General features: G+C 42.0%; 1 protein-coding gene across 2 annotated transcripts; it reads right to left on the bottom strand.

Moving 5' to 3' along the window:
• Positions 1-28,514: 28,514 nt before the first annotated feature.
• LOC146768827 (uncharacterized) lies at positions 28,515-66,902 on the bottom strand. Of its 2 annotated transcripts, XM_085586061.1 has the most exons (5): positions 60,268-66,902; positions 34,098-55,357; positions 32,786-32,929; positions 31,507-31,911; positions 28,515-31,335 (listed from the first exon to the last, which is right to left on the bottom strand). In XM_085586061.1, exons 3-5 carry the CDS (start codon positions 32,924-32,926, stop codon positions 31,240-31,242), a joined length of 642 nt encoding a protein of 213 aa, XP_085442187.1. In that variant the 5' UTR covers positions 32,927-32,929; positions 34,098-55,357; positions 60,268-66,902; the 3' UTR covers positions 28,515-31,239. The 2 variants fall into 2 exon arrangements, with proteins under 2 accessions (XP_085442187.1, XP_085442184.1); XM_085586058.1 differs by lacking the exon at positions 60,268-66,902 and having other exon boundaries at positions 34,098-58,181.
• Positions 66,903-72,089: the final 5,187 nt, after the last annotated feature.

Below are 72,089 nucleotides of genomic sequence, written 5' to 3'. Positions count from 1 at the left end.
TATAGCAAGTCTCAGCTCATATGTAACCAACAAAGAAACCTGGTTTGCTTGGCACTGCTGAAAGGCAGTTATGAAAGAAGTTATGGGGGGAAAACCACCTCCTAATGACAGAAGGTGCTTTCAGAATATTCTGTGTCTTGATGTTATCTCTTCTTTAACCTATTCGATATTGCCACATAAATTCCCTCTCTGATTTCAACAATGCTGTCAGCAAATATCCCAGAGTTAAAAGTAGAAACCCCGAGCAATTTATTCATAACCTTAGCCTCATTTTTTATTTGCAAAGTACCGGCGAATACATTTAGTATTCACAAATGTGGTTATTGCCAAGAATTTTTCAATTAATCCTTCAGTGTGCATAGCAAGTATTCACAGGATTTAAATTCTGAGCTTTTGTTATGTCATTTTCTTCATTTGGCTAAGTCTGACTTCTTAACCCATGCAGCACTTCCCCTTGCATAAGAATTTATGACATCATTTCTTTGTGTGAACTATGAACAAAGATTCACAGATATGAAATTATCAGCCAACAGCTGATCAGCACCAAATTAGGCACCCTTGTAAACAGCACTTCTGACAGATTTGGCTATAGCACTTCTTACCAGCTTCAGTGAGATTTTTGTAGTATACATGATGGTGATCTGGCTCTTTTGTGTGATGCCTTCAACATGTTAAAAGTGCAGAGGTTTTTTAAAGGTATTTCATCATATCTAGTTACAGGATTACGTCCAAGTAAGACATGAAAAGACTAAATTTATCATGTGTTTAATCCCTTTATCAGGAACAGTAGTGATAGGACAAGGAATAATGGGTTCAAACTGAAAGAAGAGAAATTTAGGTCAGGTATTAGGAAAAAATTTTTACTGTGAGGGAGGTGAGGCACAGGCACAGGCTGCCCACAGAAATTGTGGATGCCCCATCCCCAGAAAAAAAAAAAAAGCAGCAGGAACACAAAATCTCCTTTGCCACAACTTTCCTCAGGCCATTGAAAGCATTTTAATTTGTCCAGGCTCTTTTTTAGCCTCTTTTCCTTTCTGTGCCATTTTATATTGCCATTCATTCTTTGATGTCTCCTCCCTTTTACATAAATGATTTGCCCTGACACCAATATACCATGGAGTAAATGAATCACTGCAGCAGTGATTATGAAAATATAAATCATTGGTTATCTGTTCCTGCATGTGTAGGCAGACAATATATTCAGTAATAAACCATGTGCTGAAATGGAGAGATTTATCTGCTGTGTAATCTTTGGGAAAATGCTTGCACCTAATATGGATCTGTGGAACTGTGATCTCACTCAGTATGAGGTGGGTGTGGAGGAGCAGGATTGGTTTCTGTTCTCATAAAAGAGAACATGTAGCCAAAAATGCATCCAGGCCGGAGTGAAAAAAAAAAAAAACCAAAAAAAAAAAAAATTCCACAAAAGATTAATAGGAAATGCCAAGTCAAGAGAAAGATAAAGCCATAACCCACAGAGTGTGGAAGAAATCCCTTAGTAGCAAACAGCATCCCATACAGTTTCCCAACATACAAGAAGATCCAGGGGCAATAAGCAGGACTAGTCAAAAAAAAAAAAAAAAGTATTATGTCTTGAATTGCCCCTCTGACTGCATTTCCAGCAATGAAGATAATCCCCAGAGGCAGGAAAAGAACAGATGGGAACAATAATAACTCCCAAAAGATAGTCTATTAAAAAATTCCTCCAGGATTTTTTTACCACATTATCTCCCAAATGAAGCCAGCAGTTGGGGAAATCCTCCAACCTATTTGTCAAAGTGAATCATCAGCTGGGTGTGATGCTGACAGTGGAGGAGGTAAGGTTCCCAAACCTTTCTTCACCTACCCAGGCATACAGAGCAGGACAACTTCTACAAACAACAAAAAACAGCAAGCACAGAGGCAGCAGATATTGGCCATTGCTGTGACAGTGCCAGGGTAAAATGGGCACGGTCTGAACCCAGCTGGCACCTGCAGCACCTCCCTCCTGCCCTGCATTGCCCATCTGAGGTGTTCTGCACACAGAGGGAGGTGCTGCATTTCCCCCTGCATGGGAGCCCTTCCCTCATTCTCAGCATCTCATTTCTGCCACAGAGCAGGGTTAGGAAGGTGCTCAGCCCTTGAGGAGCTCAGGCAGAAAGTGAAGATATGGATCTCTGAGATGTCACCCCAGTGCCACTGGAACGTGCCCGTGCAATGCCATCAAAATCAGCTGCAAAACTCTGTGTGTGCCTATGAGAAAGGCTTTGCTGCTCCAAGAATGGAGCAGTAGCTGGAAGGCTGACAACAGCTGGTGGTGGCACCTGATATTAACAAGGTGGAAACATCCAGGGAATTTGGGAATATCTTTAATCTTTTTGCAGTGGCTGGACACAAATGAACAGGTAAATAAATATATGATGAGAGAAAACATCACCATACCCCCATGAAAACCAGATTTTATTTAACTGTAGAAAATGCCTAGTTGGAGGAGTTTTCTGAATCAAAAGGTGACATGACCACAAAGTCATGTGTATGCTCATCAGGTGAAAAGAAAGTTCTGGAATATTTAATTCTTTTGTAATTACATTTGATAGGGAATATATTTTTAGAAATAGATTCTTTTGTTTTTCACATTTAAAGCTGCTGAAATTGAATACAAAAGGCATCTTTTAATGGTAGGAGAATAGATAGTTTTAAACTTCCACCTCCTCTGTAGTACTTTGATTTCTGGTGAGATGAAAATTGTGTGAATAAAGTGGGGGAAGCCTTACCACTGCATATTTTCTATGTTCTAAACCACAGGAACAAAGAGAATTTTTTTGAGAAGAAATTTCTGGAACATCTGAGGAGGAAAATAGTTTTGTCTTTGAAGTACCTGATCCTATTTAAGCATCAGATCTACATCTTCTTTATCTTTTGATTTTCCAAAGTGAGAGATAAAATGGAACTGAGAATTTTCTATCTCCTGCAGCATGTTTGAGATAACAGAAACTGCAGCTTCAAAAAAGAAGACAAGTGATGGCAGAATTGATCCATGCCAGTTCCTTAAGTATTTCTGGGTTATCAGGAGGTGAAACCCTGACAGCATTTCATAGACTACCTTCTGTGGGTCCTCTGGCAGCAGTTATCCCTCTCTGAGGCTTCTCCACAGCTGGCATTTACCAGCTGTGTCTCCATTTGGGGAAAACTAAATTTTTGTGAAGTGTAGTGGCACAGAGGAAGCTTTGGCAGGGGTCAGTGAGGTGCTTAGGGTCATTAATATATAAAATATCTCAATAATATTTATTTCAAAAGGAGATTGCAGTTGGGTTATAGTTCCTAAGTCCTTCAAAGTATCAACAACAAAAGGACAATACAAAGAAGTACTCTGACATCCCATTACACCCTTGGGGCTTTCTGTCCCTTCTCTTAGACAAAAGAAGAAAGGATGCAAAATACTGTCTTTAAAGTTTTTGTGTTGTGCTGAGATTCCATACAGCAAACAAGGCACACATAATAATCACTTATGGCTATGGCTCTGAAAACCAGCCCCATTTCTCTTCCAGATCACATTATGCCCATCCTTCAATTCTAGGTTTTCCTTATGTAATTTTGCACACAAAAGGTGGGATCCCAAGCACCACTGAAGTTTCACTGAATGGGGTTTTGGTCAATGGGAAGTTTCTCCACCACATCTAATCACAAATACTTTTTATCAGGAAGAACATTTGCCATTTGTAGGTGGGAAGATATGTTAAATGACACCTGTTAGAAAACACTGAAATGTGTTATATCCTGATCGAATGCTTAATCAAAGGTATTCTGTTAAAAAAAGACAGATCTCTAAAGGTTCCAAGAAGAAGCACTTGGCTGAATACTTGTGGATGATTTATATCAGTTAGCCCATAATAACAAGCATTTCTCCTACTCCTGTTTGCACAGTTTCACATCCAATTTATATTGCAGTCAGGTAATGTGACTTGCCATCTGCCCACACAGGACAGACAAACATTTGTTTTCAAGCAGCTGTGCTGGTGGTAAGGTTACCACCCCAGCTCCTGTCCCATTTTTTTGCTACCTGTTAGCAAAAACCAGTCTGCTTTTCTGATTGCTCCCTAAGCAATGGAGTTAAATGACCTCTGTGAACAAACACCTGCCACTGGATTTCTTTGATCTGGCCCTTCCAATTTGGACTGAAGTGAGCTGCATAGGAGCAATTGTTTCTTTCTCATTTCAGAATGCTCTTACTGTGTAAATGTGTATTTCCAGATATTATTGAAATTTGTTATTACAAGATGTGTTTGGTAGCACTTCTGGTTTTTTTTCATTTCCCTTCCTGTTTGAGGAAAAAAAAACCATCATGACTTTACCTTGTGACAAAAAAATATCAGGTGACAAACTAAAGTAGTTTTCTTAAGTGTCAACTTAGAAGTGAAGGAAATCTCTAAATTTTACCTGTGACTACACAGAGGAGGTACTGCAGAACACATTTCTTATTTGCATTTTACATTAAAAGGCTGGGTTTTTACTGTTGTTTTATTCCACAAAGTGACATGGGAGGGCTGTACTTTTTTTTGCATGTAGATTTTTTTAAAGTCAGTTCTTTTCAAAATGGACATTCAGAGAAAGATACCAAAGGTGTCCTTGCCTGCATTAAAGGAACCTGGCTTAATTCATGTCTTCAACTAGTATTCCCTAGTCCTAAAACCTTGCTGCATTTAGAAATTATATTAGACTGGTTGGTTGTTAGCTGTAAGATCAGGAGATTTGTACCATCCTGAAAGAATTCACAATGGTTTTTTTATCAAAAACAATGGCTCTTGGTGTTTGATCCTCTTACAGGTGATAAATACTCAATTTGGTCAGAGGATCTCCAGCCTCAATTGCAGCTCCAGCACCAACCTGGAGAAGTTCTGTCTTATTGTGCTGTCCCAGCCTTTGCTTTCTGCCCCCAGCACCTCCCAGATGCATCTCCCACGTGGAGCAAGAGTCTGACCTCAAACACTGTGCATGGCCTGAAGATTTCTGCTAGACTGGTCCCACTAATCTGAAAATTCATTTTTGTGATCTTTCTTCCATAACAATAAAGAATCTGTGTGTTTTCAATCCTCCAGTGTATCTTTTTTTTCACCCTAGATATCAACTATTCTGCTGCTGTACACATGCAAGCTATTTTTCAAAATAGGGGCCTCCTTACCTGCTGTGTGGGGGAGAAAGGATGTCAGGCAACTCTGTCTGACCCTGGGTCTTTGGCAGATGCAATGTCCAGACAGAGGGGGAACCATGAAATCCACGCTATTAACTGCAATAAAATCTCTGAGTGGAAAAGGGGCTATCAAAATCATACCTATGATAGCATGTCCAATATATTAGTCTAACCTTAAATATTTCATTCATTAACTTTAAATATTTGAGTAATTATTCTCCCTCATTGCCATAAAGTCTTCCATTCTGCACAGAAGCAATAGTGTCTCTCCAGAATGAAACACCTCTGCTCTGAAGCATTTTGATAAAATCTGAAGAGCTGCTGTCCTCTGGCCTTACTAGACAGAAGAGCAGTACATGGAATTTGTGATCCATTTTACACCTGTATTCATACAAGTATCCAGATCTATTAATTTCTAATTCCCAGCTAGAGAAAGGATTATTCCAAAGCCTTTCTCTCAGCCCTTATTTTTAAAGGGAGTTTGAAATTTTGGAAATGGAACTTCTCCTCATGGGAGAGGAAGCCTAACATCCTTGCCTGTTGTTCTTCTAAATCTGATATAATTTAGTCCCAGGAAATCTCCATCTCACCAGCAGAGAGTTTGATTTTAATGAATAATGCTTTCTCTTTAAAGAGTGATATATGTCTGCAAGAGAGGTCTTGGCTTTATAAAATGTGGCCTTGGAGAGCAGAACCCATTTGAACCACAAGTTCACCACAGGCTTTGGCTGGATGATGCTTTGATACAGCAAGGGCAACCTGTGGAAACATGTTCCCTTTGTACTTCTCCAGCTCTTTCCCCCTTTCAGCAATAAATACTGTGTCAGACAGGCACCACAGTGCTCAGAGCCAGCAGAGCTCGTGGAGCAGTTCCACAAGCTGCTCAAGGCAGAGCCAGCAGTCTGCCACAACCATGACCTTAAATAGCTTTTCTTTCCATGCCAATTCAAGCCATGGTCTGACTGTACAGCAAATCTGGCTTCAGGGCTGCTAACACAGGAGCAGAAATGCTGCAGCCACATAACACCAAGCATTGATCCAATATAAATCCACTCTGCCAGCTCAAATCTGCTGAAACAATATCAAGAGGTTATGTTCATACAGGCAGGCTTCATTCCCTACTGTGTATTCACACCACTCTGTGCTCCTGAACATGTCTCATCAGTCCTGCCAGAGCCAGCAGGAAACCAGCACAGATTCTCCTCTCCTCTCCTCTCCTCTCCTCTCCTCTCCTCTCCTCTCCTCTCCTCTCCTCTCCTCTCCTCTCCTCTCCTCTCCTCTCCTCTCCTCTCCTCTCCTCTCCTCTCCTCTCCTCTCCTCTCCTCTCCTCTCCTCTCCTCTCCTCTCCTCTCCTCTCCTCTCCTCTCCTCTCCTCTCCTCTCCTCTCCTCTCCTCTCCTCTCCTCTCCTCTCCTCTCCTCTCCTCTCCTCTCCTCTCCTCTCCTCTCCTCTCCTCTCCTCTCCTCTCCTCTCCTCTCCTCCCACACTGCCTGAAGGAGAAAGAAGAGAAGTGAAATCAAACACTTCTGACCATTTTCACTTGGACTAAAACACAGACCTGGGGATCACTGGAATGGTAACTGGAGGACATTTACAAATATTTAAATCTTTATCACTTACATAAGGTTTTTGACTGCTACACAGAACTTACAGTAACCACAAGTACAGAGTTCAGTGCTTTCGTTTTAGAGTTAAAATTGTCTTATATCCAGAATAACATTTGCATAATTTCCTGAAGGAATAAACCTACTAATCAAAGTAATAAAAAGGCCAAACCCTAAACAAATCATAAGATATGCATAGTTCTTCAGATTCAATTCCTTGTACAATAAAAAAACCTCTTGAGCATTAACATGGACACATAACTCTGCACCTAAAGGCTTTGTGCTCCTGATGAATTATTTAATCAGAAAGAAAATACAGATATGAACAGGGTTCAGCAGAACTCCTGGCTTCTTTAGAGGTCCTGCAGTTCTTCTCCTCTTTGCAGCAGAACTCCTGGCTTCTTTAGAGGTCCTGCAGTTCTTCTCCTCTTTGCTGGCATTGATCTTTTCCTCTCTGCCAGCTGCCACTGCCCTTTCTGGCTCACTTCCTATTAGAGGAAACATGTCTCAAACATGATTAAAAACAAAAACATCACATGTTGGAGTGAGACCTTCAGTAGTGCCTTAGGAAGGCACAGGCATGTCCCTTCTCATCACACTGGCAAGTATTCCACTCCTAAGTCCAGCTTTATAATACTGATTTGCATCCTTGATTTCAGAAGAAAAAGCAGAGCAAATTCAGTAATAGCACTCAGGAAACATTTACCACATCAAACTACTAAAAACCTCTTTTGATGACAGACTTGTGTCCAGTTGAGTCAATAGCTCTCCATACAGACCATTCCCCTGAATAAATATTAACTTTCCTGCTCAAGCATCCACCAGTTACTCACATAAGCCTCATTTCTAACGTAATGAGACTGGCAAGAAATAGATAACACACAAACCAAGTATTTTCAAATCTACCCTGGCAAACACTTCGTGTCTTTTATGGGATGATTTGCTGTGGTGTGTTGCATTACTGTAGCACCATTACTTGTTATATTACTACGTTTGGAACAGGCTGTCAGCAGCAGATGGACTATTACTGATTTGCAAGTAGGTGAGATACAGTGACTGCACAAATTAAATCATTGTTTGCAGATCTCTGTGCTGGTTTCTCCTCGGTAGAGGGCCATAACAATGTGGTAGGAATTCCTCAATGTTAAATCACTGCTGATTTTTTATAATGCAATATAAAAAGTAATGCAAACAAAAATTACTGGTGAATCAAGGTTGTGAAAGCCATTTCTATGCATCGTTAGTGTATGTATTTACAATAAGATAAAAGATGCACAGGGATTTACCCGTGAGACTCCCATAGGGGAGGCATATGTGGAATAAATCTGCGCACATCTTACTGCAAATTTACCTAAGTTTTTAAGTGTTTGAGTAACTACATGGCTTAAATCTACATGTAGAGTTTTAATGGCTACATTTGGCAGATTTTAATGCTTTAAATTAGACAGGAATGTATTCTTTGTCTCAAACGTGTGGCCTAAATTGCATCTCCCAGTGCAGCTGGCTTATTAACAAAACGATGCTAAACAAAGCCAATTACGGCCTTTTCTCACCTAACATCAGCTGCAATGGGTCATAGCCAGTCTGTAATGAGGAGGAGGAGGGATCAGGCTGTGGACAAAGAGCATCCTCACAGATGGTGAGCGAGGCAGAGCACATGAATAGGCTGTGCCTCCTGTGTTTGCTAAGATGGGGATCCATCCAGAATGCACAAGCAGCCCCTGCAGAATTCAGTCACCTACAGGGAAGGGAAGGTGGCTCAGTGGTCCAGCTCAGGATTAATTATTGGTGTTTATAAATTGTCATCATGAGTGCTCACACACACACACACACACACACACACACACACACACACATACACACATATGCTGGGGAAGGATGCTGGCTGGTAGAGGTATCAGCAAGTTCCTGCTGTCTCTTCCTCCCTGCTGTCTTTTCATCTTTCTCTTTGTGTCTACAAGACTAATTCCTGAATAAGCTTCACAGAGGCTATACCTTTGTGGCAACTTAGCTTGGCTTGCCACCTGCCCATCTCTCTGCATCGCTTGTGAATCCCAAGGTGTACACAGAGAAAATTGGGTGGAGGTTACCAGTGGGTCATGAGTTGCAGGGATGGACACCTCTCCAGCAGCACAGACACAGACACAGACACAGACACAGACACAGACACAGACACAGACACAGACACAGACACATACACAACTGTGAAGCCTGAGCATCCCTGGCCATGTCAGAGAGCTGTGGAAGTGGCTCATCCTCAATAATGCCTGCACTCCTGGTCTGGGTGTGAGTGCTGCATTGTGCTGATGCAGATGGCAAGTGTGGCTGGGAGAAGACCATCTCCCTCCCTTTTATCTCAGTCAAGAAACAGCCCAGCCATGAAATGAAGCCCTACATGCCTGATTGCCCAGGAGAAGGATGAAGCCAGCACAGCCAGCAGCAGTGGCCTTGAATCCTGGCTGGATTCAATCTGGGGTGGAGAACCCATAAAAGTGCAGAGGCACATGTGGAGCAATGACTCACAAGTAATTTGCTTTGTCTCCTCTAATGGGCAGAGATGATCTGTGGGTCCTCTGCCTCCCACTCTGGTCTCTAACTGAGTCAAAGCTGACTATATCAGCCCCCTGCAAGCTGCATCACGGGGGAGTGATGACAGCCATCTTCATGATAGCTGAATTCTTCTCAGAGCCATGGTAACAACGCTCCTAATTAAGGGACACCAAAAATGAGCAGTCTCTCCCTCCCACTCTTTCCTATGCACACACACACACACACATAGAGAAAGCCCAGAAATGGATGATGCAGCACTTCTCCTGACCTGAAGGATACACCAGATCCAGGGAGGGAGAATGTTCCTGTGGGCAGCCTCACATGTGATTCTCTCTGTCATGGTGTCTGGGGGTTTCCCAGAGCCACATGGCAGCAGGACTGCACCAGCATTTTCACATCAGTCCAAGTTTTGGCAACAAGGGTGCACCAAACTCTAAAATTCAGCATCCTTGCTCTTAAAAGTTCCCATTGCTTCACCTGCAAGGTGCTCAATGTGTGTCTGGGAAGGGACTATAGGTGTCATCACTGAAGGGGCTGAGTTTTTTCTTTAATGTTCAGACAAGGAGAATCACCTCTTTCCCAAAGCAAGTGAGACAGGCTCAATTTTTTTCTTATGTCTCCAAAACAGAAAGCTCAGGCTAATGAAATCCTGTAGAGGATTTTAAAGTGTTTTCTCTCTCCTTCCTAGTTAACATTTTTTTAGTGTTGTTTCTACCATGATGCAGAGCTGAGCCCTGATGAAGTAGATGACACATCACAAACTTCCTCCAGTGCAGACTCCACGAATCAAGAACATCTCAGGTGATGAAACTTCTGTACCTTCACACAGAAATTCAATGAAGACCTCACAAGCCTTCTTCACTTCAGTCCCACGTAATCATCACACAAATACAAATCTCTAACTTTACACACTGAACTCAGGTTATGCCTTTCTTTTAGACTTCTCCTACACAGAAAATTCCCCTTTCCCATTTTGAGCATCCTCATTAGTACCTTGTCCCTTCCTAGGGTGAATAATTAATTTCACCAGCAGGCTTCTGCCTGTTAATGCCATATATCCCATTTGAAGTTAATTAGCCATACTAAAGTTTTCAAGCTAAAAATAAAACATCCCCAAAAGATTTTATCTATGCCCTTAAAAACACTATTTGTGCTGGTATGCACAAATTCTCCCTTTTTTTATCAAGACTAGCCACCGGGCTCATTTCCTCTCTCACAGTTCTCACTTCTCCAGGGTTTGCATCCCTGCAGGAGCCCAGGGCTGTTTAACACTCCTTGCCTCCCCCCAGCCAGGACCTTGCTGCAGCAGAGCACTGAACACCCACTCAACTCCTCAAGTTCTTCTTCCAATGAAGCTATGGAAGAAAGTGTTTTCCTGGGGGAGAATGTAACTTAATGCTGTAGAGTCAGTTTTGCAGTAAAAGCAATCACTGATAATACTTGAGGCGTTTTTTCCCCCATTAAAAAACAAAGACACCAAAATTGTTATTTAGAACTGCTGCGAAAATAAAACTGTCCTCCTAAGTTCTCACATTTAAAAAGAACCCTGTATGTTAATTTTCTATGAAGGTGCAGCATGTTCTTACTATTATTAAAGAAAATATCATAAATAATATATGCTACCATTCAAAACCAGCATTTCAACATTGATTATTTTGATACATGGAGATCCTAAGACGTCCTCAATCCTAAATGTTAGGGGAAAAAATACCCAGCTTATCCAGATAATACACTGAAAGTAGTTTGTGGGTGAAACATAAATTTCAGATTGTTGCTTTAGCCATATTAATTTTGGTAGGATTTTTCAAAATGTCAGTGATGTCTGCTGTATGAAAGGCCATTCTGCACCAGACCAGAAGCCCATTTAGTTCTGTCTCCAGCAGCTGCTTTTCCCAAGGGAAGTGGAAGAGCAGGACAAGGACATGTGATACTCTCATATTCTTCCCATCTCCAACTGTTTTCAAGTAGAGACAGTTGCTGTGCTGGAAGTGGTTTCTGTTAAATTAGTTACACACAGTGAATTTATTTCATATGTAGTTGTCCAGTCCTGCCTTGAACCTGTGTAAGCCTTCAAAATATCTTGTCAAGTTACCCCCAACAAATAGGAAGGCTTTCTAATTCTTTCTTTTTAGTCTAATTTTTGTTTTATTTATGTGCTCAATTGTTTTGAGGAAACTTGGGATCTAATAAGAGAAGTGTATATCAGGGCTTCCAGGACTCCAAGTACTGTGAGAACTGGAAACACCAGGGGAACAGGGAACAAACCTTTCACTTCAAGGCATAAGCCAACTTGTGACCAGTGAAGTTTAGAAGGAAACTGGACTTGCATTTTGTTGCATAACCCAGTACTGACCTGCTTCTTGCAGATTTATTTGAGGCATTTGGGGCTGATCACCAACAGAGGCAGGTATCAAGATTGCATAGACCTTAAACAGGAAAGATTTTGTGTTCCAAATTAAACAGTTTGTTTTATTTATTAATTAAGTGAAGAAATATGTGGATTTCACAAACAGTTGGTTTCCTTTCAGAACTAAATTTCTGCCCTTCAGACAAGGAAGTGCTTTATCCATTGACTTAAAGTATGTTACTTATTAATCTCTGGCAGGGAAGTGCACATCTCTTCCTGTGCTTGCTCCTTTTTCTGTACAATTTCAAGCTTCCTCCAACCCTGCTGGCTGGTTTGTAAGAATAGAATCCCTGATCAAGCATTTTTAAACACTAATATTCTCTTTGCCTCTTTGGCTGCTTTGTGTCCCTCCTCACCCTCTTTTTTCCTCCTTTGGAACCAGGAACTGTCCTGGCTCCAATCACTGCCTGACAATATTGGGACTAATTTAAACTTGCCACTGGAAATACCAGGACAATTTTGGGTGGAAAGTTGGAAGAAATGCCTGTACCCTGCCTCTCCTCAGTTCTCTCACAACCATCTGCCTGATTCTGTGTGAGCAGCACAGGCACACAGTGTTTGGGGAAGCTCCTCAGGCACTGGATGTCTCAAAGTGGGCATTAAAAGAGTAGAAGACATCAAAAATGAAGACATTTTAACAGATCTGCTACTTAATTATCTCTCAATCAGCAGTACTAAAACTCATCTGCTCCACCAGGTTGCTGGAAAGGTTAAATAGTGTCATTATTAAAGTGCTTTAGAAAGGTAATTAATCAGCATTTTTATTTTTAAAGTCAAAGTTAACCATTTAAAAGATATATCTCACTTTCCTGGCACTTGTCTATCATTTACTCTTGGAGAATATCCATTTCTCAAGACTCTTGCTTTTTTTACCTACATCAGAAATTCTCAGTTAATTCTCAGCATGCCATATCATAATAATTACATTTTTGAGTAATTTAACACACTACATATCTGCCAAACTCTCTCCCAGGCTTCCTCTTAAATGCAATTGAATTCAGATTGAAGCAGTGACCACACCAAAGAACTTTTGTTTGGAGCAATTTCTCTTCTATGTTCACAAGAGTGAGTAAGCAATGGCCAGAGAGGCTGCTGAGCTAGGAGGGAAAAAAAATAAAAATCACAATTTCTGTTCTTGTGGGACATTTCAATATTTTTGGGTTTTCTAATTTCCAATCAAAGGACATATTAAGTAACATAACTTTCTGTGGGATAAAAAATGCTTCTAAATTCGACCATAATTTCAGAGAATGCAGCTGAAGTATTCAGTTTTGGGGGAATATCAGGTGATGTAATATCACGAGGGAGCCAAGCGTTTCAGGGAAATTGTAGATGCCCATAAGGAAAGCTGGGAACATGAATTACACATCCTTTGAAGCACCTGGACTTCAGTGCCAAGCACAAAATGAAATGGTTCCCTTTCTTTAAAAGAAAAGTGAAACACATTGATTTGGTATGAACAGCAATGCAATATTTCACTTTGATGGTGGCTTAAAGAAAAAGCAAATGTTTTAGTCTAAGTAGAAAATTCCCTTTGGATACTCTCACATTTTTGTAAAACTTTTTTTTTTTCCTTTTTGACAGCAAAAGGACAAACATTTAATGGAAAATCCCCACCAATAAATCTAACAAAAAGTTTAAGTGACTATCAGCACAGAACAACACAAGAGGGTCTCCCTGAAGCAGTCAAGAATTTTAGCCCTTTACCCTTAATTTTATTCTCTACAGTGGTTTTAGCCAAAAGTTATTGTTTAGGAAAACTTCTGTTTTCATAGGCTTCCATTATTTTTCAGCTGAGTGCTGAACAGCAAAGTTGTGCAGAATCTCTGCCATACAGGAAACAGAAAAGCTACTTGAAGCTACTTGAAGACTTAAAGTTGCCTTTCCTTAAAAACTGCCCATGGTTTGACCAATACACATCCTGGGGAGCTCACTCAGCAAGAGAAGGATTTTGGCTATAGCAAAAAACATTAATTTTCATAAGTCATTAAAAAGTAATTGAAGATTGTAAAATCCTACTGACTTTTTATGGATATTTTAGGAATGTTTCAAAGCAAATCAATTTGAAATCCAAAGATTTCTCTTTTCAAGCACACTCCAAACTTGGGATGAGAAGAGTTTCCATGATGTCTTGTAGTAGCTGTGAAATCAGGGCTTTGACCTCATTCAGCTCTGTGGGCTGGGGTCTTGGGCCAGGCTGGGTTTCCATCAGTGTACCAGACCTCAGTTTTGTGGAGATGAGGCAAAGTGAGTTGACAACTAATGACTCTAGAATGACATGATGGGAGATTAACTGGCATCACAGCTCTGAGGGTATGATGAGCACTCCATAATTCCCAAAGTCATTACAGCAATCCGTTTTCTGGTTTTGGGTAGAAATTGCCATTTTGAAATATGAATTTCCAAGCATACTTCTCTCTTAATTCTTCACAATTCATGAATGCTTTTTGCAAGAAGATTAGCTGTTCATATATATGTTAAGAAAAAAATCTGTTTACCATAGGAAAGTTTTGAAAAACAAATATGTTCAGCCAGCCCTGCTTTTGATATGACAACAATTTCATTGTGCTTAAAGTAAATAGTCTTCAGACTGGTGCCTTCACTGTGCCAACCTGAGCTTTTCCCCATAAATAGGCAACATCCAACAGTGAAAATGCTGGAACGAGTGATGACATCCTTTCTTGGAGGAGCAGAGTGTGGGCGTTTATTAGCAGTCTGTGTGTGAATCCAGCAATGATATTCTCTGTGTTTGTTATTAGCAAAACTCACATGGGAGCTGCTCAGGCTGCTCCAGCTCCCAGCACGAGCAATTCCCACACCAAGCTGTGATGGAGGCAAAGGTCCACGTGGGTCAGGGGCAGGCAGTGGGGGCATCTCTCTCTGGAATAAGACACAGAGAAAGAGTTTGGCAGGGATGTGGGATGTCAGAGCAGGAAAAAGGCAGCAGAGCATGAATTAAGAGCACAAAAGAGACTCTCACGCTCAAAATCTCAGACTTGCCAGATCTGTGCAGTAACCAGTCACTCACATGCTCCCATTTGCTGTCTTCAGAGGTGACTGAGAACATAAGCAGAGGTGGAGGTCAGCACTTAAGGTATAAACAATCTCTGCCCTCCAGATCTCAGAGGGTAAGAGGCCAGACACATCAGCTGTGTGCAGAGAAGCTGCTCCATTAGAAACCACAAAGATGCAGTGATTCATGCTGCTTCATCTCCTGAACATTTATTTCTTGTTGGAGAATATGAAAAGTCTTCCTTCCAGGCTGTGGGAGGGGGAAGAACACCTTGTTCACAAGGCAGTAAGGGCAGCCCAGTTAAATGTCATTTAGGCTTGGTCAGAAATGCTGTTAAATGTCTTTCCAAACAGCCAGATGGAACATGGTCTCTACGACTTCCATCCTCTAGGCTGGCTAAAACCAGTAATGTTTTACACAGCAAAAGGAGTAATACTCAGGCAGATCTGAAATGGCTCTATTTAAACTCTGCTGCAAAGACCAGGTCCCTCTCCAGCTGCCTGTCTGGTCCAGTCACACCATTGTTCCTTCATATTGTTAATTTTTCAGCTTTCACTTTCCCAATCCAGACTGAAATCACTGTAACAACATCAGGTGACAGTCTCTAAACCTCTACTCCCATCAGACTCTAAACCTCTATTCCCAAGTGCATCAGCTTAACAACTGCTCATGACACTCACACCCCCTTTTTAGGCTTCTTCCAGTTTTTTTCCTGTTGAAGTATTGTAAGACAGCATTCAGATACAAATCCTGCTCAACAGGGACTGGGAGGAAGGGACATTTAGCACAACTTTGCCTGCAAGAGACAAATATGACTAAAATATATCTCAACTATCTCAATCAAGTATCCTACAACTGGTCTCTGTTAAAAATGGTTTCAAGTAGAAAACCATTCCATTGCTTGATGCATTTTGACAGAGTTTGGGGAGTTTGGGGGGGTTAGGCAGGGTTGAGGTTTTGGGAGGCTTGGGTTCAGACCAGGTGGGCAGGCTGACCTCATTGTTGCTCACCTTTGTGTCCAGACCAGTGGGCTCAACCACCCTTCTACTTTTTTTGGGTTTGTTTTTTGCTTAATAATGGAAAGTATTTCAAAAAATTATATTACTTCCTGTAAGAGGAGCAAGCAGAGCTGAGACCCAGGCTGTCACCATCTTTTTCCAGGCACCCACCCTCAGGGGTCCCCTTGGGGAGAGGGTGGCAGCAGTGCCAAACTTTGCCTCCATCTCCAGCCTCCAGCTGTGCCAGGCCACAGCAGATGTGGTACATGTGTTTTATTTACTGCCTTCTTTTTAGCACACTACACGTTTTTTAAGGATTTTACTCATCTGGACAAGTATTAAATTTCTCCACTTTGTGTCTCCACTCTCAGACTGATCAAAAATGTCTTTTTGAGCTGAGGAGGAACAGCTGCCTCCTAGTAACACCAGCCACATGCCAGACCATGCACTCATTCCTCTTCACTACCAACCTTTCTCAAGTGTTTTGGAGAAGCAGGATGTCTCACAACCCTCTCCTCTGCCCTGCTCCCCATGAGATAACTAGGCTACCTTAGGGCAGTAGATCCGTAAGATACTCAAAAGTGGGAAGCAACTTCTGCATCTGCCCTGCATTTAGCTGGCAGAATGCAAGAGCAGGTGTTCATCACAGGTCTTGTAATCCCATTATTCCCTCCCCAACAACCTGCCCACAGCCTGCAGACAATCTCTGAACACCTCTCCCTAATACCTATATAATGATCCTGCAGCACACTGAATTTTACCAAGTCCCCAGAACGTAATTTTCTGAATGAAAACTCAGTCTTTAAAAAAAAAAAAACCAAACCAAACCAAACTTAGGTATTTACTGCCAAAATCTAATTATCTTGTTTTCATTAGATTTTCACCACTACTGACAACTGAACTGGGCTAATTATCACACCTGGAAGCAGAGTCAACACCGGACCCAGCCAACCATATCACCTTGAAGCATTTTCTTTCTCTTTTGGATATTTTCCCTATAACATTAAAATCCCACTTCCAACATCAACATCTCTGTCCCCCAGAGCCTCCTTTTTCCAGCTGGAGAGCTGATGTTTCCTGAAGCACAGCACTCTGCACACTCCAGCTTGCTCGTTACAATTTACAGTTTCCTCTTCCGCTGCCCTGGGCCGCTGCACAATATAAACAATAGCTGTGTCTTGAAAACCATCCAAAACAAATGGGTCTCACTGCCTGTGCTGCTCTCAGATCTGTAAAGGGAGCTTATTGTGTGCACAGTTGGTTTAATCCTGTGAATAGTCTGGAAAGTATGATATAATGCTCATTTCTTACCAATCAGTCCTTTGCTGGAGTCTTGCTAAAGAAAATTTACTCCCAGATTACTCTCTGTAGCCTACAGAATAGCAGAGCTGTAGTCCTAGAACTTGCTGGGTTTTTTTACTTTTTTCCCACAGTAAAATTATCCATCTATAACAAGGAAAGATGTAAAAAAGAAAAGAAGGAAAAAAAAAAAAAAAAAAAAAAAAGGAAAAGAAAATTATCCCCCTCCATCATTATGAGTTGGCAATGCAGTGGCAATAAGCAGCTAGAGCTGGAGTCAATATTTGCCAATACTCTGAACATTCAGAGGCATGGTGTGCACCTGGGATTTTCACTAATATTTCCTGGATAGTCAGATTTTTCTTTTTGCCTCCAGCACAGTTTCCTGCTGTCTGAGTAAACTCCTCAGAGATGCTGTTTTTGCAATCTCCTGTGTTTTATAATTCAGTGGCAGTTTATCACTCCTTTGAGTAATCCACAGTGGAATATACTGCAATCTTCTGCTGTGGGGTTGTGAGGTGTGGGATCTTCACCTCCGAGCAGCTGGGTTTGCTGACCTTGTCCTGACAGAGCCTTGGGTCAGAGTGGAGGGATCTCAGCAAGAGATTAATGTCCCCACAAAAGGGCAGACTGTAATTCAAAGGAGTTCACCTAAGAGGATAACCTGAAAAAACAAGTTAACTCGGGTTAAAGACTTACATTTTTTCCTCAAATCACTCCAGGTCATATACAGTCAACAAGATTTATTTTGAGGTTGTCACCTGGGGTTTTCTCCTCATCTGTTTTTTCTAGATGAGATTCCTTTGTACAGGAAGCAGACTACATATGATACCCTAAAGGCAAGACTTTTTAATGCGTACTACCACATTTTTCTGTATTTCCATCACTCTGGTCTACCAGGTTGCCTTATTATTCTATGAAACATCTTTTTCTATCTCTGCATCAACAAAGCCTCCTCATTTCCTTAACAAATATCCATTTGGTGGTACCAAGGTAACCTATACAAGACATTGAACTTTGCTTCCCAGAAGAGTCCTTGAGGACTGATTTCCCCCAGTCCAAAAATATCCAATAATTTATTTGATCAGATAAAGGAAATTCCCACTGGGACTACTATACAGAATCAAAATGCAAGGAATATGGGATTCATTATTCTGGCTATTTTAACTAAGAAAGTTGAGTACCTATCACAAGAGCAGCCTTTGAACTATGTAGTAACAATCCCAGTAAATCTGGATAATTCTTCTTCAACTACAAGGCTTTTATACGCCTTCCAGTGTCTGCCTTATTCCCTTGCAAGTGTTGCACATACCCATCTGCACAAATAACAACTTCTTATGTGGTATCATTTGAAGAAAAACAAACAAACAAACAAACAAACAAACAAACAAACAAACAAAAAGACAAATTACATCTATTTTTTTAGTCATCTAAAAGTTCAATAATTTGATCAGAGCAAAAATTGAGGCAAGTCAGATGTGAGTTATTTTCTGTGAAAAAATTGAATTTTATCAGATCTGTGCTCCAGGCCCTTCCCCAGCTCTGTCCCCTGTACTGGGCACTGGTGAGGCCACACCTCAAATCCTGCATCCAGTTCTGGGCCCCTCAGTTCAGGAAGAACATTGAAGGGCTGGAGTGTGTCCAGAGAAGGGAACAGAGCTGGGGAAGGGCCTGGAGCACAGATCTGATGAGGAGATTGAAGGAACTGGGGGTGTTTAACCTGGAGAAAAGGAGGCTCAGGGGTGACCTTATTGCTCTCTGCAACTCCCTGACAGGAGGGTGTAGCCAGGTGGGGACTGGTCTCTTCCCCCAGGTAACAAGAGATAGGGCATGAGAAAATGGCCTCAGGTTGTGCCAGGGGAGGTTTAGACTGGATATTTGAAACATTTCTTCACCCAAAATGTTGTCAAGCAGGTTTCCCAGGGAAGTGGTGGAGTCACCACACCTGGAGGTTTTTAAAAGATTTGCAGGTGTGGCACTTAGGGACATAATTTAGAGGTGGAATTGGCTGTGCTGGGTTACCTGTTGGACTGAATGACTTTAAAGGTCCTTTCTAGCCTAAATGATTCTATGATTCTATTCCTGTAAAATTTGTTCTCTAATATTTTATGCCACTGGGTTCAGACTAATGGGCCTGTAGTTGCTTTAGTCATTTTTACCCCTTCTGGCAGTGTAGACTTTTTGGCAGTACATTTACTATTTGGTGCTCATACAGCACAAGCTCTCAACTTGCCAGTTTTTTTTGAAAAGTTCTTCAACTTCCATGTCTAAGATGAATAGTGGTCAGGCTGTTTGGTCCATGTTCATCAACCTTCATGAGTTTTGATTTCACTTTCAGAAGAGCACATTTAATTTCCTTATACTCATTCCATCAATCTGTGGTTCCACCAACAGCATCTTTGCCCAGACTTACTGAAATTGAAGTAGTTTTCTTTCTGAAAGATGATGTATACATTTAGGTGTAGGACTATAACATCCTCCTGGGAAAATGGCCCCATTTGCTTTTCCCTTACTTGGTTTTGATAATCCCAGATGCTGTTTGCTGACACTTTCATGATCACTGAGATGTAGTTTCCTTTGGAGATCATTACTTTCCTCTATTCCTGCAGGTATTTCTATTCCTGCAGGATTTTCTTTTTCTACAGATCTTTGTTCAGTGATTATCCAACCATGGGCTTCAAAGAACTACCTTTTTTTGCCCTCACTTTCCATATTAGTAACTTTTTTTTTTTTTTTTTTCATTTCTGTAAACAGGAGAATACAGTGGAGGTGTTTCTAAAGAGTTATGGCAAGGACTGGTCCCAGGACTCAGGGTTTTGTGCAGTTTTTTTCAGTCTGGAATGAAAGAATACCTTGATCTTCAAAACCTGCAGCTCAAGGGAAAGTGAAATCATAGTTAAAAAGGAAGAGGAAATAGCCTGGTAGAATTACTGTAGTCCATAGATGTATAAGCAGAATAAATGTAGGGATTTTATATTAAATTTATATTTGGCACTGATGAAATTGCTACTGAATCTAGTTCTGTTAGACAATATAATGAAAGTAGATGAATGTAGGAAAATCTGGTAATTCACAGGAATTATACAGGACTGTTAATTTTTCTCTTTTTTTGACTGATTTAGGGTAGAGCCAAGCTACAGCATTTGACATGGAGCTTCAGTATTTGAGAGGAATGCAGAGCCACAGCTCTGAAATTTTGGCATACTAGGCCATGACAGAGAAGGGGTTTGGGCATGGAGTAACACTTTGTCTTTCTTCTTTCTACCTTGCCCAGCTTTCTCAAGCCTTTATGAACATTTGCCTCTGTCCTGGTCTGCAAAGCAAGAATCCTGTCTGGAATTCTGTTGAGCCCATCTGTTCCTGTCTCCTGTGTGCCCAATTCCCTCTCTGCAGCATTCTCCCTTTCCAGAGCAGAATCATTTCCTGTCTGATCTCCAAAGGATCTCAGCCCATTTTGGTAGATGCTTCTGCTGACCATAACGTGTCTCAATTCATGCTCCTGCAGCCTGCTGCATGGAGGGATAATTCACCATCCTGAACTCTTTAGAAGCTTTAGAAGTTCAGATTTTTACCATTAAAAAATAAAAGAAAATAAAAAGGCAATCAAAAAAAAAAGTAAAAAACCAGTAAGTGTCAGCTGCTAGTAACAAGGTTTTAAAAGGCAGAGGTCCTCCAAGGATTCTGTGTGCACCAGGAGTTTTAGTGTTCAGAGATGTAACAAGGCATCTCCATTGATCATCACATAACCCATTAAATCATTTATTGTTGAAGTGTCTCTACAAAATCCCTTTTAAAAAACAGAGAAGATTTTTGTATTATTTATTACAAAATCCTCATCTGCCAACAGCAAGACTGGCTTCATACAGAACTTCAATAATGGTAAACTAACTGATTTACTGCAAAGTAACTGATTTACTGGAATATCTCTTACATTTTTAATAGCCCTGTCTGTGTGCCTGCTGTTATTTGCACCCTGCAAAAGTGGCAGATGAAATACAGGACAGATGTTCTGAAAGTTGAAAAAGAACACTGTAGTTTTAATGAACAGCTACCTGTCTGGGACATCTGATGGGAAAAAAAAAAAAATCTCATTTTGAGGTGACTTCTGAAGAATAGGATTTAAATATGTTTTAAAGTATTTTAGACCTCAGTGATGTCATGGTCCTTTTGAAAGGCAGGTTACTGACTGGGGATAAACATTGAATTATCAAGACTCATACATTAATTTTGTTCTTTCAAAGTTCAACACTGAGAATCCATTTTGGACAATAACTCTTGGGTTTGTGCTCTAATGCACCAACAAGAGTAGTGAATTTTCTCTTTGTAAAGTGGACATTTATTCCAGTGGGCTGGAATAAGAACATACAAACTCTGTTCACAGCAGGGAACTGATGACCATCTTCATTTACAGAATCACTTAATATATAAGTTGGAAAAGACCTCTGAGATCACTGAGTCCAACCTAATTTAAAGTAACCACTAAACAGGAGAAATTTGAATTTAAATAGGTCTATAGAAGAAAGGAGAGTGTCAATACTGTATGGTATAAAGGTGCAGCAGGTCAAATTCAACCTAAGTGCCTCTCCTCTGACCCTCCTAGCTCAGTACAAATGGGGCTTGATGTACTGAAATTGATGGGAATCAGCCGCAGACTGGTTGCAGGGATGACTGTTTATTCATGGCTCACACAATCTGCACAGAGAAATGGAAGCAGTTAATGCTACCTGGTTCCTTGAAATTCAAAGCATTAAAATTCCAAATGTGCCAGATTTCGAATGTGTCCAGCAAGAATAAACAACAGATTGTTTCTACTTGGAGCTGGAAGTAGAGAGCAATACATGGAGGACAGGCACCTCCCAGCCTGATGGCAGTATTTAAAGGTCACACAATTGAATTGGGTGGGCTTTTCCCCTCTCTTAATCCCCTGCAAATCTTACAGACAATGCTGCTTTAGGTACCTAAGAGTTTTGGACATAAAGCCCCATGAAAACTGTATCTCCTTAAACTGTTTTGTCTCAGATGCATTTAGACCCTCTTTCTAACCCCATTCAGCTCCACGCATGACATACGGATTTCAATTCAAGCAGCTTAATCTCATTTTAGAAAGTAAGTCCAGGCAAGCATGGCAAAGAGCTGCCAAAAGTGAGGATACTTCTCTTTGCATTTTGATATAAGCCTGTTCTTGTGACATGCAATTCCACATGAAGATTTTGCTTCACAGGGACATGCTGTGGATACCATGCTGCTGATGCAAAGAAGGTTTCTTGAAGCAGGTTTCATGCTACCTCATAATCTACATCAGGAATTACATCCCATTCTTGTAGCTGCCCAACTGTTAAGGCTGTTAAACTAATGAGGAGGGAGGGAAAATGAAGGGGAAGACATAAGGGCACTGATTTATTCACTATCTGACTTAGAACTCAGAGTTAAAGGTTTGTTAATGACATTGAATGGGATCCTTTCCTGCAAGAGTTTTAGACAAGAGGGAAGGCAACTGTGCTTATAGACAGACAGGGAGAAGTTCTTTGTGAAATAGTGGAACAGGTTGCCCAAAAAGGTGGCAAATGCCCCATATCTGGAAACATTCTAGGCTAGGTTGGACGGGGCTCTCAGTAACCTGATTTATTAGAAGAGTCCCATGCTCATTGCAAGGGGGATGGACTATATGGCCTCTGAAGGTGCCACCCAACCCAACCACTCCATGAATCCATGATTCTGTGAAAGCAAAAGGAAAAAGGCAGTAAATACCAGTCAGTCTGCTTGCAGAGCACCTATAGATGAGCCAACTCACCTTTTTATCTAGCTCACAAAATGAAAACAAAATCCTTCTCCCTACCAGTGCTCTACAGGAGTACCATAATCACATACAAAAATAGGAATCAGGACTCCATGCTTCCCACCAGCCTTCAAAGGAAATCAACTTAACATGGCTAACAAGTCACATTTAGATATGAATGAATTGCAGCCAAATGCAAACCTGGCAGCTCAATTATAAAATATGTCAAGGGCTTCCAGGAGTGATTAGCCCCATAGCATTGAATAAGGTTACCAGGGGCATGACTGACTAATTGGCAATGCAGCATTAATTTTTAAATGACAAACAGCATCTTACTGATGTGTGATGCTAAAAGGAAAAAGTATAGCACTTGGTAACTGGTGGTACATGTACCTAAAGGGCTCATCTTATCTTGAGAAACAAACAACATTCAAATGGTTTATAGATGCCTGGCAAAAACCACAATTCACAAAATTATTAGGGCTAAAGCCTCCTTTTTGTCCCTAGATGAAGGACTGCTGGCTGGCAACATAGCTGATAAAGTTAAGACACTTAAAATCAGCAAAATAAATACACATTGATTTTTATGGAAAATTGTATTTCCAGATGCTGTAGAGACATTTGATTGGTCCTGACCCAAAGAAAGCTGAGTCAGGGAGTTTGGTGACTGACATGGGTGCTGTGGAAATGTGGTAACTATTTCAAAACATCATGAAAAATAAGGTGATCAAAAGTACTCAGCAAGGATTTCTGAAGAAAAATCATGACTGGCCGACTTGATAGCCTTGAATGGCTCAGTGGATGCAGGGGGAGTACTGGATATTTGGTATCTTGAGTTGAATAAGGCTTTCAACATTGATTCCTCTAACATCTCCTTTTCCAAACTGATTATGCATGGACAAGGAGAAGTGGTCAAAGAGGTGGACTGAACACTGGCCACACTGCCAGGCTCAGAGGGTTACATTCAGCAGCATGAATTCAGCTGGAGTTGAGTCACTAGTGGTGTGCCCCACAGACCTACAGTAGGGACAACATTGTTTATCACCTGCATTAATGATCCAGACAATGGGAGTGTTCCCTCAGCAAGCTGGCAAACACATCAGCAGGTAGTGAACAACTCTATTGTTGTTTGGTTGGTTTTTTCTCAAGCTTTTTTCTCTTTTCATAATGTCCCTTTTCATTACAATTGCTGTTATTGATATTATAATCTACTGTATTTCAATTATTTCCCTGTTTGTATCTCAAGCCAAAGGTTTTGTCTTTTTCCAGTTCCTCTCCCCATCCCACTGTGGGAGATGCTCATGCCACAGAAAGTATTTGGTGTTGTAATAAACCTAAAACCAGAAAAGTATATGTATTTTGCAATGATAGAACATGTTTCAATATGTGTTATTCATCAGTATACATCTATTTCTGTGTGAGAGTAGTGGTAAATTAATTTCTCCATTCAGCTGGACAGACACATCAATAAATTCATGTTCCTGTAGCGTCACAGGAATTATTCTCATATTTCTATTTTTAAACAATAGAAATATAAAGTATGATTGCTCATTAGCTCCATTTAAAGTACTTGTTTTATATAGTCATAACTGCAAATAGTCATTCTTTTCAAAATATGTTTCAGAAAATGTAACCCTTTAATATTTTGAAATAAGTGTGCTGTAAAGTAGAACTGAGCTTGCAGTAACTGCTGGAATAAAGTTCTTTGCAAAATCTTATTTGCCTTGTTGCTGTTAATGGGCATGCAGCAGATGGATTAAGTTTATTTATTATAAGTAGCACATAGTGATTTTTCTGGCCTGTTTTCTGCATTGCCTTCTTTTAAGTATATAGTGCTCCAGTGATGTACACACAACTAGTGTTTGTAGCTAAAATTGGAGTAAATATATACTTAATGTCAAAGCTGGTTTCATAGCAAAATTGCAGGGTAGAGTTAAGGCTATTTATAAGGCACATGGACCAGACAAATTAGGATATGTTTAATTTTTCCTAAACATTTCCTAAATTCACTATTAAGGTATTGAATTGTATTTTTAAATTAAAACCTTGTATAATTTTTTATCACAGGGTAGATATAGACAAAGAAATAGCTATAGATATAGATATATAGAAATAAAACAATTCTTAAAAACTACTTTATAGGTTTGGCTCCTAATTCTTTGAAGACAAAGAAGTTTCTAAACACCTTTTGAAAGTGGAACTTTGATTTTAAACACTTTTGTAAGTTACAGCCAGGCTCAGAACAGGATTTGGTCAAAAGATGAAGATTGCTTGTATTGAAACCAAAGACTGTCTTGAATACATGCTATTTTTTTCCTGTTTCTCAGCATATTTTGTTCCATGATCTGGCATTTTGAATGTAAATTATTTTGATTAACATATGCCAGAAAGAGCAAACACGTGTACAGTGGAACCTGCAATATGACTTCAGGGTGTAAAGGTGTAAAGGATCCCAAGCTCCCAAGTCACTTCAGCAGGACTTTATGCATTATGGAGAATTTATTATATTATTACATATGCTGAGACTTTTAAGTATTGCATAAAACAAAACAAAACAAAAAATATTAAATATTAATAAGAGCCCCATTTACTACAGTGTCAAAGACATAGGAGAAATAAAAATTGAAATACCTGGAAAAAATGAGTTCAAACACTGTGACTAAAAAGAACAAAACAAAACATAGCAAAGCAAAAAAGGAAATAAATAATGGATGAATTAGTGGTTCCTCTTGCATTGTAAAAAACAACAGAAGATCAAATGACATTAAAAGAGAACGATACATAAAAGTTTCTTTTTGGAAGAAGAAGTGTCAACATTCTTAGAATGCATTTTTAATTCAGAAAAGAAAAACATAAAAAGAAAAAAAAAAAACCAACAAAAATTGGGTTGGAAGTCTGCTTTTTTCTTTTTGGGTTGATTTTTCATCAGGTTAATAAGCTTGTGGACTTAAAAAATTATCCTGTTCACCTAGGTGTTGAAATAGGTGTGTAAACACTGTGTAAAAAGAAAGTTAAGCAAATACATAGAAAATTTATTTTAAAAATTAGTATTTTATAAAAGCTATTCATCCTGCATGCAGTCCCATGGTAATGTTAACATTTTTCAGTATGTCTGGTGATTTCCAGAGTGACATCTGCTCAGACAGTGACTGATGTCCCTCACCCCTCTGCTTTCCCTTTATTTTATTCTTGTAGCAGAGTCAAGGGGTGTGTTACTGCTTTTATTAAGGTCTCTGGGAGTTTTGCCATCTCCTCAGGCCTCACTTTGATAAGAAAATATTGGGCTCATGCTGCTGAAACCCAAACCATAAGCAATTTCCAACGTGATCTTTTCCACACAGTCATTTCTCTACCTGGGCACAAGAACAAATGTATGAACATATAATCCAGTCTCTGCTCTCACTGGTGAATACTTGTGTGACAAATCCTATTAAAAATGATTGATATACCTAAACTAGCACTTTTTTCTCATCACCATTATTTCTTTGACAGGGAGGCTTATTGGTCAGACTGACAACTGGAGTGAACATTAGACTTTATTGTCCTTCTGGAAATGAGCAAGGTCTGGGAAGGTGCAGCACTTCAGCTTTTCTCCTGCCAGCCTGTCAGATGCAGCCACCCTCTGCTATGCTCTGGAATGATTTGCTGCTGCTACTTAGCACATCAGAGTTGAGGCTTTTCTCCTACTCTGGTTTCCTCTTTGCTTCTGAGTAAAGGAGTCAGCTGCATAAGTGTGTCTGAGATTGTATTTGCTGTTTGGATACACCTTCAGTCCATTAGCTGTATCTCCAGAAGGGATGGCTTGGAAGAAGCCCTGTAGCATGTCTCCCAGCCCTCTGCAGAGCATCTGGGTGTCTGAAGTGACCTTACATTTATATTTAGGCAAAAAAATTATGCTGTGATTGATTGACAAAGTTATTTTTCACTTTACACTTGGCTCTTCCCAATCTCCAAGAATGACCTTGCCCATGGAAATCCACCAAGACTCTTTGGCTTTCAGCTGGTTCAGGTAGAGCTGTCTGGACGATTATGGTCACAGGCAGTCTGTGGTTTAGAGTAGGGATTAGGACCCAAACAGGAAGAGGAGCCTGGTGCAGAATTTGGGCTGGGGTGCAGTGATCTCCAGTCCTTTCCTTCCTGGGGAGGCATAACTGCTGGATGGTGAAGATTTGAAACCTGAGGATGTAATAGAAGCTAAGGTTACTTAGAAGCAAGGGATTCCTTCTCATTTGTCAGGAGATCAAGTGGTTGGACATGGCTAGATCCCCATCAAATACAAATTATTTAATTAAAGAAAAATAAATTAATGAACTCCTTAGAACTACAGCAGCTGTGATATCAGGCTGGAAGTTCTTTGGCTGTTTTCATTCTCTCAGGTTTGATCTGCTGTTGAGTTCTGCATCTAAACAGAAAGGTAGAAGGACATACCAAATAGATCCATGTAAACAGACATATTTGAAGGGACAAAGGGCAGGTAGTGTTGGATATAAAACCCTCTGTGTCACCTACAGGCAGACCTGTACATCTTTACAAAGCATCAACATCTACATTTTCATGGTGTGTAGGTTAACTTTCAGGTTCCCTCCAGGAACTTGGGAGCTTCTTGCTGACTGATCTCCTTAACTCAGCTGCTGAAACCCTTTAAAAGAACAACACAGGCAGGGGACATGGAAACAGCAGAAATAAGTGCATTATCCAGCAGGAGTGGAGGGCAGTGGTCTGATAGGAAGGTGTGTAGAAAAAAAACACATGGGAGAGAGCACATTCACTTTTAAACATCTCAACTCCTTGAGTGGGTTATGCAGAACAGCACTGAAAGTATTATTTTTTTGACAAATAAACTAAATCTGTTGAACTCTTACATGGAGGAGTTTGTAATTACTAATATAAAATATAAAAACAAAGCATGCTTACTAACAAAAAGAACAAAGTTATATCTTTGCAATGATAACGAGAAGACATGTTTTGTAAGCAGTTTTCATATGTCACTGTGAAGGCAAAAAATGGGGAAAACATTTCAGCTTACATAACAAGCAATGGCCATTACTGGCTCCGTGAAAGACAATGATGGACAGAGTTATGTGCCCTGAGGTGGGCCTTTATATAGGCTTTCCCTTCATAGCTGCCCAGAGGGTTCTTTCCTCTGCTTTGTCAGGAGTCTGCTCAATCCAAAACCTTAATGCATCCCTTTATCAGGAGCAGCTGGCAGAGCTCATGATCTTGCCAGGAGTCCATGACTCCTCTAGCTCTCCCCATCCACAGCAACTGCCACTCTGACATTCCTCAGAGGATTTCTGGGAACCCCCCACAACCCCAGAAGCAGTGACCTGAGGATCTGGACTCAAAGCATACCCAGAATCTACTGTGTCTGTTGTCTGTTTCATTTCAATTCAGCTTTCTGCTTCAACCACCCTTTTAAATCTTGGAGTTCCCCATTTCTGATCATGGGGCAGATCTGGCATTTGACAGAGATGCATTCGGACTAAACATGGAGCCTGCAGAAGTGAAGCAGAAGGATTTGGAGTCCACATGGAGTTCCAATAGCAGGGACAGGCAATAGAAGGAGCATCACCTCTGCTTTACAGATGTCCAGCTGCAACATGGAATAACTGGAATAACTGATCTGAAGACTTAAATAGGATAGGAAAAGGGTAGGATTGAAAAGGAGCAGAAACCAAATGAAGAACCACTCGAAAACATGTTGTGTTAGTCAGTCTGAAATTTATTTGATTTTTTTTTAATATTCAGATAAGATTGCTAAGACAAGACAAGATTAGCATATAACCTTCACATATATAATTACACAGTATATATTTTGTGCATAGAAGTATATTAAAAACTACTATTGGACTTCAGAAATACCTTCCACACATCTCTCAATTTTCATCATGCAATTTCAGCCTTTGTAATCCTTTCACCCTTGTCTTATCTCTGCTTTCAGAAATCAAAATTAGGTGCCTTGGTAGATGAGGGTAGAACCATGGATATTGTCTGTCTAGACTTCAGTCAGGTTTTTGACTCTGCTCAGCCAGAGAGGAAAAGGCTCAGGAGGGATCTCATTGATGTGCACAGATACCTGAAGGGAAGGTGCAAAGAGGATAGAGCCAGGCTCTTCTCAGTGGTGCTCAACAACAGGACCAGAGACATTGGCCACAAACTGAAACACAGGAGGTTCTCTGAATATCAGAAAATAATCTTTTCACTGTGGACGTGACTTGGAACTGGCACAGGTTGCCCAAGGAGGTGGTGGAGTCTCCCTCCTTTGGGGAAACTAAAAAAATACCTGGACGTGCCTCTGAACAACACCTCTAAGTGTCTTTCTTAAACAGGCACTGGACCCAAAGGTCCCTTCTAATGACAATCATTCTGTGATAAACTTTGTGAGCTGAAATGTGGATTGAGGATTTTTTACAGATAACTTTTTTCAATAGGAGATCTCCTTTCCACAGGTTTTTGAAAACAGAAAGTTAAAATGTGGACTTTGGGAGCTTTTTGAGTTTGCCATACTTCTAATCAATAATTCCTATTAATTTCCTTTAATAAGGTACTTGAAAATTAAATGATCCATAATTTTCAGATTACCAGTCCTTGAAAACTTTCAGGATATCAGTTTTCTTTCTGTACACTGCACAAGGGAAAAAATAAATATCTCAAAACTTCCTCTGGGATAAAGCAAATAATTTCCTTCCCACTCCCTATCATTGAGTTCCCAAGTGAAATACTGGCACCAACAGAATCAACATATTACCATCCATAATTGCCTTTAGGCAAGGCAACATCCTTTTGGATTTCATTATGCTCTCCATTTTAACTATAAAGGATTTGTTTTTACACTGATAGAATCTTTCAAAGTAGTGAGCTTTCTGAAGTTCAGTCCCTCTGAAGTTACCAACATTTTTAATTAATGACATAAAGGCACTCAAATCTCTTTTGTATAACACAGTGAATTTAAATTAGTTAAAACAACAACAAAAAATGTCTAATCTTTCTAATAATTTTAATTCTCTGATTCCTAAGAATTATTAGAAGACTGCATGTATAGTATGTATGATAAAAACTGTGATTTTATATCCACCAAGCCTCTCAGGTGTGGCACAACTTCACCTATTTTCAATGCCAGTGTGATGAGGACTACTGGATGTTACTTAACATATTTTGAATAGGGATGCCAAGTAAAATTTAGTGTACTCTTGAAAGAATAGCATTCAGTCTTCATGCTGAATCTTCTGATGCTGGGACATTCTAATTAGATTTTTCAAGCTATTTTATCTTTATTTGACATGTAATATATAATATAGATGTGCAAAATAGCACAGTGTTAGTTATCTTGTCACAAAGATTGACAAGATCACAAAGCATATTAGCTAAGTGGTATTTATCTCCCCACCTTTACTCATTGGGAAAGGATTGGTAGGGGGTTAACCACACCTAATGTTGGGTTCAGAGACCATGAATTAAGAAAAATTATTTACCTAATGTGGCCTCTGGCTTAGTGAATAAAAAGAGTAAAAGAGCAACAGACTGATGAAATATTCCTCCTGTCCTTACATCAAACACATTGAATTTAGACAGACTGCCTATTTAAAAAAGGGCTTGTAGTGCAAAACAAATATTCAAAGTCAATACTGAATGTGTAAAATGAGGCCCTGCAAGGTGACTGGACAGAATTTTTCAAGGGAAGAAGTCAGAAAGGTGCTGTTAATAGTTACATTTGAACAATAAAAATGTGTCTGAATATTTTTAAAGCCTTACAGTTTTAGGCTTTGGTGGCCCATATGGTTTTCAGCCCCAAAACACTACTGCCTATTTTGAAATAAAGGTCTGTACCCATCCCTCCAGCTGAAGTATAAATTGGGTGCTGGGTATGCAATCCTGCTCCTCTGTCAATATACAGAAAACAAAATACCTTACTGAAAGAACCATGTTAGATGTAGGAAATGGAAACCACCTGCCACAGCATACACTGCAGAGTAACCCCCTGCACCTCTGTAGGTGCTGTTCAGAGCTGCACTGAGGAGGAGGAAGACATTCAAGAGTCTCTGATATCAAAGCTGGACAGTGAGAAGAAATACAGCCTTGTCAGCCTGAATTTGGTGCCAGGGAAGGTCATGGAGCAGCTCGAGAGCCATCATGTGGCTCACACAGGACAGCCAGGGCATCAGACCAGCCAGGATGGGTTTGTGGAAGACAGGTCCTATCTGACCAACCTATCTCCCTTATGACAAGTGACCCACTTTGTAGTTCAGGAGACAAGGAGCATCAATTCCCCAACACTCTCTTGCTCAAACAGATTTATTAAAACAAATATATGCTTTTATGAATATATTTACAAAGGGTTCCACACTTCCTGGCAGGGGGAGCATCACAACTGGGGCTATTTGCAGGGGCTGCACAGGAAGCAGGGATCTGAGCTCTTGTTTGCATCCTCAGCCACGAGGGGAGGTAGCACAGCACATTTCCTGGTCACTGCTCCCCATGGCCACAGGGGTGTCTCGCCAGAATATCCTCCACCGTGGCCAGCTCTGTTGGAAAAAGTGCACAATGAGTGGTCTCAGGAGCAGGGGCAGCAAGGGGTCAATCATGTCCTTGCAGGCATTCAGGTATTTGTAGGCACTGCCAGCTCTCATGTCTGGATGCAGCCCTCAGAAAGCTGTTCTTGGGAAGGTCTTGGCAAATGCGCCAGAGGTCCCTACCTTATCTGGGGGCTTCTCTGGCATGTCATAAGAGTCAGGATTATCCTCACAGACATTCTCCTCCTCCTTCATCTGCTCCTGGGCACTGGTGGAGGTTTCCTGCTGGCTGCCATCATCACAGTCGGAGCTGCTCTGCCTGGGCAGCCAGTAGAGCCCAAAGAGCACGAGGAGGATTTCAGCGCCGACCCAGAACCACCACTCCTGGCAAGCCAGGAGGAGCAATCTTCCTGGGGTGAGACCACGCTGCTTTTCCATCATCAGCAGCTGGGCCATCTCCGCAATGCGCTCCTTCTCATGCTGCTTCACGAGCTCTTCCGTGACTTTCACTGGTGGTTGATTCACCCTCACTACATATTGGAAGAGGCCCAGCAGCACCAGGATTTTGGTAATCCTTCCAGCTCTGGCCTGGAGGAGGGAGAATGCAGTTCAGCAGGGCTGGGTGATGGGGAGATGGCAGCTGGGGCAGGAAATGTAGGGCCAGAGGGATGGGGGCAGCCATTCCCTCAACCTTGAGGGCACTTTCCTCAAGTGTGGAACCTGCCCTGCCTAAGACACTCCCCACATTCCCTGCACCCTCTGCACAACCTTAGAAGTTCCTCTGGGTACTGTGCTACTTGTCTGACTCTCATCTTTCCCCCAGCCTGACCCACTCATTGCTGCCTCAAACCACACTGCAGAGCTGACACTGCCACACAGGGCACGTGGGGACCTGTCCCCTGTCATTGGAGTGCCAAAGTGACACTCTGCCCAGCCAGGCTGGGCTTTGGATAAAAAACAGATGGAATTCAAAAGGAAACAGTGTTTATGACCTTTGGACGATGGGTCAGCCTTTTGGGAGGACGGCACAGCTGTTGTGGAGATGTGCAGGAAGAAAATCAAAAGGGCCAAAGCCCAACTAGAACTGAATCTGGTTATATATTAAATGCTACATAAGAGAATAAAAAAATGTTTCTATAAATTCATTGGCAACAAAAGGAGGGCTAAGGACAATCTCCATCCTTTACTGGATAGAGGCGAAATATAGTGAGATAAAATGAGGAAGAGACTGAGATATTTAATGTCTTTGTTGCCTCAATCTTTAGAGTAAGGCCAGTTGTTCTGAACTGGAAAACAGAGATGAGGAGCAGGCAGGAAACAGCACCTGGGCAGAGGCAGCCAAGCAGGATGCGGGCACAGTTAAACTGAGCCCATGCTAGAGGATCACTGCCCTGCTGCTCACAGACTAACCAGAGTTATTCCCAGCTGCCCAGTCACTTGAGTAATTTACAATCTTTCTCACCAGCCAAGGAATCTCCAGGTTGTACTGTTCCTCGTGTTGTGTCACAACATTTTCCGTGGCCTTCACTGCGTGGGCATCTGCCCTCAGCCCGTGCTGGAGGATGGCCAGCACCAGCAGGATTTTGGTGATCTTGCCAGCCATGGCCTGGAGGAGCAGGGGGACAGAAGGGGCTCAGTGGGGCTGGGTGGCAGGGAGAGGGCGGCCGGGGCAGCAGGGCCGGGACGTGCAGGGCCCAGGGACAGGCGCTGGCCCCAGGGGCGGCCCCGTCCCTGCCCAGGCGCTCCGCACAGCCCTGCAGCATCTGCACAGCCCTGCAGCATCTGCACAGCCCTGCAGAATCTGCACAGCCCTGCAGCCCCTGCACAGCCCTGCAGAATCTGCACGGCCCTGCAGCATCTGCACAGCCCTGCAGCCCCTGCACAGCCCTGCAGCAACTGCACAGCCCTGCAGCCTCCCCACAGCCCTGCAGCATCCGCACAGCCCTGCAGCCCCTGCACAGCCCTGCAGCATCCGCACAGCCCTGCAGAATCTGCACAGCCCTGCAGAATCTGCACAGCCCTGCAGCCTCTGCACAGTCCTGCAGCATCTGCACAGCCCTGCAGCAACTGCACAGCCCTGCAGAATCTGCACAGCCCTGCAGCATCTGCACAGCCCTGCAGCCTCCCCACAGCCCTGCAGCATCTGCACAGCCCTGCAGCATCTGCACAGCCCTGCAGAATCTGCACAGCCCTGCAGCATCTGCACAGCCCTGCAGAATCTGCACAGCCCTGTAGCCCCTGCACAGCCCTGCAGCCCCTGCACAGCCCTGCAGCATCTGCACAGCCCTGCAGCATCTGCACAGCCCTGCAGCCTCCCCACAGCCCTGCAGCCCCTGCACAGCCCTGCAGCATCTGCACAGCCCTGCAGCCCCTGCACAGCCCTGCAGCCTCCCCACAGCCCTGCAGCCCCTGCACAGCCCTGCAGCATCTGCACAGCCCTGCAGCCCCTGCACAGCCCTGCAGCCCCTGCACAGCCCTGCAGCATCTGCACAGCCCTGCAGAATATGCACAGCCCTGCAGCCCTGCACAGCCCTGCAGAATCTGCACAGCCCTGTAGCCCCTGCACAGCCCTGCAGCCCCTGCACAGCCCTGCAGCCCCTGCACAGCCCTGCAGCATCCGCACAGCCCTGCAGCCTCTGCCCGGCCCCGCTGGCCCGGCCCGGCCCTCCCGCCGCCCTCACCGCTGCCCGGGGCCGCCCTGCAGCGCCCGCCCCGCCCGGCCGTGCCCGGGGCCGTGTCCCGATGTCACAGACACCGGGGCTCCATGGCCGCACCTGCCGGGCCGGCTCAGCTCGGCTGGAGCGCTCCTGGAGCTCTCATGGAACCGGGGAGCTCATGGCCTTTGGAGAGGGGGCAGCCGCTCCGGAGCAAGGCACAGCCTTCATGGGGTTGTGCAGAGGGAAAATCAGAAGGGCCAGAGCCCGACTGGAAGTTAATTTATCCACTGCTGTAAAAGACAATTAAAAATGTTTATATAATTACATTATGAATTAAAGGAGGCCTCAGGACAATCTCCAGCCTTTACTGGATTTCAGGGGGGATAACACAGTGACAAAGGAGAGGAAGAGGCTGAGGTACTTAATGTGTTTGACAGACACGACCTCCCATGACAAGATGACCCACTTAGTTCATGAGGGAGAGGCTCTGGCTCTTGTTCCCCAGGAGTTTAGTAAAGCCTTTGATGCTATTTCCCACAGCATTCTCCTGGAGAAAGTGGCTGCTCATGGCTTGGACCTGGCACTGTTTGGGTGCAGCGCTGGCTGTGGGGCTGGGCCCAGAGATGGGGAGTGGAGTCACAGCCAGGTGGCAGCCAGTCATGGGTGGGCTTCCCCAGCTCTCATACTGTTTGATATCTGTTTGATATCTGTATCAAGAATCTGGAAAAGGGGGTCAGGGTCATCTGTCATTTTGCAGATGACACCAAGCTGTCAGGAATTTTGGTCTGCTTCAGAAAGGTTCTGCAGGGGGATCTGGATAGGCTGGATTGATGGTTTAAGGCTAAAGGTATGAGATTAGTAAAACCAAGTGCCAGGTCCTACACTTGGGTCACAGCAACTTTAGGCAAAATGCCAGGCTTGGGGCAGAGTGGCTGGAAAGCTGCTTGGTTGAACAAGACCTGGGAGTAGTGGTCAACAGCTGAACAAGAGCCACTGTTCCTGATATGAGTCAGGATGCCATTGGCTTTTGGACACTTTGGGCTCATATCAGGAATAGTGGGGCCAGCAGGACTTGGGAAGTACATCAAGACCCCTTGCAATCACTTAATTCAAGGCAGAAGACATTCTGTAAAGGCTTGAATTATCTGCAGACTGCTCAGCTGAAAGACATAGTGGATGCTCAGTTTGTTCTGCATCCTTATTCAGAATCCTTATTTGTGTCTCTGTTCAGCTGTTCCTAAATATTCATATTCTAAGTGTAGAACAGATCAAGGATTGCTGATCACTTTAAAAGAGGTATAAATGAGATCACCCTGCCCTTTGCATAAAGCCATAGCAGCCACATCAAGTCAGTGAACTATTGTAATAACATAAATAATTTTAAGTTTAGATCTTAAAAATTCTAAGAAACTCAGCCTATTAAATTCCATGGGAAACTGAAAACCTGAAGTGAACTAAGAGAGAAGAGGGACCAGCTCCTGGACAGGCTACGTTACCATAGGCATTGCTAACCCTGCCCTTACAGAGTCTTGCTTCAAGAGCTGCAAGAGTCATTCCCAGCTGGTCTTCCATATATATTTAAGTAGAGCATGGCAATTAAAACAAATATAGTGGGTGTCACAATGCCTTCCAGGATCTGCAGGCAGCCTGTGCAGAAATTTTGTCACAGCTCTATCACTTCAGAGCTAAACATTCTTCCTTTAACAACACTCACTGCAATTTGTATCTGGCAAAAGAAGCCACAAACATCAACATTTACAGATATGCTATGTGGCTACTAAATTCTGGAAAGAAAATCTGATTCTCTGTCTGTCCAGACCACATGGGAGCCCTGGACATGTCAAAGAGGAACAGCAGTCCTTCCCTGAATCTGCAGTTGAAGATGAGCAACAACTGCAGGACATCATCAGAGATAAAAGCAAACAAGAGCTGTAGTGATAGGGCAAGGAGTAATGGGTTCAAACTGGAAGAGGATAAATTTACATGGTATATGGAAGAAACTTTACTGTGAGGGTGGTGAGTCACTGGCACAGGTTTTTCAGGGAAATGTGGATGCCCCATCACTGGATGCCCCATCATGGCCAGGCTGGATGGGGCTCTGAGCAACCTGGACTAGTGGAATGTGTCCCTGCCCAATGGCATGGGGTTGGAACTGAATGGTCTTTAGGGTCCCTTCCAACCCAAACAATTTTATATTTCTATGAAAAAAAGAGGTGGACAGTGTCTAATGGCTGTCACATCTTTATCTAGGAAGCAGATGAGCAGCAGAATCAGCCTCAGAACTTACACTTTGACCTATAATTCTCATCCTTTTCTGCAGGGTCCAACCAAAGTATTTACAATTCTATGGCACATTATGCTGAAAAATTAGCTGTTACCAAATTGGCCATTCATTTTGTAACTACCCAAATGGAATTGCAGGATGCCTATTAAAAACAGTTTAATTACTTTTTGTCAATCCAACAGCCACAATCCAACCCATGCTAGATATTAGATCTCTGACCAAGGTGCAAAAGCTTCATTTAAAGTTTATAACTGCAACAACCAAAGACATTAGTTCACATGATCAAGGTCAAAGTGCTTCCCACAGCACAATACACTAAGAGAGTATTCCTCTGGAACCATGGAAACCAAAACAGAAGAGGAATGGGAATGTTCCATAAAAGAAACCTAGCAAGCCCACTGTGGGCTACTCTCCTGCCCTGACACTAAGTGCAATTAAAGGGTGAGATTTCTGCAAGGTTTTTTTACCAACACCATGTGCAAGTAACACAGTAAATTGTATTTTCCTATCATATACAGCGTATCTTGTCACCAAAATGTGGTTGGCACAAAGTCATCAGAGTACTCTATTGTCAGATCAACTGTCAAAAGTCATCCAGGAATAAATAGTTATTTTTTTTTCTACTTAAAACACATGGTTTGTGAGCAGGGAAAGCCAACAAACTATCATATTCTACACACCTACATATCAGATGACTGGGATTCTTCAACAAAACTCTACTTGGAAATTTATTAACTTGAGTTTTAGAGCCTGCTGCCTGTATGAACTATGCTCCTGCAATGTTAGCTGGTTTTTGTTTTTTTTTTCAAATAACTTGATTTGTTAAAAACTCATTTTTCTCAAAACTGCTGCAAAATCAAAACAATATGTGAAGGGGGAGGAAGAGAGAAGCTCTCCAGGCATTAGATAATTTTTGCTTTATCTCATGAGTACTTCAGAGAGGTTTTATAACTCCTTTTGGATCTCATTCTTGTCTTTCTCTAGGATCTCACCATTGTGTAGAACATGGATCTGGGATGCTGAGAAGTCACACACTGTTGTAGCAGCAAATTATTTTCAATCTCATTTTTAACCTTGTGTAACCATGTATGCTGCTTGTGTGTCTGCTCCCTCTGTCCCCAGTGAATTTTAGATTCCTTGTTTCATAGTCACCACAACAGAACTGGATGGATCTCACTGACACAAAGTTCCCAAAAGCTTTTAAAAAGAGGTGGGCTAAGAGGGGAGACAGAATTAACTCAACCTTTATTGGGCATGAGCAAATCCACTGTGAGTCAGGTCTGAGTCTTATTTAGTTACAAGCACATACCTGCATTTACAAAGAGCAGATCTTAGGGGCATTACAGTCACCTTTTCTTTTCCAGTGAAGAATATGCTGCAATGTCACAAGTAAAAAATCTCAGAACTACAGAATCATTTAGGATGGAAATGAACTTTAAGGTAGCCAAGTCCAGCCATTACCCAGGACTGCCAAGTCCACCATTGTAGGACTTGGTCCATACCTATACATATTTTAAATAGCTCCAGGAAGTTGGCTCCACCACTTCCCTGGGCAGCCTGTCCCAACATTTATAACCTTTCTGGTGGAAAAAGTGTTTCCTAATGTCCAATATAAACCTCCCCTGATACAACTTCAGGCCATTTTCTCTTGCCCTATCACTTGTTACCTGGGAGAAGAGAGTGACCCCCAACTGGCTACAACTTCCTTTCAGGTGGCTGTGGAGAGCAGTAAGGTCACCCCTGAATCTCCTTTTCTCCAGGCTAAACACTCCCAGCTCCATCAGCTGCTCCTCACAGGACTTGTGCTCCAGACCCTTCCCAGCTCCATTGCCCTTCTCTGGACACGCTCCAACCCTTCAATGTCCTTCTTGCAGTGAGGGGCCCAGAAATGGACACAGGGTTTGAGGTGTGGCCTCACCAGTGCCCAGTACAGGACATTAGTTCACATGAGCCCTGGCCCTGCTGGGCACACTATTGCAGATACAGGCCAGGTGACATTGGCCTCGGCCAGGTGACATTGGCCTCCTTGGCCACCTGGGCATCTCTGGCTCATGTTCCTCAGCCTCAGCCCATCAATCCAGCCTGCCCAGATCCCCCAGCAGAACCTTCCTGCCCTGAGAAGATCATCAGCAGTTCTGCCCAGCTTTGTGTCATCTGCAAACTGACTGAGGGTGCACCTTTTCCAGATTGCTGAAAAATACATTAAGCAGAACTGGCCCCAATACTGAGACCTGGAGAACCCCACTGGTGACTGGCCACCAAGTGGATTTAATTTCCTGCATCACCACTCTGGCCCAGTCATTCACCCAGTTTTTTAGCCAGCAAACTGTACTCCCATCCAAGCTAAAATATATTTGTATCCTTTATACACACACTCCACATACAATAACACCAAGAATGATGAAAGTGTCCATGTACATATGTTCTTCAGAGTACATGTGCAGAGTATAAAATAACCAAATGGTCTTCAAAAAGATAAACCAAAGCAGAATTTACAGAGCTGATTTCATCACAGTAAAAAGGTAATGGAAAGAGATGAAGAAGATATTATTTGCAGAATAGTTCCATTATTTCTAAATTTACATTGATTTCTACTAATTCTTTTTTTTTTTTTTTTACTGACATTTACAAGTTTTTCCTGATTACCTTGAACTGAATTTCATCTTCACTCACAAAAATAGCAGCAGCAGCTATAGTTATATGCCATGGGCTGTGCACTCAGATGGTGTAAATCAGGTAGATCTAGTGACTAGGCCAGGCTTGAGGAATATTATAGATGCTATTCTCCTGTGCTTTCTTATGACCACAGTGGTATTAGCACATATTTCCCTGCCTATATTTATATTTTGTGGAATCATTGGTCTACTGAGTTTTGTTTGCTGCTTTGTTCTTGTTGGGGGCATTTTTGACAGTCAGCTAAATTGTGTTGTGCTATTTGTATTTACTAAACACCAATTACCTTTTGGCTTCTCTTGTTAGGCAAAAGAAAAAGGAGCTACTATCTTGGAAACCATCTCAGTGAAAACTATCCAGGAAAGATCAGTAGCACATAATGTCCTAGAAAAGGCAGAACCCTCTACACAACACACACAGGACTGTCCTGCTGGTATGGCTGTGCCATCTACAGAGGCCCCAAAGAGCAGGAAACCTCAGGGCTGTCACTGCAGTGTCATCTCACCAGAAGTCCTGAAGACTTACTTTTAGTCTCACTTGTGAATGTTCCACACCAGCTGCAGATGATTAATCCTTAAATATGGATATTAAGATCCACCTTCTGTTTCTTAAATAGCTTTAAGAACTCACACAATTCTTCAGATATATCTGTTTCAGAGTTTAGTTTTGCTCTAGCTTTATGAAATCTCCATCTTCAGACTATAATTACTTCCTGTAAACTTTGGAATTTAAGTAAAGAAATTCAGTGTGGCCCTTCAGATTTCCAGACCAGCTTCTGATCTGTTTGTGGAGGTTTATTGTATCATTTGTTCCTAATCTCTGTCCCACCAGAACAAGGCTTCCTGTGGCAGCCTAAAAATTATCATCTCCCTGCTGCAATGAAATTCCTCTCCAGTATCCCACACAGTCTCAGGAACCTTCTTGAAGAAGACATTAGGTGCAAAATAAAACCCTTTAAAGTGGGAAGCAGCACTTAATCTACAGATAATAAGAAGTGTTCAATTGACTCTATCAAGTCTTATTTGCTGAGCCTTGTCCTTTAACTAGTCAATATTTGTAAGGTGTAAACCCGCTCTTCTCAAACGTTATCTGAAGGCTTTCCAAACCATTTAAGGTTCATGAGTCTTAAGCCTATGATACATTTTGTTCACAGGTTTTCTGGAATTTTCTGGAATGTTTTATAGCACACACTGACATCAGAGAAGGCAAAATATTCCTCTGCTAGCACCAAGTGGGCAGGCTCTGAATCTAAAGGTGCTAATAAATGCATAAGCCATTTAACCACACAGGATGTGGTATCTTGAAAAAGGTCACCATTCATAATGAAGACATTTGTGGCAGGATCTCAATTTCACAAATTCAGCCATCAGAAATGAAAAATTAGATAGAAAGTATGGTTTTCATACAGTTCACTGAAGCTGTTTTTCTGGTTTTGTTAGATTACAAGTCCCAGTTGCTGCACAAAAAAGTCAGCTGCATAATATACCTTATTGCACAAACTAACATTATATATAATGCAATAATGAATACATGCCATAAACAGTTCTATGATTCTGTTTGTCATTGTAATATGACTTTATTGTACACTTAAAATAATACTAGTTATTTGTGGCTTTTACACATCTAGAAGTGGGAAGAAGGTACCATACGGTGATAAATTGCTGATAATTAATAACGTAGAGATAAACAACTAGAGAACTCCTTAAAATATTCTTGATGATTTAAGTATTGTAAGGTAGGAATGAAGCATGCATCAAAAATAATGACAGATTTGAGGCAGTGGAAAACAAATCATTCCTCATCTAAGGGTGTGAAAACCTGTGGAAACCTAAAGGAGCTCTAGAAATTACACTGGCAATATCCCTGGGAGAAAATATTAAAGACAAGAAAAAAATTTTGCAGAGGATGTGTAAAAACATGTTTTATTCAAACAACAGCTACTGTCAGAAAAAAAATGGTCAAGCTTTTGTGTACACAAACCACACTTCAAGAGCAGCCTAATGAGTAGTATTACAGGAAGCATTACAAGTTCTTCGAGAAATACTTAACTATGAAGGAAGAAAGGAATATCACAAGTTCAGCCATTCGTGGCAGTATAGCTGAAGTTGGATGTCTGAACTGTGTAAACAAGCCCCTTACATTTTTTCACTGATTGCAGAAATTTCACATCATGCAGCTGTGACTCCCTTCCAGAAAATGTCTCCTAATTAGCTCATGTATATTTTTAAACTGCATGTTATATGGGCAATGAAACAGAGGAAAGGCAAATTAACAATGAATAAATCTCTTTCACCCGTCACTTACCATAACAGTTACTATGTTCTCTCTCACACAGACACACATACTCCTTCCTCTTACTCACATGGCTCTCCTGAGAAAGAGAAATTAAGACCCTCTTCATAACTCTTCTTAATTTTGTTTGCAACTGAAATTGAATTGAATACACAAAATCCAGTCACATTTCAAAACTGAAGTCACCTGTCCCACCTCTGTCTCAGCTTCCTGTATGCTGCCATTGAATATTCAGCAGACTACACAGAAATCCTGGAAAGGGAGGGCAACTTCTGAAGGACCATGTTATGGACCAGGAGTATTCCCTATTCAGAAAAAAATAACCAGGAAAATTACCTTATTGCTGCAAAGAACTTGCAGAAGCAGAACTCCTTAAGCTGATGTAAATCACCATGGTGTTTCCATAGCAAAAAAGGCATTTCCCTGTAGTTCATTTGTCAGAAAGCACTTCTAAGTGATATTAAGAAATATCAAAACTTATCAAGAATGATCTTATTCTAGAATGTCCATTAAAATAAATAAATAAATAAGCCTTCAGCTTAAGCACCTGCTCTGCTTTTTCAAGGACATTAATTCACCTGGGATTCTCCATCTTCAGCTCCTCCTTGCAGCTCCTCTTCCTAGTCCTCTCCCCACCTTTGGAATAGGAGGAAACTTTCTCTCTCAGAAAAGCCTTATCTCACAGCCATTTGAAACCAGCAGATGCAGGCACCAGCTCCTGGTCTAGGAGAGCAGAGTCTTTCTCCCCTGTGCCTTACATTACCATGAAAAATTCTCACAGGGAGGACAATCGACCTTTCCTTTGAACAGGATAATCAGGAACTTTGAGGAGTTTTTTTCCCATCTGGGGTCTGCTTGAAGGCTGAAGTCCAACCCTCCCTTTTAGGTGCCCTTTCATGACAGTTTTTCTCCATCTGGGAGGGCAGGAAGAGGCATTTTCTTTGCAGCTGCTGCTCATGAATCAGCTGGCAGCCGCAGTGCCCATATTCTTCCTCCAGGACTTCTAGGACATGGCATCCACAGCACTGCAAATTCCTAATAGCTCAGAGAAATCTGAAGCTTTGTTCCAGTCAACAGCCTGTGCTCTGGCAGCAAGAAGCTGGGTTTCTGCACTTTTGTTGCATATTTACTGTAGGTCACCACTTGTAATTTCCTATTCCCAGTGCTCAGGCTTTGGTCCTCTACAATGTCTTGCTTTTCTCACACTTCACTGGCCTTCTGTGTTTTACATTAGGCAATCAGCAGGATGACAAATATGACAGCAGTCTCCAGTTCAGCCTCCCAAGTGTTCTCAGCCAATATGCCAAAAATAAAATGGCTTTTCGTTTTTGTTTTTTTTTTTTAATAATGTTATCTGGGTGGTGGCTATAGGAATCTGTTGATCTTGCCATATGTTCCAGATTTTCATATAGAAAGATGGTGATGTTCATACAGTAATTATTTCAATAGCACTTGTTCATGGTTTAAAAGGAGTGTTTGATGTGCACATACATAAGCTATTACACCCAATTAAAGCATCCTGCCCTTGGGCACACAGGACAGTTAGCACACAGGAGCAGCAGATTTATTTGTGTTTTCAGTCTGGTCATAAAATTGAATCACTGTTTGTCTCCAGCTTAACCCCCTTACAATTGAGTGGCTGGAACAAAACTACAGACGAATCTAATAGACTCAGTCTCTTCATTGAAGAGATTGTACATGTCCCAGCTAAATTGGATAGTACAATTTTCTGTCTCTGGCAGTAACATACACTGCTGAGCTTCCCAGGGAAATCAGAGAACTGGTAGCCTTGTACCTGCCCCATGAAACTGCAGATAAAATCACTGGCCCCTACCTGAGGTCTCTGGGGCAAGAGCATCTCTTTGGCCCATGCTGTCATTGTGACTAGCACAGCAAAGCTTCACCCAGGCCTCGCAAACAATGCCATGGAGAAAGCTGGATACACCAATGTGGAAGAAATACAACATTAACTTTTCAAGCAGTATTGGCTGTTTCTTTGTATCTTTAAAATCTATGATTCATAAAAGCTGTAATCTGTAGCCTTGAATACGTCTTTGCCTGTCAGCCCTGCTCCAGGAACTCTTTCCATGTTGACTTTGGCCTTCGTCTGTTTTTGTGGACCTGCCTGACATTCACTGGATCTGACCTGTGGATTGACCTCCTGGTTTGACCTCAACCCTGCCCTATCACCATGGCCTTGCATGATGATCTGGAAACTTGGTTGAACCTGTGATCTCATGACCTCCTCTGCTGCCTTGCAGGTGGTGATGAGATGGGCCCTGGCTACTGAGACTTCATAGACCCCAGAGGAGACCCCTGTGGTTCTCTGCTTCCAGGGAGCTGCTGGCTCTGGCTGTACACAATCATCCCTTCTTGAAGCACAGCACCAGTATTTCCTTGGCTAGTAAATAAAAAGCAGAATTGTTTTTGTGGTTGAATGAGGTCACACAGAGCCCTAAAGAAAGGAGAGTGAAAAAAAAAGCCACAAACTGGAACTTAAAAGGAGAATGCTGCCAAGCAAGGACTCATCTGCAAGCTCCCAGAGCACTGACTTCCAGAGTAGATGATTTCACCTTGTTAGCAAAGTGTCCAAGTCAAGCTTCTTCAGAGTCAATCATCAAAAACCAGAAAATATTTGTCATTTGGTATTTGCACTCCTTCATGAATCTTCCTGGCTCTGAAATTGGGCAGCACTTAAAGGAATAAGGCAGCAATACAGGAGAACAGAGCCCTTTGTTGTGTGCCTTAATCCCATTAGGCAGAACAATGAAATCTGTAGCTGAACTGCAGCTGGATTTTAGCAGCATAAAGAATTAGTTTGCTTTGATTTCCCCATGTTACCACTGTGTAATCCCCTATACTCTCTGTAGAATGATTTGAAGTCTGTTGTTTCCATTCCAGCATTTGGGGCCAAGAGTTACATTAATGAAAAAAGTAGCTCATATCTTCAGCCATGGAAGGTCACTGCTACCTGATGCTGCCTGTGATTTCTTTGAAATAAAATGGTTAAAATTTCATTTCAGCTGCCTCTAGTGTACACAACAGGGGGAAAGTTAAATTTTAAGAGAACACTCAATTTTCACACCTTAAAAAGGGAATTCTTGGAACTAGTAACAAGTTGCCCTTTTAAACAAAAAAGGCTTTGCAGGATTATCAATCAGATGTTGTAATAGAGCAAAAGGCAGACCTATAGGGATATTTAGCTATTGACTGGTTATTTGCTGCATACACATGAGTAACTAGAGCTCTGTTTGCTCCTAATAGTATGAAAGGTTACATGGAAAAATACACTAACTTTGAGTTGTTAAGTAATTTGGAGATTCGCTGTCTGGTCAATGCATTGATTTGGATGTAAATTGCTTATAGTTTGGTGTCCTAATTAGAGTTGCAGTGTTTAGAACAAAAATATCAATATGTTCACTAAGAATTGTAAATTAAGTTACTGTGCACTGTGTTCATTTTCATCTTTTTTTAGTATGTTGCATTTAAAATTGCTCAATACTTCATGTTATGTAGTGGGAATTTTTGCATATTTTTTGTTCTGTATATTAAGGCATGGCTCAGTTTTATAATGCTGAACTTCCAAAGGTACTGCAGTCTCACAATGGCTTCAAAAGCTTTTATGAGTTCTCAGCACCTCTGAAAATCTGTTAATCCTGAATGTCTGCACCTACATTTTAATCAGCTATTTAGGCCTTTATGGTCAGTGTACCCACCACCTTATCCCTCTTCCAGGGGAGCCACTTAGATGTGTCTCCTGACTCCCTGTTTCTAAGGCAAAGAGGGGTTACAATGAGATTGCCCACCCTCATTTTTTCCTCCTAATATTTCAGTATTTTGCAGAAAAGGGAAAATATCTTCAATGCCAAGTTCTCCAAGCAGGAGAACTGCCAGAGAGGATGCATTTTTATTTTTTTTTGTCTCTGTGATAGGATAAATTCTCCTTTCCAGTTCCTCACTTGTGCTTCCAGGCATGCAGTAACCATCTGCCAGAGTGCAGCCCTACAGCAGCAAATGTGTACAATGCAAATTGGAAATGCAGCAAGGTCTCTCAGAGATGGGAGTAAAAGGCCTTCTCACTAGTAACAGTCTGTCATAGTAGCCACTGTAATTTGTCCCCTAGAATTCTCATGTATAAATAGGAATAAACCCCATTCTCAAGATCTCAATTACACACATGCATTTGGATTTTCCCAAAGCAGCCCATTCTTTGCTTCCCCAGGCAGGGTGCATTTCTCAGCTGTTGATATTGAGTGTTAAGGTATTCCTTAAGAGCTGAAAACATTTTATGAACATGTCTTTACCAACCACTTTTTGTAGATATTGACATGGATCTCTACTCCTCTTGCTTTAACTAGTTTTAACCAGAGGATTATATACTCTATTTCTAAAATGCTCATGCAATATTAGATGATGAAACATTAAGATAGAGGAAGAAAAATAGAGATATCCCAGGGCTTCCATACAGGTAATTTTGCCACAGGTGCACTAGGCACAGTTTTGGTTAGATACAGCAAAATCTGATCTCCAAGATGAACAAACACTCTGGAGAAGACTAAGACTGTTTGGGCTGTTTTAATGGTTTTGCCAATACATAGGTTCAATGGTACAATGGAAATATCAAAATAATGCCAGTAAAGCCACAGTTGGTTTATAAGTGCTTTGATATGATTCTGTATTAGGATCAACTTTCTGAAAATAACTCCACTATATATAAATAACTATTGACACTCACCTGGCTGGGAAGGGGTTTCCCTCAACAGAAGAGTTCTGGATGGGCTGCACACACAGCACACACAGAACCTGAGCACACCTGTGAGGCTTCTGGAGAAGATTGGTTTGAAAGACTTGCTTCATTCAGATTGACCTAGAAAATTAGCTTAGCTGTTTGCCCAGCTAAGCATCCTTTTGACCTCCCTGCTATCTGTTAGCTCTGTGCAAGGCATGTCTGCACTGGCATTGACTCAAGGAGGGAGAAGGCAGACATTCATTTAAAAATAACTTAGACTCGCTTTAAATTCAATTCATTCTTCCAGAATAAAGTCCTGGGTTGGAAATACAGAATCAGCACTTGTGATACAAAATCAAGGATATTTATTTTCCATGGGGAGCAGAGATGATGCTGTATTTTCACTTGTTCCCTGTGTCTATCAATCTCAAATTGTCTGAGTCTCCAGTCCAGGAACTGATCAGGCTCAGAAGTGGCTCATTTTTCTGTAGGCCCATAGGTACATACAGAGCAGCACTCTCAATTTCACATGAGAGGTTTTTTAAGCAGCATTTAAAGAAATTCATGAGTCACCAGGTGACACCCCTTGAACAATGAGAGCTTTATTCATCAGTAATGTGAAAATGTGGCCAAAGCTCATAAAATACACTCCACAGAAATCATCTGAAAAGGCAATAAAACACCTCTGCAATACATTCATTTTCTTGACTGTCTTTGTCTGTACATGCTTCTAAACAAAGGAGTCTTTTTTCATGTAGTTTACACTATTTTGGTCTCTATGTCTGACTAGCCTCTTAACTGATGGACCTTGAGATTTTTGGGTTTGGTTCAATCTTTTACAGAGAGTTATGTTGACATGATGTCTGATATGGATCTGGACTCCCAGCTCCCACCATACTTCATGCTGTATTGAAGTCAAGGTTTTGATTCAAGTCCATCTCTATTAAGAGCTTATTAAAATTTGCAAGCACAGTGCATTTTTTAGTTGTTAGTCCTGTTTGGTTTAATATGATGCTTCCCTCCCCACAAACTCCCAAATATGGTTTGCTCTTATATCTGCTAAGATATTCAGCCAATGCGTAATTCTTTCCCAAGTCATGGAGACCATAAGTGGGAGTTGTACTGTAACTACAAAAAGGGTAATAGGGCACTGTTATAATACATGTTTTCGTTGTGGCAACAAGGAGAAACCATGGTTTAGTGATTTCACAACCTTGCAGTGATGTCAGACACAGATTACCATGCAAAAAATCCCACAAAATCCTGAAAGGAACTTGAATTCAGACTCAGTTCAAATTTCAACTAGATGAGCCAGATGGAAAAAGCAAAGATAAAAAAGGGAGGTTGGGAGTCAGGAAAGGGAGAAGGAGCAGAGGGACAGGATGCCAGCATATTTCCTCCTAAATTGTGTCACTTTGACTTCTGACAGGAGAAAGTTGAGGGTTTTATTGCATTTTCTAATATTCCAGGCTTTGGGACATTTATCTTTGCTATTTCTCTGCATCTGTCATCACACTATCAGCAGAGTTGTCCCAATAGCCTGTGTCTGGAAGCCAGCTGGCCCTGCTCCTGAGAGAAGACCCATCCCTCACATCTCCAGGCACTCCCAAGACACTGAAATTTTTCTTAACATTGTGGGGTTTTTCCCCCCATCAGACTCATACCTATATCTCATTTTTTGGTTGAGCAAACATCCTCTTTGGGATGAAGAGGCTCAGAATAGAAGCATAAAACACGAGATTCTGGCACCTCTAAAGTCTGTGGGAATTATGCCACTGACTTCAGTGGGGCCAGCATTTTAGCCAGAGCTTTCCTCCAAAATCAGCATTTGTCACCCATCTTTAACATGGGCATTACAGAGAAAAATCAAAAGGAGGGACCTGCTCTTCCCTCAACAGTGGTCCCTTCTTGAACAAATGACAGGAGGGAAATTCCTGTTTATCCAAGGTTGTTATCCAGGAAGGCCCCAGAGCTGACTGAAGCACAGCTCAGAAAAGCAGTCACCAGCACTGGTCGGTGGTGGGGCCACCAGGAGCTGTTTCAGGGCCTGGGACATGGACAGCTCTGCAGCCCTCCCCACCCCTGGCAGCCTCCAGCCAGCACCTTGTACCACCCCTGCCCTTTTTCTTGCAGGGCAAAACTGACCCCATGGCTCTGGCTCTGAGGGATCACAGCAGAAATAATATCTATAGATCCCAGGAACCACTGCAGCTGAGCACAATCTTCCTCGTGGTCCTCACCATGAAGACACAGCAGAGATTTCTATCCTGGATGTAACCACTGACTGTCACAAACCTCCCAAAGGGCTTTAAACTATTAAGCACCTGTACAGTGGGACAGAATGAAATTCTCAAGTGACTTTAGGCTTTAGGAGATGTTTAATTTGGCTTCAAAACTTCTAGCCCATCTTCAGCTTCACTCAACAAGCTTTTGAATGTTCCCACAAAGCAAAGCCACGAGCCAGAGAACCAAACCAGGCAAATGCATTAACTTAGGAGCAGCAGCAAGTGCCATTAGAGAATGTGTATGTGTTAAACAACAAGCACCACTAAATCCACAAATAGCTTTTATTCTATTTGCTGTATCTCATGCACACAAAGTGTCTGGTTATTCGTTGCCTGCCTTAGATTCTGCTTGGTTTTGTTTTTATGAAGGATTAAAAACAAATTCTCACTTTAGCTCACTGAAAAAATAGGGTCAATATGTTCATTAATCACCATCAACAGCCCACTCCACCTTTGTTCACAGCCACAAGACTCAGAAGATTCACAACACACCTGCCAATGACACTGCATTTCACATTAGCAATCTGGTGTAAAGAAAAATGTACCCTGAATTAAAGTTGCTCTCAAGACTCACAACATAATGCATGTGGTATTTTAAAGTTCATGAACTATTGAAAACAGATATTTTGATTTGTCAAATTAATTGCTAAACTACTTTATGATCAGTATGGCCTCAAACTTCACTAACATTATAGAGGGCTTCTCTTCACTCCTCTTTTCAGTGCCTTTGCAGTTTGAGTTCACTCTTTTCCAAGAACCAGGTGCCCAACTCCCACTCCTCTGAAGTCTCCTGATCACCATATAATACCTGCTGTAGGATTAGCCCTACAGATAATTGGGCATTTCCCCTAGAACACTATTCCCATTAATCTTATGGTGAAGGGCTATCTCCTGCAGGGTCCTCAAATTGACTTAATGGCTCTTTTGCAAACATTTTTTGTGAATAGGCAGGAAGAAGAAAAGAAAAGAGAATGCCACTGTGTCCTCTAACACCAGCAAGGGCACTAAGTGAAACTTGCAGATAGCAGGTTCATAGTGGAAACCAGAGCTGGGAGTTCACAGAATTAAGCTTTGGAGTACTTTTTTATGGGATGCTGAGAGTGGCTAAAACTTACATGAGCTTTACAAAAAGAGATTAGACATATTGACTGGAAAAAAAAATCCATGAAGAAATGTTAAACAAGATGTTCTTGTCACAGAGTGCACTGGTACCATGAATATGCTCATTCTAAGGAAAGAAAAGAAGATAAGTCTATATTAATAGCAAGTTATCCTTCCCATGAAACTTAGTAGGTATTAGGGAAAAATAACTAGAATGTATTCCTGATTTAACAGTATTTCATGCAGGTCTGGGCAAAAGGCAAAAAAAAAGAATGGACTCTACATGATTAAGTATATTTGCTTCAAGAATAATTTAAGAGCTTAGGGCTTGCCTTAGTTTCTTGCATTTTTATATCTGAACACTTTAATTGCCCTTTTATTATATTTGTTCAATAATTTTTACATTCACCTTTAATTATATTTTTTTATTGCATGGGACTGGGATCAAATTTGGATGAACTGCTTTAAATGGGAAGGATTGTAAATTCTGGCATATGGCTGGAATATTAAAATGAACAGTGTTCCTTTAATATAGAAAAAATTCTGCCTGGATAATCTATAAAATACCAAGAGAGCCCTTTCTCAAGACAGTCTGTGAGTGCCTATAGGAGTCAGCAAGGAGGACAGTGAGAGCTAATCAAGACATCACCAAGTATTTTGACCACTTAATTTTAACTGCCCAGGTGTGCCACATTTTTCCCTGGTCCTCTTAGGGGAAAGAAAACCCCAAGATGAATTCCAGTCTTTTTAATGAGATGCATGGTAAATGTCCTTCAAATAAAATGGTGCTTTTGTGATATGCTGCGTGTATCCAGTGAAGCTGCCCTATCAGAGTGAGATGTCAGAGAGGAAAAGCTTTGCAGCACACTGGATGTAAACAACAACAGTTTCACAGCATCAAGAGCTCTTAAAAGTTTCATAACTAGTTAGGACTCTTATTAATTAAACATGAGCCATATTATTACAGTTCTTGTACCAATTAAGCACTGAATTGGTGCCCTGATATACAGAGTGACAATGCTGTTGTCCTTTGTATCTTACATCAATGTTTTGACTTATTAGTTTGGGTGTTGAATCCAGATTTTCAAACATAGAATTGATAAAAACTGAAGGCTTCCATTATGTAGCTGTAGCAGTGGCCATATTTAGTAATTTAATCACTTTTCATGGGCTTGTACTAATTCTATCAATTCCATTTTATTTAAATGCCTCTGAAACATTTTGATTCAGAAGGAGTAAAAAAAAAAGAAAACACAACAAGAGTAGAACCTTATATTCACCTCAGTAATTCATTAAGCTCTCAATTTGATCAGAATTTTAACTGTCTTTGAAATCAACAACTTTTCATTTTCAACTCTACCCCAGATTCTTCTTTTGCTGTTTCCATCTCCTGTGAGAGGGAGTGGGTTGGACAGAAGGTATTTGATCACTGGTACAATAATAGCTTTAGTTTCAGCTGAATACATAAACGGGGGAATAAATGAAAAATGCAGTTATTGTGGTGTGGGCTCATATGATTAAAATTCCACAAGTAGCTCCTGGGTTCTAGGTAGGAGTACCTTCCATAAACCTGACCTGGTATTTTCTGCCTTAAGTTATGACAAATCTTCTATTTAGGTAGAAGATAATTTATTTTCCAGTGAATTTCCTTTCAATAGCTTTCATTGCTCCTACAACTGAGCCACCTGCTTTTCCTGTGTGAGGTAGGAGAGGCATGGCAGGCAGTGCTAGAGGGAGGCTCATGAAGGCTGGAGTGGTACGAAGGACCCATGACAGTCACACACCAACAAGATTTTCTGAGTGACCCTGAGAGCAGGGAAGAGTCAAAGTTAAACAATTCAGGTTGGTATGTTGTGTGCTCCTAACCCAGCACAGCATGCCACGTGGTCAGCCAGGGAAATAAAGAAAAATTAAAATAGCCAAACCAGTCCATGGGATGTATGCCACAACCACTTATCTGATGGTGTATGGAAAGAGGTTTCATGAGCAATCTGTGCTTTCAGTCCCCCAAAATATTTTCCCTTTGCTCCACAGGGAAGAGAAATGTTCAAAGCCTATTTCCTTTGTTCCACTCCACCTAGAGGTCTTCTACGTGGAGAGAGAAGAGGAGCCATCAAACCACATATGCCCACAGCAGAAGCACTGGAGTTTTCCCACCCCAGCCTTCATGGTTTCTCTGCACAGGACAGAGAGAAAAGAAGACTCTGAGGCATTTTTGCTACCAGAGAGGCCAGGGAACAGCAAGAACATCCCTCTGCTTCTGCAAGCAGAATACAGTAATGGTTGGCCCCTTTTCCCACACTGCGTTTTCTTCACAGTTGCCAGGATCTGTGTTTTCAGCTCCAAAACAACAAGAACTTTCACTTATCAGATGAATAATTTTAAGGGTTGTGCAAGGAATAACTGAAGTGCCTTTTCTCACAGTTTCCACAGGAGCACCAGGAGCTATCACTAGACAAGGGGTTCACAAGAGACAAAAGGACTGATTCTTTCTGATTTGTTTGTTTGTTTGTTTGTTTTTGTTTGTTTTTGTTTGTTTTTGTTTGTTTTTGTTTGTTTGTTTTGTGTTACAAATCCAGGACTAAAGACACCTGTTCTTGTTTGTACAGGAAACTGGTCATGCAACCTAAAGGTGTAGCCACTGATATAAAGTCCTATTTCCTTCCCACTTCCCTGCTCCAATGAAGGGCACAGCTCAACCAGAGTATAGACACAGCTTTTCTCTTAGGCTGAGATGGAAACTCACCTCAGGGAAGACTCATAAATACCAAATTACCTACTGCCAACAACTGTTCTGGACTATATTTTACCTGCCACATCTGCACCTCTGGTCAAGAAAGAAAAACCCTTTCCATGGAATACTCATACGAAGCCTGTCACAGCTACTGACCTAGTCCTCAGAAAAAGTTCAAACTATTGGCTATATTACATATTATTGACATTATTATCTCTTTAGGAGGCACAGCAACTCCCATCCTTGTACTGGCATTTGTAATTGCCAGAATAATACTCAGCCATCCATTTGCCTTTGTCCATGAGAGGTGACATATCCTGAATATGCAGAAGATTCCCTTCTTGACAGTCAGAACATTTCAAGCAATAGAAGGACACAGAGGGAGCAGCAGCAGCAAGGATTACATATTTCCTTAGACTGCAACAACACCAGGCCTGAGCACCAGGAAGGAATCAAGATTTTCAGAGGTTCAACAGGTGGTCTAGTGCTTCCTCACCACTTCAAACCTGGGCATCCTCTTCTGAAAATAATTAGCAAGCCATCTTGCACAGGGCTGATCAATTTATAGCCAGTAGACCCACACAAACTTGGAATATTTATTAACTACTCCTCTGTGATGTGTTCACAGCAGCTCATCCATTTATAACCTGCAGATCCACTGAAACTTTGAATATTTTTAATTACTCTTCTGTGATGTGTTCACTTGGCATGTGTGTGGAAATGCCCACGTACGTTTTCCATTGTCCAGTTTGCAGCCATTCCCACAGGGCACACATGGAGAAGCTCTGGTTCAATGCAGCTGAACTGGAGAAGAATATCAGCTGTACCTGTATGATCCTTGACAGCTGTTTTCCTGTAGCACCAAAAAACCTGCTGGGAGTAACTGTGAGCTGTCAGACTAGAAGGACTCAGGGTGCTTCTGTTGAGGAGATGAGTAGATTTAATTGCATTTTTTGGGAAGGGATCCCATTGTCCAATAAGGTATTAGAGGTACAAAACCAGGAGATTTTAATTTAAAGACATAAAAGGGGGAAGACTGTTCCCAGCCACACAGATATAAAAAAGACAATTTCACGTCTGGATGATTGACTTCAATTTACAACAATCTTGTAACAATAATCATTTCAATAATGTGGCTTGCCAAGGGTTTTAGGGCAGCTAACTGAATTATAGCAAATCTTTACAATTACAACGTTTGTAATGAACGCAGTTAGTGAAGCCTCAGCGGCCTCCCCTTATCGTTTACCAGTGAGTGATGGCTCATGGGAGGAGGCCACCCTTCAGCAAAGAGCAGTGGAGCAGCACAAAACCAGCCAAGCCTCAGCTTGACAGCTTCAAGGAGAAAGGGCTGCAGGGGCACACAGGATGTGCACAGGCTCCCCGTGCCACTCTTCATCATTTCTGCTAAGGGCTGTCTGGAAACTGAAAGAGAAAATTCAGATCACATATTAGGAAGAAATTCTTTACTGTGAGGGTGGTGAGGCACTAGCACATGTTGTCCACAGAAGTTATGGGTGCTCCATCCTTGGAAGTGTTTAAGACCTGGCTGGGATTCTGGAGAGTACCCAGACTGTGTCCTTTGAATGTGACAATTTCTCCCCTTTGTATAAGTCACCATCCCCCAGCAAGTTCTGTGTTTTTAAAACCTCAATAACAGTTTAAGACTATAACAGGAAAAACTAAAAAGCAACAAGAAATACATTTTGCCCATGACAAAAGTCATCACAAGACACTCAGGTGGATTTTCCTTCCTGACTTCCACCTTCATAACAAGCTGGAGAGTCAATGTCTCAAGTTTTCCCTGTGAGAGAGCCCAGCACCTGTGGGTAGATGACTTTGTCCAGCTCTCCTCACTCAGGCTGCTCACCAAGGCTTTTCTGAGCCCACAGGCAAGATCTAATGTGGAAATCATCAAACCAAGCATATAAATGTGCATGTTCATTGCTGGTACCCACACTGGAGTTTGTTAGTGAGATTCCTTCACAACCTACAGAGACAAAGAACAGCTTTGCCTCATTCAGAGGTGATTTCTAAAAACTTGAGAGGTCTTGTCACCAAGAACTGCCTGTGCCTCCAGGTCGCTTTATAGTGAGGGTGGCTGAGGCTGAGGCCAATAATAACAGTGTGACACAGACAAAAGATGTGAAACCCAACCCAGCAACCAAAATAAATTCCTTGTCTGGCACACAAATGTCTTCTCACTGTACCCTAAAGTTCAAGCCTGGCACCTTGCAGCTGCCCTGGCTGCCTCTTCCAAGTGTGGGCATGTGCTTGGCTACAAATGGACCACATGGATTTACTGCAATAATAAATTACACTCTGGGTTTCTGTCTGGTTAATGGTGACTTCTGCAAGCAACCAGTGGGAGCACAGGCTGGTGGAGCCTCAGATTCACACTGCAAAGGTCAAACATCTTTTGGTTTGACACAACCTCCCACCACAGCCAGTAAGTGCACACAAACTCTCAGCTGGTTTTCTTTATTGGCCTAATGTGCGATGTGTGACTGTGTCTAAGACCTCTGAAATTGTCTGCTGTCATTACATAAGTAAATAAGCAATAAACAAAACAAGTAGCACTTTCAGTGGGCTTTCAGGAGCTCTCTGTAACTACTGCACCTGGTCATTAACAGTTATCTCCTCTGCAGTCAATGAGCTTTTGCAACCTAGCAGTGAAAAATCATCTTTTTCATCACCAGCTATGAAAGTCAATGATTCAAAAATTCCCAGTGTGCTGAGATCACAATTTTTCCTGTAAATATATAGTCTTTTCCTTTGTGTTTCTTTAACTCCTGACTGCCTCTGACAGCTGCCTCTGATTCTATTACCCAACATTACCTGAGAAAGCAGACAACTTTTTCTGCTAGGTTTCTGCAGCACCTGACAAGGCAATGTTGATATTAATAAGGATTCATATCTTTCCAAAGGAGGTTCATAGTGACATAGAGATATCAGTGTCTTCCTGTAAGGAGCAAGGCTGAAAGACTTGAGTGCTCCCATCTCCCAGCTTTAGGACTTGCTTTTTCACTTTGCAGTATTGATCATTATAAGCCTGGGATATTTATTGTGCTCCTCTGATTTCCTTGCCAGTTAGAGTTATAACTAATTCAGTCAGAAAAACCAATAACCCACCTTAAAACTTCACTTTTCTGCCCTCATGACTTGACTCTGATGGCTCTTGGCAGACAACACTCCTCACACTCAGCCTGCAGACAAAGCTTGGTTTTCTTAATGTCAGCACAGAGAGCCAAGGTGGTTCTGCATTGTGCCAATGTACAGCACCTGAGAGGGAGAGAACAAAGAGCTCCCTCACATTCCTGTGTGTTACACCATCATGGAAAGAAACAAAAATGCATCCCAAATGAAAATTAGGAGGTCTTTTGTATCTGAATTATTCAAATGGGAGTTTGCTTTTAAGCCTCAAGCTGGAGGTAGTTTTCTCCCACAGCATGTTCTACATTCAGGATATTCAATATATAACTGTACAAACAGCTGGGTGTAGAGCTGTGCTGAACAAAGGGGAGAGCTGGCAAAGCCCTGCCACTGAACCTCCTGCCCCAATTAACCTCACTGCTGCGTGGTGCTATAATTGACTTCTGCTCTTTATTAAATACAGAAGCACTTAGTCCATTGCTCCTGAGCTTAGCAAGCTGCCAGCTGAGCCTTTTCTTCACCCCTCAGAGGAGCAAGGAGGCAGCATGAGAGCTGCAGCCCAGCCCACGCCCTCCTCTCCCCTGTGGGGTACCCACGTCTGGAAGAGAATGGCAGAGCCTTCGTGGGGTGTGCTCTCAGAAGCAGAACCAACACTCCCAGCTGCCCTGTCCCAGTCACAGATTCATTTTGTTTTACTAAATTGTTGTGGAGAATATCACAGTTGCCAGCAGAGAAGCAATGTGTTTCTCCATTAGGAAAAATTAAAACTCCGGTTCAAAAATTTCTGAAAGAAAAATATTCTTCTCTCCCTCCCTCTGTTAAAAAGAGATGCACACTTCCAGCTATTTCTGCTAAGAGAAATCAGACTTCCTACTTCAATGGGCAGAACCTTCACCAGGCTTTTCTTGCTAGCAAATGATCTGCAAGCTGAAGAAAACAAACTTTTATTTATTTCAAGAAGGCAATGCATGCACACAGAGCTCACAAACACCTTTGCCACTGGTGGGGGTACCTGTTGTGAAGAAGAGCATAAACCATCACTGCCAGATGAACCATGAAGGGCACTCGCTGCAGGCCAGAGAGCAGAAGGCAAGCCCTGAAATTGCTTGATCTTTTGTTGCCCCTGTAAGAACAGGAGTTTTATCTACTCCAGGGAAAATGGGAGGAAATTCTAGCATCTTCCCCAGCCTGGCCTTGTACAGAAGCAGAGGTCAGCCCAATTCTACTCTTAAGACACCAAGTTAGGACAGCAGAAAGGTGCAGTCCCTGATCTCCCTTTAGAAAACTCAAACTGACAACAACTCAGCTATGTGGAAGTTAACAGGAACCAACGCCAGAGAGTCCAGAGGTAGAGAAACAGTCAAGGAAGGGGTTAATTCTTCCAACGCCTTGGACCCTGTTTCTGGATAAGAAACATGGTGCTGAGGATTTTTTTGTTGAACTGAGTTATTTTTTGACATTGGCCTTGATTTTGTGACTGAGCTGTGATATCCTCTCTGGGAAAAAAGACATGGTTGTCCTGTCTTGTGGCTTTGTTTCCCAGCTCTTCTGGCCATTCTACATCAATGCTTACTCAAAGCAATGTAACAGGTTGTATTTCTAAGATAAATATTCTTGGAGATCTGAAAAGTAAGCCAGTTTTTTCCAATTAGTGGTTGTTATAGTCCAGCCCATCAATCCAGTAATAGAGTTTGGTTCTTCACCAGCCCTCATCGGTGTCAAAATCACCTGAAACATTTTGGAAAAAGATCACCCTCCTTTCTTCCTTGATTGGATTTTTCCTTTTTACCACAAAGATCTTGTTAATTGACAGAGTATGAAAGGGATTCAATGGCAATGAAGAAGAAAATCAAGTTTCATTTTTAAAGTGATGCCAAATACTACAAGTTTTTCCCTTTTTCTCTCCCTTGGTGAAAACTGCTTCAGAGTTCCCACAGATCTGGTTAAGAAGTAACTGTAGTAGCTCCACACAATTCATTTTAAGTATTTCACTTCTCCTCACTGACAATGTTACTTATTTGTTCACTGTGTTCAGAGGAAAGGTCTAAATGTGCCCAAACTGCATGAATAAGGATCTTCAGAAGTTCTATACATGCCAGAAGGGTCTTTTTACTCAGCAGGCTGCATTTTGGATTCCAGGAGTAATTTAATGAAAGAATTTCTGTTCAGATCTCCTATACACAAAAAGAGCATTCCAGGGTGAAATACAATTAAACACCTCAAGCATCACTTTTCTAACATTATAGTTTTTCTAAGCATATTTTTCTAAATCTAATACTGAAACAAGTTGAAGAAAATATAAAAGCATTATTTATTCTTCTGTCAAAGAGAAATTCCTGATCTTCAAAGCATGAAAACATTCTTCTACATTTCATCTACTAACTTGCATATTTTTCACATTTTGAAAACTTTTATACCACTTGATCATTTTCTCTTTTTTTGTTAGAGGTGCATTCAAGGAAAAAGTTTCCAATAATGATGCTCAAAATCTGCTCCTGCCCATTCTATCAACATACAGGTTTTTAAAATTTGTTTATGACCAATAATAATGGGAATAGAGAAAATAGAGAGTAACTCTTGACAGGTCCTTCTCTTTTTTTCTAGTGCAATGGGAGACACTAAAGGATTTTACTTTATCCCATAATCCATTTTAAAAAATCCATAAAATAAGTCTGTGATTTTCCACAAGACCTCCTAAGAAATAATTTTCAAAGCTTTATAGAATACTTTGGCCATTTTTTGCACTATTTCAGGTGACCCATAAGAAGTTTGTCCTTCCCAAACTGTTTATCATGTGCTGTTTGTGGCTCTTCCATACCTCCTGTGTGATCTTCTGGTTCTGCCTAACCCCAAATTAGGCAGCCAGATGTCCCACAAGCACTGTAAAATATTGATATGTGTCCCAGAGACTGGCAGGCAGCTGTATGGGCATGAGTGGTGACTCTGGAGCTGAGGGAGCTCTTGTATTCAGCACCCACAGCTCCTGCTCTGGAATGGCTGTTCAGAGATGCCAGTCATGACAGACAACCAAACACTTGGCCTCTGCAGCTCTAAATTTTGTGGCTGATCACAGAGCAGTCAAATAGTGATGACTTTTAGCCACATCAACTTAGTCTGAATTTAAGGCCTTAAGGCAGGCTTGAGAACAGAAAGACCATTTTCCATTACCAGAGCCATAAGGGTTGTTGGAAAACATATTGACATTAGAAGGCAGGCTAAAAGCAGTGTTTTATCTTTGAGTTTTTATTAATAACTCAGAATTTCCTATCTAGAGCTTACGTTATAAATGTTTAGTCTTATGTTCAGGTCTAAATTTGACAGATTAGACCTAGGAGTGGTATCATAAATATTCTTAAAAATAATCTCCTGTAAGACAAATAAATGCTGCACAATTACTTTTTGTGCAATAAAAAAAAAAAATTAAAAAAGCAAGAAACGGTCAAGTCAACATTAACAACTGCCAGATGGATTCATCCCATATAAATGACACCTCTGTCTAAGCCTAAGCCTCAGAAGGAGGAGGCATGGACTGATACATACTCCACGTGTAAAATAGCTTTATATTTATCCAAAGAGGCATCTTTAGCCTAAAGGTTAATAACCAGAGGCAAAAGAGTTTAAAGACAATGGAGACTCTTGTAAAATGTCCAGTTGGACAGACAAAAGAAGCAGAAGCTAAAAACAGAAACATGCCAACATTAATGTTTGGGACATCATTTATCCTGTTTCAAACAACCTGCAGGAGTGGAAAGTTCAGTACTGTTCACTTGTTACAAAATGCAAAACAAAGTTTGGGAATGAAACACAGCAGTTTTAAGGCCACATTTCTTAAAAATGCCCATGAAGTTATTTGCTCTGTATGTTTTAAGTGAGACACTTCAAGTGATCCCTTTAAGTGATGCTGTTTTGTGGGTACAACAAACCTGAAAGTTTTACATCCAGCCCTAGCTCTGCAGTGCCTTTGATAGACAGGCACCTGCCACAGGCTGGGGTCATAAAATCCTAAATACACAAAGTAAGCACATCTTTGGAAAAGCTCAGCCCTTAATAAATTGTTGCACCTAAATTTTTATCCCCCATTACAAATATATGCCCCAATTTCAAATCTTTTCCATAACATGGAAATGTATGTGATAACAGAAGTAAAGGCCAAAATGTCCATGAAATAACCCTTCACTGTCACTGCAGTGCTAACATGATGTTAATACTGTGAGGGAATCTTGTCACTCTGCAAAGTTCAGCAAGGCTGGCAGGAGAGCACAGTCATGCTGATGCCAGAAACCAAGGGCTAACACTGGAAAACAGAAGAAATTGCTACTCCCAAGAGTATATATTTAATTTCAGACATATCTTTATGGGAAGTGTTTGTACAAACAACTGTGAGGAGCTTAGGCTTTTTAAATGTAAAAGAAAATAGTAAATGACATTAACTTAGAGAGCACAGATTCCTGAGAATTAAAAGTTATTTTCAGATGCAGAAATATTTGCTGAATAAATAAGCAGGAAAGATAAACTGATGGTATCTTTAAGGAAACCCATGTAATACAGTAAGATATATGAAAAATCAAAGTAAGAGCTTTTATTTGGCACAGTAATGTACCCACTCTGCTGCCCAAGAGGATAAAAGGCTGTGGTTGTGCCCCAACATTGAGCTCCCCTATGCCAGCAACAGGAATAAATTCATTGTGTAGTTCTGCACAGTCTGGGGGTGATTTTCCTGCTTGTTTTTTCTGAAGAAGGAAAAATAAAAGTAAAAAAGTATATTAATAAGAGTATCTCACAGAAACAAGAACCCATTTAGGAGCTCTGCTAAGAATGCCAGCTCTTCCCCTGAGGTCTGGAAAACTGTGGCAATGGTAGACAGGAGAAATTATATAAAGGTGACACTGCTGAAGTAGATTGCTCTTTAATTGTCTGCCCTGGGCAAATAATATCATCTTTTTCCATTCGTCATTCTGCTTCTTCCCTACATCCCAGACACTAATGTAAAGTTTCGTGTTCTGACTATTAATAAACTGGTAATGTTATAAAAATCTTACCTCTAGTTGAATAATACCGACTTAACAGCCCAACTACTGATCAGATTTCTTTCTGTTTAAAGGAAGAACATCTGCTTTGATATCAGTGGCACTGCATTAGCTTAAACTTGAAGATCAGAGTCACTCTTATGATTCCTGTCTAGGATAAAGCTTTGTTCCTCTCCTGTTCATTTCTCTGCAGTCTGTGGCTAGTTTAAATTTCAAGAACCATATTGCTCCAAGAGCAGACTGCAGGCAAATTCCCACCAGTTTGATTGAAAGGTGAATTTTAAGCTGATGCAATCAAGCAACAGGAAAACATAAGATGTTTTGAAACTTCTTTCCAAGGAGGTAGTTCAATTGGGTTAAGAGTAGCTCACGCTGATTTAGCCTGAGAGGAAAAAAGCTTGCACACCTGTTACAAGGTTTGTCCTCAGCCCGAGGTCACAGCCCAGCAGCTGAGGTGCAGGAATTAACTCAGCAGCCACACTCAGCCCTCGGAGCACAAAGGGGCAGCAGCTCCACAAACAGTTCCAGCCCAAATGTGAGCACCTGGCTGATCTTAGCCAGAGTCAATTCCTTCCTCACTTGACCTAACCTGGAATAATCCATTATCCCTCTGAAATACAAATACCATACAAGCTTTGGGCTTGTTGACCAGATCGAATACAAATTGATTCAAGTTGCATCAATACAATTTACTTAAGTTTCCTCACTTGTACCTCACTCCATATCCTAAGCTTGGGTTCTTGGCCCATGATCTCAATGCAGATTTAAACAGCCTCTTGTTAACCAACATAAATGTTCTGTGCCTCAGTGAGGCTCCCAGAAATCCTTATCCCTGGCTTTTGCTGATCCTGGACCTGCTGTGCATTTCTTTTGGATCTCATGGCTGTGATGTCTGTGGCTGGGAGAAGATCAGCTTGAAGGATCAGCCTCCAAAGCCTGGTATGGTGGATACAGACACCCATGCTCCCATCAACAGCACCACAGGCCCATGCTCACCAGGGCTTCTTCTGGCCTCAGAGGAAAGACCTCTAAGAAAATAATCTTCATATTTTCAGTGTGTCCCTACAGTTACACTTTTCCCTTGCTATATGCCTAAAATTAAAGCTTCACTGGCTTGCTGGGATCCAGCACACATGAATGTCTTGTTAGTCCTCTCTTGAATATCCCTCCAGCTGGATCTCTGACACTTTTATTCAAATTCTTCTCTTTTCAAACTGTTGACAGCAATACTGTTTTGCATCCTCACTCTAGCCTCTGACATTCTTGTCACAGCAACTTTATTTTCTGCGCAGCACCCTCTAAGAACAGCTGCTGCTGTTCCACCAGGATATTCCTTCCTCCCTCAGTCTGGCTCTTGGGAGGCTCCAGGTGTTCTCCAGCCCCACAGTTGCTGTCTGTGCTGATGGATGACCCAAAACTTCCTGGGTATTCCCCGCATCCAGGGAAGTGTTTCTGCAGCCCCCACCAGCCACAGGAGCACCTAAGAAAGGCTATTTCCACATCAGGGTTTCAAGGAAGCCTTCCTTTTTCAGTTTCAGGGATCTCAACCTCTGCAGCAATCCTGCTGCTATGGTGACCCAGGTCTAAGTCTGCTTGGCCTTCACTACATGTCCTGCTTCGTTCCCAGCTGTTACATATTTGAGGAGAACCCTGTGTAAAGACCACCCCATGCCCCCCCAAACCACAGGGGGTGCTTGTCTCCAGGGGATGAGCTGGTCCCTGTGCCTCCCAAAGGGGACATCCCCCCATCTCCTCAGCACCCCAGCCTCACATCGAGCTGCTGGACTTCATGGGAGCAGGCAGGACTTTGGGATCAGCATTTCCTCACAAGTGGAAGGGTTTGCCAGTCAGCCTGAAACTCTTTTGAAAACTAGACCAGTGCTCTGCAAAGAATGAATAAGCTTAATAAAACAGTCTTGGAACAAATTTATAGAAATGAAAAGGAAGTGCTCTCTCTCTCAGCTTAACTGCATGCTGGCTGGGCTCCAGCTGCTGCTCTCTTTATTTCATCCAGCTGAAGTGCTGTCGGGGCCTGTCTCAGCTCCAAGAGCCACAGCCAGAGCCTGGAAAGCCTGAGAGTTAATGCTGAACTCAAGCACCTTCATTACCTTCCAGCTCCTTAGGCAAGGCCCAGAATTGGGGTGCTGCCCTGGGGATGCTCCCGTTCCCACAGACCCCTTCTCCCTCTGCAGGTTGTACAGATGCAGACATCAGGCAGGGTGCTACCTGCACCTGATAAACTCAATCTTTAATCAAGAGATGCATTTTTACCAAACTATGGGTTTGTTACCTCTTACAACATGTGTTTAGGAATGTGGGTATCCCCTGGCATAGGTCAGACACATCCTGATAGCTCTGATATTCCCTGCAGGCAGCTCTCTCTGTGGATGAGATGCTATCTGCACCCCAGCAGGGTGACATTTAATCCTAAATGCACTATGATGAAACATCTCTCCTGCCAAAAAAGGGTGTGTTTACCCTCGCTCTCCCCAGCAAAACTTCTCCACCTCTTTCCCTGCAACCAGCACTGCTCTGCCCCTGTGAGCAGCCAGCCCAGCCAAGCTGCTCTGCAGTCTGGGCTTTGCTTGCTGAAGTCCCTGGGCCAGCACATCAAGGGGTTGAGCACACAGCAGTGCCTGTGCTAAGGAAGCAGCTGGAGGTCTCTGTGGACGAGGGGAAGGGGAGTGGAGCCACTGATTTCAGGAGCAGCCTGTGGTCCAGTCAATTTAACCATGCCCAGTCCTTACAGTTGCAAGCTGCATTTTGTACAGACACGTGGAGTCACGGCCATGTGCTGTACAAACCAAGGATGGGGTTAGAGACAGGTGACAGTGGGGACTAACAGGAGGAGAGGGGAGGACAAATTCCTGATTTGGCTGACCAGTTCTGATGCCAGCCTTCACACCTTCATTGCTGAGTCCAAGGACATGTGACATGCCAGCACTAAACCTTTAGCAATGCAAACCTTTAGCATGTGCATAGGTTGGACATTTATTCATTTCCCACACTAAGCTGAGTTGTGCAATTCTGCAGCTCCTTTGAGGTTCATCTTTCCATCACACCATGATGTCACATCACCACTCAACACATCCCAAAGCTGCAGCTCCATGGCTCTGCTCCACACGCACTCAGAAGCAACACTTAAATGTATTTCAGTCTTCAGGTTTGTAAACTCACACACTGCATTATTACAATAGGTTATAAAACCACTCCCATGCCTGGCTTTGGTAGTTTCATGTTTGGTTTTGGTGAAAACAGTGAGGGCTTTCTTGAGCAGCTATTATGTCATCTCTGTTACAGGGGTAGTGGCAAATGTCACTTGAATCTTCACCTACCAGACAGCTGGAACTCAGCTTGATACTTGTGGACTTCCATTTTTAAGTGCTTGTTGCTCAACTGTTTCAACATTTTAGATAAGCTAGGAAAACGCAACAAAGGCATACACAGCCTTCTGGTAATGAATTTGTTTCAATCGACTTGATGAAATGTGGAGAGCAGCAGCTAAATCTAGCAATGACTGAGGCCAAAAGCTGCCATCAGTGGAGAAGAACTGTGCTCAGCACAGTGTATTGAGTTTAGAAGTGAGCCTGAAAGGTGCTGGGGAGACAGTGAGTAAAATGTTAGCATTTTACATTAAAAAACATAATTAGAGTGGAAGTTGTTGCCTTAATAAAATATGTTATGTACCTCCTCTTAGTAAATCAGAGTGAAATCAACAGTCTATACAGGAGAGGAAGAGCAGAACTCAGATTGCAAGCAGACTGAATTATTTCTCACTACAGATTTGAGGTTATTGGCAGACATCCCATGTTGCCATTTACTCCTCATAGCAAGCATGTTTTAAAAAATATTTTCCATATAGACAGACACACTGCAGCCACTGAGACTCCAGAGAGCTGCCATGTAGGCCCTCCTGCCCTTTGGAGGCTCCACTTTGATTTCCAGGTAATACAAATCAGAGCTGAAATTGCAATTGTGTCTGTAGCAGAAAACTGCAGGTTCCTTCTGCACATGGCAAATAACCAAGAGAAGGGCAAAATGTTCCCAAGGAACAAGGAGATGCACACTGATTTCATTCCTCCTATGAGCTACAAACTGTGCCTCTTACAGTCCTGAAATTTGTCTTGAATAGATGTTACTGTGTCTTTATCGGAATAACATCTTCATTTGTAACTGTGGAAATGTTAGGCACAAAAATTGATAATTGTAATGTTTGCTTATACTTGATTATTATTTTTCCTCTTGCTGTCCTTCTCCCTTTTATATTTTAGACAAGAATATCCCAATATTTAAATGCTTCTTTGGTTTCTATTAAAATAATCAATGAAACATTTCGTCTCTCCCACCCCCCAAAAATTTTTTTCTCATTGAGATATCTTTTTACTATTCTCCTCAGGAGAGAGGGAGCACTCTGTGGCCTATGCAGATGTATCACCTATGAGATTTTCTCAGCAATACATTATGGATGTGTGTTAGTCCCTCCTTAGAGAGACCCTTAGGCTACTGCTTTTTTGTATCCTCAAAATAGAATTGCACCCCCTTCTGGGTTACTAATTGATGCAAATTCTACTGGCATAGCTGGCGAATTTCCTGCTTGAAATTAGCAACCATTTCAATGGAAAAAATAGTTTAAAAAGAAAAAGACTAAGTAAATAAAAAATGCTGTTTGTTGTGTTGTTGTGTTGTTGGCTAGGCTGAATCTGCTAATGTTTTAAAAGTACTTTGAAAGTTATTTTCTTTTAATCAGCTCTGCTAAAATTCAGAGTTCACTGTTTTAACATTAATGTCTGATCTGGCTGGGTTTGTTTGAAAGGATTGCTGGACAAGAATTTGCACAGTTACAGAAACTGTGGGTATATCAGTGCTCAGGATGGATGGGCAGAGAAAAAGGGGGGGAATAGGGGAGGCAGAGTGGGAAGGAGAAAAGGTGTTTTATTACAGACAGCCAACACATCTGCATTCAACACTAGGAGCAGTCAGAACTTCCTTCTCTTGCATTTTTTTTGTGTAACTAGCAGACTGCTTTTCAGACACCAAAAACTCAGAGAGAAAATCCGGGAAAAAAGTGTCTGTTTTAATAACTATTTTCTTCTGACTCCCTAAATATCCTCCTTTCAGTTGGCCAAACAGACTTGCAGCAAAAGCCTCCCTTTCCTGTTCTGCCTTCACACTAACCCCATTATTTCCAAAGCCATCTCAGCAAAGCAGAGTTTTCAATTTTTGTAAAGGCCATGAATGGAGAGCCTCGACCTTTCCTAGACCTCTTCACAGCATGGGCATGAACAGCTCTGAGAGGTAACCAAAATTCACTGTACAAAAGGGAGGTGCTGAGGAAACCTGTAACCAAAGCATTTAAAATTATGAATAATTCCTCATCCAGTCTTTTGTAGGAAGAATGTGAAGTCAGGACAGGTTCAGCCCAGAGCAAGAAGCTGCCCCAGTGGCAGAGATGAATGGTTTTGGGTAAAGGACCTGTTTCCTGACAGTTCCAGGGCTGATGGTGAGCATGGCCTCGGGCTGGGAAGACAGCAGGGATTGCTGTCCCAGGGAGCCTGCAGCAGCAGAGGAGGAGGAGGTGCCATGCTGAGGAACACTGCTGTTTGTCTCTTACTCCAACCACAGAATCATTTAGGCTGGAAAAACCCTCTAAGGTCATCAAATCCAACCATTGAGCCAGCATTGCCAAGTGCACCACTAAACCTTGTCCCTAAGCACCACATCCTCACTTTTATTTAAATACCTCTGGGGATGGTGCCTCAGCCACTTCCCTGGGCAGCTTGTTAGAAGCTGGCAAGTGCTCAAGTGTTGCCTAAAATAAATGAAATGTGTAAATGTCTCCTTCAAAAAGAAGTGCCTATGGCACTCATGGGATGGGCACTTCTCTTGGAAAAGTCTTGTCACTCTTTCCTTACTCAAAACACTTTCCCTTTGACTTTCACACATTGTGTGCCAGCACAGGAGTGTCTTCTAGTCTAATGCTAGCAGGAGAAAAAAAAAATCTTAAATCTCATGGTGCAGTTGTGATTCCCCAGGGAAAACAGGCAATCTTGTAGCTGTAAACTTCCTCTTCACCACACTCATGTTATGCCCTTTACTCTCTTAGTTCTTTAGTTTCAGCAATAGTCTTGTGACTAATATAACATTTTAAGAGCTTTGGAGCAGGGATCACAGCAATTTCCTGGAGCTAGGATGAGATTATAACATTCAAAGATGTGATACGTTAATAAAAACAAATTAATCCGCTACAAAACAAGAAATATCTTGAAGCATATTTATTAATTCCACTGGGATTATATGAACTGCTCAGGTCTTTAGGATTTTCCTGTATTGTGCTGTAATTTATGGCAGAGAGAGTAGACCTGGTACCAGCCTGCTTATCTGTCTATGAACAGGTCAAGGATTAAGTGTTATCAGTGCATTAATAGATTTGCCTGGAGAGAACAAGGGTAAATGCCTCATCAACAAAGACAGCCTTGCTAAAGTTGTTTCCCTGTTGAAAATTGTTGAGCTTCTAAAATCTGTTGCAGAGTATATTAAGTACATAGGCTCTCAGCACCATTTACCTCTGAAGATGGAAAATACAGCTCTACAGTGGCTTCCCAAGTGGAATTCTCAGTGGGATGAGAGCACAGGACACCTGCAATAAACCTGCCCAGCTGGGGGGTCCATGGGCAGCTGGGCTGGAGCATCCCCCCTCCAGGGGAGGGTGTGAGAGGGAGCCTGACAGGCACAGCAGAGAGGCCAGGCTGCTGTGCAGTGGCAGATCTGTTTACCTCTGGGCTGTTCCTGGAGTTAGGAGGCAAGAAATCAAACAGGACTGCTCCGTGGAGGTCCTGCAAGGGGATTTCCACCGGAGTTGGGTGGATATAAAGATCTCCATGGCTTAACAAATTATTTACATTGTCTTAAGTCTTCCCTGCTCTGTTGTCTGACCCCCCTGCAAGGTGCTGCTTGGCCTCTTGTGACCACACCTCCAGAGCACCTGTGACCACCCTTGTTGGGATTCCAGATGGCAGGGACAAGGCTGTAATTAGCATTTCCTTAGGCTGCCTTTCTTACCCACTGTTTATCTGTGACAATAATGTGTGCCTGGTCGATAGACTCTGCATTTTGTGCTTTTATAACTGCACTATAAACTGATTGATTTTTGCAACCAGCTAAACCTGGGGTGCTGGGGATGCCTAATATTCAAGCATGCTGATGAGCCACATGGCTTTGTATTCATCTACTCAAATACTCAGGCCTTGCTCACCAAGAGCAAAAATGCTTTATTCATACAGAAAAAAGGTTTGTTTAACCTGAATAGTGTCACTTAATGCTGACACCAGAAAGTCAGAAACCTGCACATCAGCAGGTTTCTTTTATAATCTCTTGAGGTTCTACTTCAGCTGTTCTCTGCCCAGCTTGAATGTCTATTTGCCTCATCACAAATGATTGTCCATTATTGTCGAGGCTGAAATTATCTACTCTAAATCCCTGCTAACTACTTCACTTACAAAAAATTATGAAGAAGAATATCTAGGTGGGGTTTTTTTGTTCCTCCATGATTTTCCTGGGCTAATGTACTCCACCCCTAATTGAGGCTAAGGGAAATTAGATCACAAAACGCTTTATTAAAGTAACATTTAGAATCTGAATTGAAGTTGCAATAGTGATGAATTTCAAAGATGGAGCTGAAATTCCCACTGAGCAGCCACTGCATCTTTAAGTACAGAGACTTCACAAACTAGGAGTGTACTGCCTTCAGATTGGAGATCCATGGCTCTGTCCTGGGAAACCAAACTGGGCCCTGGGCTGGGCTCAAACTCCACCTGTGAGCATCCACATAGTTTACACCTTAGTGCACCTTAGTATGGTTACATTCATGACTCTGCCACAGAGCATCTGTGCATGGTCCAGGAGCAGCCCTGAGTCCTGGCTGCCCTCGTTGGGCTAAATGGGAGAGGGCTGCCCCTCCCTGGGAGAAGAAAACACATCAGTGTGGGAGCAGGCAGTGAGAAAGAGCTTGCTCCAGTCTGTTTTCTTTCTCAAAGCAATCATATCTATTTAGTAATTTTATAATGATAAGAATGATAGGCCCATTAGGTGACAGTTAGCACCTTTCACTTTGAATTTTGTATCTGAAATTCCTTTAATTTTTCTCCCTCCTGTCCTTTCTGCTTTGCCTAGAGCTGTATCCTCAGTGCATCCTTCCACTCCTCTCAGCCTGTCAAGAAACTTAACTGAGTCTGACTATGCTTGGATCAAGCACAGCTCCTCCAGGGACCTGTGCAACCCAAATAAAATTAAATGTAGGGATTAAGATGAGTAGGGGAGGATGTGATTAACACAATCAATTAACCCAAGTTCTCCTGTGTGGAATGAGACCTACCGCATCCATGGTAAATTCTCATTAAGTTACTAATTTTATCATGGATGAACATAGAGATATCCCATCTCAGTCCCTTTTTGTAGCAGATGTTCAGGAGACACCAGTGAAAATGTGCACAGCCACACTGAGCCTGGTGCTCTTGTGCTTGTCCAAGTGCTCTGGCAGACAAGGGAGCTGATCTGCCCTGTGACAGGACCAGCAGCTGAGCTCAGGTACTCACATTCCCAGACCTGGAGAAGTCTGTCTGTGCAGATTGAGTTCCTGTATGTTTGTGAGGGGGAAAAGGTAGGGTGGGGAGCAAGAAACATGCCATTTTCTATTTTAAATATATATCAGCCTCAGCATGGGGAGTTGATTCAACAAACACTGAGTGTGAAGCACTCAGAGCTGGATAGAGCTCTGCCTTCAGGGGTGGCCTGCAGGGACAGTAAATATTGTTTTCTTCAACTTTCACCTTTTCTAGAGAGGACTAAAAAAAAACACTTTGATAAGCCATTCACAGACCTTCTCTGGCACGGGGAAACATGGGAGCAGAGGAATTTAGGAATGACAAGAGGCAGCCCCAGACACCTTCCTGGCTGTTCTCAGTCCCTGGCCCCTTGCACTTCCCTGTTCTTCCATCCTTCCTTCCAGTCTGTTCCCTCAAACCCTGGCTTTGCTCTCACCCCTGCTCTCAGCACCAGCTCTGCTCCTCTCTTCCCAGTCCTGGTTGTCCTTTTGCTCTCATCCAGCCACTGCTGCCCTGAGGAGCTGGCAGTCCCATTTCAGCTGCTCCTGTGCTGCCTGTAGTGCCCAGCAGTGTGAGTGTGAGTGTGAGTGTGAGTGTGAGTGTGAGTGGATGAGTGGTCCATTGCCCACACCGTGCTGTGCCTGCTCTGCAGTGCCTGCACCAGATGAAATTATTCCAGAACAGACAAAATGAATTCCTCCCCCTCGGATGAAACAGAGAATTTTATTTCCCTCCTCATCTACTCTTTCAAAAAGACACAGAGGTGGTGCTTTAGGGCTTTTATAACCATATGACAGTTAGCACCTTAAATAAGTAACTTTTACTGTGATTTCAAGTTCCTAAGGAGCCTCCTCACATCCAGCACCCAGCAACCCCCAAATGAGTGAGGTCCTGCTTGGCTGAGCAAGGGTTGCTCCAGAGGTTTTCCTGAGGAACCAGGAGGTGCTGCATGACCAAGACATGGGGTTCCAGTCCTGATGAACTTCACAAAGGGCCATTTCTGAGCCATGGCAGTCCCAGCCCAGCCAGCTGCTTTCCATCCCACAGTATTTCAGCTATGCCAAATATGTGATAACGCTTCAAATGAATGCCAGTTCCAGAGTTATTCACAGGGTTAAGCATATTTATTTCTGTAAATTGGGATCTTATTAAAACCTGACTGCTTTAGGAAATACTTTGAGCACACGTGGGAAAAGAGACAGTCTCTTCAGAAGGACTGAAGGTACATATTCCTTCATAGAAGTATGTAGATCCATCAAAGGGGGACAAGGCTATTTTTCTGCTCTTTTTGTTTGTATAAAAACTGTTTGGCACTTATGCTGTATGTGTTTGTTTGTTTGGCAATTGTCTGCCATATGGCTTTTCTCTTTTCTTCCAACTGCAGCTCTGTGTTTTCTAAGAAACATAAATCAAAATGACAGGTAAAATAACTGAACTTTTGTCAAAAATAGATGCACCTCTAGTCTTTTAAGAGCATGTGGATATAGCATGTATACATTTTGTTTTGGAGACAGTCTGGAGAGAGACAAGTTCACTTCCACTCCTCCAAAACATAATAAAATCCTGTTTCTGTACCCAGGATGCAGGTTTCCTTCTTTCTTTCACATCCTTTCCTTCCAAAACGTCAGTCTTTTAGGTAAGTGTCCAAAACACCATCCTTCTAATCTGCTCAAAACAGGAGAGTTAAAAGCTTTTTTCAAAATCCCACTTCCTTCCATTTCTGTGTTTGTTTTGATTTGTTCCATTTCCCTCAAAATAAGCCAACATTGCTGTTCCAGACAGTCCTCCTTATGAAAAACAGCTTAAAATATTTTCCTCAATGAAACCTGGACACCTGCCTTATTTCAATAAACTCTCAGTGCTTTCAGTGAAGCAGATGCTGTTGAGTCAGAACTGCAGAAATTGTACTCTTCCTAGTCATTTTTGCTATCTAGGGTCTGCCTTAACAAAATAATACCCTTCATCTGCCTATCACCTCATTCTCTAAGAGGGTTGGAAAAGATCACTGAAGAGAAAATAGTGCCCAACATCTGGAGGCTGCTGAGCCTGCTCTGCCCAGCCTCCTCCAGGCTGGAGTCAGCTGTGCATCCTGCTGACTCAGACCTGCCACGTTTTCAGAGGAGTAAAATACAACTGAAAAGTGCTAAAGTAAGAGTTCATATATAATTAAAATTTGCCAGCTATGCCCAAACAAGTTCAAAATACCTTTTCCAGAAATCCCTATTCCTATAAAATGAGATTTTTTTTTTCTTTTCAGATCAAAGAATAGTTTTAATAAATAAGGACATCTGTGGGAGCATTTCTTACTAAAGACAGTGATTAAATTTGTTCAGTTTCTAACCTGATCCCTCTGACTTATGGGAGGCATTTCCTGGGCAGGTGCTGGCAGCAGCCCACCCCTTGTGGGGTTTCTCTGCTGTGAGGAACCCCAGGTCAGATCCCATTAGCACCACCCAGCAGCACCAAGAGCCTGACCAGGGTTGTGATCACCTGAACATGCAGCAGATTAAGTCAGTGCCTGCCTTGTACCTGTCTCTTGAATTATTGATATCAAAGGTCATGCAGCTTCAGAAAACACCAAAATGTGGCATCCTTGCTCCTTCAGAGCTCTCTCAGACAATTCCCCTCATTTTTCTCCATCACAATGGAGGCTCTTCCCCCAGCCACTGAGCTCCTGGAGCAGCTTTGCCCCACAGCAGTTGCAATATCTGTGCTGCAGCCACCAAATCCCAGGTTTCAAGCTGAAATATTTCTGGGCAGGTTTCACAGAGGCTGCTGGCTGCTATGCAAAGTGACCAAGGTGTCTCTGGTGCAATAATTTCAGCCAGCTGTTTTCCCAGATGTGTTTTGTAAAATCACTGAAATTTCTATTGATCTCCAGCAACACAGATAATTTTCCTCTGTTTTATCATATTTACCATGTGCTGGATGGCAAGAACAACATGCAAATGATTAGAGAGGGAGTTGTAAGGACTTAAGGAATGCAGTTTCCTGTCTCAAAACACTGTCAAGGCCACAGGAGGGACTTGCCATAAGGCAAGCCACCACAGCAATAACTTGAGATAAGCACAGAAGAAAGGAATTTGCAACAGAAGGGCACTGATTTCAGGCCTGTTGAAGCAAATTTGGGTTATTGCACCTGGACAAAAAATTCTCTATGGCAAACTGTGGGAAAGAAAACAACTGCTTACAATCATGTCATCCCAAGTTCTTGGAATGGCACCCACACCCTGT

Source organism: Lonchura striata, chromosome 1 (genome assembly GCF_050655825.1).
Source record: "Lonchura striata isolate lonStrDom1 chromosome 1, ASM5065582v1, whole genome shotgun sequence".
In the NCBI taxonomy this organism is placed as follows: Eukaryota; Metazoa; Chordata; class Aves; order Passeriformes; family Estrildidae; genus Lonchura; species Lonchura striata.
This window is presented reverse-complemented; position numbering and strand designations above follow the sequence as displayed.

Excerpts from the sequence above, each read along its gene's own strand:
- LOC146768827 (XM_085586061.1), bottom strand. The coding sequence starts at position 32,926 with ATGGCTGGCAAGATCACCAAAATCCTGCTGGTGCTGGCCATCCTCCAG. Across the intron at positions 31,912-32,785 it reads ACCTGGAGATTCCTTGGCTG|GCCAGAGCTGGAAGGATTAC; the intron begins GTGAGAAAGATT and ends TCCCTCCTCCAG. Across the intron at positions 31,336-31,506 it reads CAGAGAAGCCCCCAGATAAG|AGCTGGCCACGGTGGAGGAT; the intron begins GTAGGGACCTCT and ends TTTTTCCAACAG.